General features: G+C 36.9%; 2 protein-coding genes and 1 long non-coding RNA gene across 4 annotated transcripts; 1 reads left to right on the top strand and 2 right to left on the bottom strand.

Annotated features, from left to right (window-relative positions):
• Positions 1–14344: 14344 nt before the first annotated feature.
• LOC138126593 (uncharacterized) lies at positions 14345–15490 on the bottom strand. The gene is made up of 2 exons (XM_069042387.1): positions 15020–15490; positions 14345–14575 (listed from the first exon to the last, which is right to left on the bottom strand). Exons 1-2 carry the CDS (start codon positions 15488–15490, stop codon positions 14345–14347), a joined length of 702 nt encoding a protein of 233 aa, XP_068898488.1.
• A 20057-nt stretch (positions 15491–35547) lies between these two features.
• Positions 35548–36784, bottom strand: LOC138126500 (trypsin-4-like). Its single transcript, XM_069042257.1, has 3 exons — positions 36597–36784; positions 36384–36543; positions 35548–36330 (listed from the first exon to the last, which is right to left on the bottom strand). The coding sequence occupies exons 1-3, from the start codon at positions 36655–36657 to the stop codon at positions 35769–35771; spliced, it is 783 nt and encodes a 260-aa protein (XP_068898358.1). The 5' UTR covers positions 36658–36784; the 3' UTR covers positions 35548–35768.
• A 24757-nt stretch (positions 36785–61541) lies between these two features.
• LOC138127061 (uncharacterized) lies at positions 61542–63674 on the top strand. Of its 2 annotated transcripts, none has more exons than XR_011158082.1 (4): positions 61542–61679; positions 61755–62996; positions 63078–63153; positions 63209–63674. It is a non-coding gene; the product is annotated as an uncharacterized lncRNA (long non-coding RNA). The 2 variants fall into 2 exon arrangements; XR_011158084.1 differs by having other exon boundaries at positions 61736–62996.
• The last annotated feature ends 8415 nt before the right edge of the window (positions 63675–72089 follow it).

Genomic DNA, 72089 nt, shown 5'->3' with positions numbered 1-72089 from the left:
CTTTATGACGGGTCTGTTGTCTCCTCGAATAGCGTCCTTTTGACTTGCGGTGTGACCTTGGCGATACGGTGCTCAAAATAAACGATCGCCTCTGCGAACGATGTTCTCCAAAATGGTCGCCCCTGCGAACGATCTGGCTACGAATCGCCCTGCGAACGATCTGGCTACGAATCGCCCTGCGAACGATCTGGCTACGAATCGCCCTGCGAACGATCTGGCTACGAATCGCCCTGCGAACGATCTGGCTACGAATCGCCCTGCGAACGACCCCTAACGAATTGTCGTTAGTGTTGTGAAAATCGGAAGATTCGGTAATTACCTTTCAGCGAAAAAGGGGGTTCTTGGCGCTAAATCGAAGTCCTTCCGGCACTCCTTTACTCAAAAATTTTCGGTACTCTAAAGTTGCGATACGGTACTGGATCAATTCATCCAAACGGGATTGACTCTAAACTGGATCGAACCACCCCTAATACATGGTCTTAGTGAAATGAATTCAAAATTGAACGATAATTACCTCTATAGTGCGAGGGGTCACTCGACCACGAACTCTAAAAGGCGCTTCGCTGGCGTCGCTTCGACGGCTCTCGACGAAGTGTCCGACTTCCGCATTTTTAATCTCGGTACCGCAGTCCCATAAATCGCGAAAATCGTCACGCGCGCGATTCTCGACCTTATTCAGTTGTGCTATAAGGCGGGCTGCGCTTGCGTGGTACTGCGCAATCAAAAATGTGCATTTCCGGTGGTACTACACGTGCGCGTGTCATGACAGGTGGACCGTCATGGCGTCGGTTTGTTTACCTCGAAATTATACCGAGCGGGAGAATTCAGATTTTGGACGGTATTGTGTCGGTAAGTCGTGCACGTCTATCCTGATGTTACTTGCCGTAACTCGCAGGTCAAAAAAAGGACAGGAAGAAAGATGGGGTTGAAAAGAAGGAGATGACTTTCCGGCAAGTTACTAAAGAGGAAAAGGGACCCAACATTGCCGTACGGTCACCTATCGCTGAGAAGAGAAGAAGAGAAAGTGAAGAGAAAGAGAAAGTGAAAGTGGGGTTCTGAAAGATAGGTTGCAGCTCGCCAACCTAGAGGCGTGAGGCCACCTCAGCCTGACATTTGCGGGGGTAACATGTGTTCTTCCAGCCCCCCCGTGGTGGCTGGCACAAATGACTCTAAATTGAAACTTTCCGCTTCCGGAATGAGCGACGTAAAAAACTTGAAGGCAGGGTGGGCGCGTCGCGTTGCCAAATGCCGTGCGTTAACTGCTAGTTCCGGGTCTTCGAACTGCGATCTATTAGCCCCGCGAGCATAAGTAGGACCTCGTGGCCTCCTACTCCGGCCAATCGCCATTGTGGCGTTTCGTAACGCTACACTACCCCCCTCCTCAAAAAGAAAAAGGAAAAGGTAACTCAGTTGCCTTTTACTTTTTACAAAAAAACGAAGATGAAGTCTTCACAAAAAAAACGTCAAAATTTGATCACTGGAAAAGTTTTGGTTTCGCCACGAAAATGGCTTGTCGATATCTGCGCGTATCAAACGATTGAAAACTGAATCTCAATGTCAATTAGTACTTGAGTACTGCGGTATGATGTAGGTCAAGTCCGGTTAAATGTCATAATTTGGGGTTCTTAAATAAACTTTTCCTGAACAAACTCCACGGTAAAATTTTACTGTCGTCAACATTCCAAAGGAGGACAAAAGAATTAATCGAAAAATTGAACGGTACGAAAAAGTGAAATGCAAAGCTCGCTACGGTTCTTCGGCTTCTGCCAGAGATCCTCTGAATTCTTTCAAATCTTTCATGTGCCAAACACCTAGATCTGCGCGGTTCTCATCTTCGAGAGCGTACGCGAGTTTCGATAGTTTTCTCGTTATCGTGCACAGCACGTAGCGTGGCGCTAATTTTTGCGCAAAGTCTTTCGCAGCGCTGGAAAGTACTTTGTTGCGTTTCCAAACTTTGTCGCCTACAAAAAATTCAGCGTCGCGCTTCCGAAGATTGTACGAGCGTTCGTTGCGTTCGTGCGCTTTGTGAAGGTGCTGGGTTACATCCTGCAAGATGGTCTTGAGGTGTTCTAAATTTTTCGCGTGATCTTCGCGATCAGCTGTCGTCAAGGTTTCCGGATTTTCCGCTACTTTGCCGTAAAATTCACCGGTACAGGGTACTACCCTACCAAAATTGAGAAATGCTGGACTGAATCCGGTTACTTCGTTGACCGCTGTGCGAATCGCGTACCCGATCTTTGCCACCTCGGCATCCCACTTTTTGTGAGCGCCTTTGACGTAACTTCGTATGGCAGTGCCAACTGTGCGGTTGTATCGCTCCACAGGGTTGCTCTGAGGGTGATACTTGGCTGTGAACCAGATCTTTTGAACTTTGTAGTTCTCGCAAGTCTTTACAAATTCGTTTCCGACAAACTGCTTGCCGTTGTCGACCAAAATGAATTGCGGTACACCATACACAAGAAAAATTCCGTTCTCGATACATTCTGTAACTTTTGAGCTCGTAGCTTTTCGTAACGGAAATAGTACAACGTACTTCGTGAACCAATCTACGATCACTAAGAGATACGAATATCCTTTCGTGGACGTCGGTAATGGACCAATCAAATCAACGGAAATCATTTGCCACGGAAACTGAACCTTTTTTTCTTTGCCCATAAGCCCTGCGCGAGCGGTGTTCGGTGCTTTTTGCTCATTGCAAACCTTGCAGTTTCGAACGTAACGAATGACGGAACGACGCATTTTCGGCCAAAAGTGATTGATGGATAACCTTGAAAGTGTCTTGTAGTACCCGAAATGAGCTGATGTCGGTGCATCATGACATGATTCTAAAATTTTTGTTCTTTGATTTCGCGGTACTAAAAGCTTCCACTCCGGGACGTTGCCGGGTAGTACAATTTTGTTCGGTACGAATCGATACACGAAACCGTTCTCGACTTTCCATGATGGATTTCTTTGAGGATTGGCGATTATGTTGTCGCGAAGTCGCGTGTACGACTCGTCCAAATCATTCAAGTTCACGCCGAGAAAGCTGTCAATGTCTACCGCAGCAATTTCTGCAGGTAGTCTCGATAGTGCGTCCGGTACTACATTGAGCTTGCCCTTACGATGGACCAAATCGAATGAAAATTGATTGAGCTTGACACTCCATCGCGCTAACTTGCCTGCTGGGTCCTTCATTCGGTTTAACCAGAGCAATGAATAATGGTCCGTCACGATCGTGAAATGGGTGCCCTCAACGTAAGGTCTGAACTTTTCCAACGCGAACAAAACGGCTAAACATTCTCGTTCCGTAACGCTATAATTTCGCTCGGCTTTTGTTAGCGAACGGCTGGCGTACGCGATCACTCTCTCATCTCCGTCTAAATCTTGCGTTAAAACTGCTCCTAGACCGGTGTTTGAAGCGTCAGTTTGGATCACGAAAGGTTTCGAGAAATCAGGACTTGACAATACGGGTGCTGAAACAAGTGCATCCTTGATTTTCTGAAAAGCTTCCTGAGCTTCAGGAGTCCACTCCGTTTTCTGTCGCTTTCGCTTTCCGGTAAGTAACGCGTTTATCGGGGACATGAGGGTCGAAAAATGAGGGATGAAACGCCTATACCAAGAACACATGCCTACGAAACGTTTGATTTCGGTACTAGTCTTCGGGACTGGATAGCTCACCATGGCCGCTACTTTGTCTGGATCGGTACCTAGACCATGTTCATCGACAATGAAACCCAAATATTTCAAACTTGAGCGGAAAAGTTGACACTTTTTCGCATTCACGGTGAGTTTCGCGTCTCGAAGACGTCGTATCACCTCCCTCAAAACTTGTACGTGTTTCTCGAATGTCGGGGCGATAATGATTAGATCGTCCAGGTAAACAAAGACGTGAGGTTCTAGTTCAGGTCCGAAAATTCTGTCCATGAGACACTGCTGCCTCTGGGCTGCGTTTGTCAGTCCGAACGGTAATACGTTAAAATGAAAAAGACCTCTGCCGGGAATCGCAAAAGCTGTCTTCGGTCTAGACTCTGAATCTAACGGGATTTGCCAAAAAGCGTTCTTGAGATCGATCGAACTGATGTACTTTGCTCCTCGCAACATACTGAGAATCCTGTCGACACGCGGTAATGGGTAACTGTCACGTTTTGTCACGGCATTGAGCCTGCGACCGTCAAAGCAAAGTCGGTATTCACCGGAAGATTTCTTTACTAACAAAATTGGAGAAGACCACGGACTGTCAGAAGGCGATATGACATTGTTCTCGAGCATGCGGTCAATTTCTTTGTTGACTTCCGCAAGCATGTACGGAGACCACCAATACGGACGTTGTTTGATCGGCAATGCTTCTCCCGTGTCGATTGTGACTGTCATTTTGTGTGTCCTCCCTAACTTTCCGTCGTTGCTCAACAAATCTAAATTTTTCCGGATGATCTCGGTGATCTCATGCCGATCCGCGCCACACTCCGTCACCGCGTCACATTCTGGTACTCTTACGATATCCGACGCAACTTCAATTTTGTGACCCGCGAAATCTATCTTGAGTCCGAATAATCTACAAAAGTCGCACCCTAATATGACGCTATGCTGAAGATCTGGCACGTAGTAGACACGAATTCGCCGTCTCGACGAGTCTAACACTGCTTCTAGTTCGATAGCTTTGGTTACCGGATGTTGTTTTCCGTCGGCAGTTCTGATGGTTTTTAGCCGAGATGGGAAAGTTTTTCCACCTGCGCGAAAATGAATTAAATCGGCTCCTTTTCCACCAACTATAGTGCAATTCGAACCGGAATCCACGAGTCCTTCAGTTTCCTTATTGTTTAGACGCAGTCTGATAAATGGCCTATTGTCATCGGTTTTGCTGACGAAAATGGAAGCGGAATTTGCCCGAGAAGGCTTGCAAAACTCTTTGACTTCGTCTAACCAAGCGTTCCACTGGGTGTCCGTACGTTTCGCGATGATCGATGCGTTTACATCGGCCTTGGGATGTTTTAGGAACGTAGCACGGCCGCAAGTCTGCCGCGTCCCTACTGCGCGTTTCCCGACGGATTACACTTTTTGCAGGTCGCCAAGGTGACGTCTGGCTCCCCACAACGGTAGCAAAACTGCTTTCTTTTCAGTCGACAGTTCATGAACGAATGATTCGGCTGTTGACAATTCCAGCACTTGAACGACCTGGAGGACGAACTCGCGGGTTCACTCCGTCTGGCTGAATTGCCTGAGGGTTCCTTCACGACGATGGCGCGTGGACTCGCTTTCGCGGGTTCGCTCGCCCGAACATATGCCAACTCTGGCTCCAACACGCAAGATGACTTGGGTGCAGCGCGATGTTTCTGCCGCAAAGCCGATAACTCCTCCACTTTTTTGCACAACTTAATCAACTCCGGTACGGTGACAACTTCGGTGATGCTAAGCTGGTTAAGGTAACATGGAAGCAAATTCCTCCGAATCGTCTTTACCTTGGTTATCTCCGCCGGTGGTCGACTAAGTCTAGCAAAAAGCGTCTCCATAACCGCAACGTAAATGGTTATCGACTCGCTTTTGCCCTGAAGCCTGCCCTTGATTTCGTCCCACAACAATTCATCGAAATCCGGTGGAAGAAATTCCTGTTTCAACAACTGAACCACTTCGTCCCAATCGCTCAATCTGCTCCGAACAGAACGATACCAAATCAGCGCTTTGCCGCTAAAGAGATCAATGGCCGCGTTAAAAAGGTCCCTGTTGGTTGCGTTTCGCGCTACCGACAGTTCCTCTACCCGTTCCAAGAACTGGTTCACCGTCATTCCATTTTCCTCCCCGTTGAAAGATACGCCCCAGGTGTGAATTGGCACTAGTTTCGGTTCCGGAGATCTCGCGTGAGGGTGCACGTAAATGGGAGTAGTCGCGACGACTGGTGGCGCTTCCACCGTAACCGGGCTCGCTTCTGCTGCCTTGTCGTGAAGATCAGCTTCGAGCAACAAACATGTCGCGTACGCCTCATTTCTATACTCCGCATCTCGCTCGCGTCTCATTCGCCGAATGCGAAATGAAAGGTGCGTTAGACGGGTCTTCAACCGTTTGAAGATCATGTCTTCCGCCGTTCCTTCAAATTCTGTCAAAATCGTGCGTATGCTCTCAAGGGTGTCCTCAATGGCCTGGACCTCGGTGTCGTGATCATACTCTGCGTCATGAAGTGACAGAAAGTATTCGTCCGGTCGACCTAGTTCTTTGGACAGAGCTCTCGCTAACAGTTTCCTCTTATCGTCCTGGTTTCGGCTAGTCGTGATGCCGCGTATACGCAATTCATACGTCAGCTCGTCAGCTAGTAAATGCTTGACCTTGAATTGTTCGTCCATTTTGACGAAGACTCACCGCGATTCCACGGGTCGGTAACGCAATAAAAACGCCGGTCAAAACACTACCAAAAAACAGCGCGCAACACGATAGTCGATTCCGAGAAAAGGTTTTTTGTCGTCGAGGGTACAAGATAAGACCGCTACTCAAACAATGAATTCGCCGCTAAATTTCCGCTTCTCATTAACACACAATCAAAAAATTCAACTTTCAATAAACCTTTACCAACTCCCTTTGCTCCGATTGAAAAAAGTGACTGAGCCTCAATGAAGATGAACGATAAACGAAAATTTGTGGTTGCTCCAAAAAATCGAGCCCCACGTTCTGGGCGTCAAAATTTGTGTGACCAAAAGTTGGCCAGTGACAGCTCCGGGCTCCCAGGGGGTTTTTCGGGGCAGAGGGCGTGGGTTCGGATTTTTAAAAAAATGGGCGCCAGGCAGCTATTGTCTTGAGCTGGTTGTTGCTTGTCCAGCTGCCGGGACAAGTGCTCAGATCTTACTCGTCGAAGGTAAGTAAAAGCAAACGCTTTCTGATCGTTAAACAAATTTTGGTTTATTCGGTTACTGCAAAATTATCCACAGAACAGTGTTTGGTGGTTCGGTACTGGTTCACACGAATGCGATAATGGTTCGCTTGTAACTACTAGATGAAAATTGAAAGATGCGGAACCAGTACTTTTTGGTGGCCTTAATATCTACTTTGGTCGTAACCAGAAAAGCTTTTCTTTCACATGTGACCGAATCTTAAACTAAACATGATATTCTTCGACGAAATAAAAGATGTTTTGATTCCTGATGAGGAACCTCCCGAACTTAGACTTCCTTCTGATCGAGCTAATTATTAAATGTAAACTTAATGAAACCCAAGGTCAAGATTGGGGTGTCACCTTGACAAAAAATTAAAATTGATCCTGATAGGAAAGTTTAAATCGGTGAAGTTCCGAAACGTTAAATTTGACTGAAATTTCTTTAAGTTGACACTGGAGATTGAATGAAAAGGTTCTTACAAAAAAATTCTAAACATTTGCAAAGTTTCAAAAAAATTTAGTGAACATACAAAAATTATGAAAGCGAGAAGCGAGAAATTCGAGGCGTTCCTAAATTTTGCAATGCCGCGGTAAAAAAATATGGCGACTTAGCTTTATGACGGGTCTGTTGTCTCCTCGAATAGCGTCCTTTTGACTTGCGGTGTGACCTTGGCGATACGGTGCTCAAAATAAACGATCGCCTCTGCGAACGATGTTCTCCAAAATGGTCGCCCCTGCGAACGATCTGGCTACGAATCGCCCTGCGAACGATCTGGCTACGAATCGCCCTGCGAACGATCTGGCTACGAATCGCCCTGCGAACGATCTGGCTACGAATCGCCCTGCGAACGATCTGGCTACGAATCGCCCTGCGAACGACCCCTAACGAATTGTCGTTAGTGTTGTGAAAATCGGAAGATTCGGTAATTACCTTTCAGCGAAAAAGGGGGTTCTTGGCGCTAAATCGAAGTCCTTCCGGCACTCCTTTACTCAAAAATTTTCGGTACTCTAAAGTTGCGATACGGTACTGGATCAATTCATCCAAACGGGATTGACTCTAAACTGGATCGAACCACCCCTAATACATGGTCTTAGTGAAATGAATTCAAAATTGAACGATAATTACCTCTATAGTGCGAGGGGTCACTCGACCACGAACTCTAAAAGGCGCTTCGCTGGCGTCGCTTCGACGGCTCTCGACGAAGTGTCCGACTTCCGCATTTTTAATCTCGGTACCGCAGTCCCATAAATCGCGAAAATCGTCACGCGCGCGATTCTCGACCTTATTCAGTTGTGCTATAAGGCGGGCTGCGCTTGCGTGGTACTGCGCAATCAAAAATGTGCATTTCCGGTGGTACTACACGTGCGCGTGTCATGACAGGTGGACCGTCATGGCGTCGGTTTGTTTACCTCGAAATTATACCGAGCGGGAGAATTCAGATTTTGGACGGTATTGTGTCGGTAAGTCGTGCACGTCTATCCTGATGTTACTTGCCGTAACTCGCAGGTCAAAAAAAGGACAGGAAGAAAGATGGGGTTGAAAAGAAGGAGATGACTTTCCGGCAAGTTACTAAAGAGGAAAAGGGACCCAACATTGCCGTACGGTCACCTATCGCTGAGAAGAGAAGAAGAGAAAGTGAAGAGAAAGAGAAAGTGAAAGTGGGGTTCTGAAAGATAGGTTGCAGCTCGCCAACCTAGAGGCGTGAGGCTACCTCAGCCTGACATTTGCGGGGGTAACATGTGTTCTTCCAGCCCCCCCGTGGTGGCTGGCACAAATGACTCTAAATTGAAACTTTCCGCTTCCGGAATGAGCGACGTAAAAAACTTGAAGGCAGGGTGGGCGCGTCGCGTTGCCAAATGCCGTGCGTTAACTGCTAGTTCCGGGTCTTCGAACTGCGATCTATTAGCCCCGCGAGCATAAGTAGGACCTCGTGGCCTCCTACTCCGGCCAATCGCCATTGTGGCGTTTCGTAACGCTACAACTTTTTTAAAAAACTTCTTTAGTTTCCTCGTTAGCTGATTTATTATTCTTTTCCTAATGAATCGTGAAAAACAATTAAATTGCCATTAGTTAATAATTAATTAGAAACATTAGACAGTATGTCTCAAGAAGTGAGATTACTTAATCCATATTTTTTTTTATCACATATTATATCCCAAGTGCAAAATTTTTTATCGGAAAATTTTGCACGAGGGGTATACGGCTGATTATTTCCTGAATAGAATGAAAAGAAACGCATTATTTCCAATCCTTTTTATTCAAAATAATTTATTAAAAAAAAAAAAAAAACTGGTACCGACATTTTTTATCCGATTATTGCACAGTGTGTATTTTAGAGAAATTTTATCGGGTTATTTTTTGCTTTCTCGTTTTGATTGGTCAATATTTATCACGCAATTGGTTGCTAGACACATGAAGGAAATAATCAAGAATATTAATGTGTAGAACCAAGATAGATAATATTTTTAATAACTATTGTTTTGAATATTGTGCATATTTTTGAGAATCCTAAATTTATTTATCTGTTCACTCTCAGATAAGAATTTCCGGTTAATTCAATTTTTCCAAAAGAATGAAAGCAACAGTATCTGTAACCACATGTGCACAGAGTACATACTCTTCCGCGGAGTACAATAAAGAATGGTGGTATTCTAGTCATTCATTCCACAATTTAAACATGTTTTGAAAAGGATCTCAACCCATGCTGCAGGAACTCTCCTGCCGTTTTTGATAGCTTCAATTCCGTCGACTCCGGACGCTTTTTCATTTGTCAAGTGCTCCGTGGAATACTCGTATGTGGTCTGATTCAGTATTCATGTACAGCATTTTTATTTTAACTAAACTAATATTTCTCGCTCGAATTTTGTTACCACAGCTAAACACGCGACAATTTTAAGCATTACGACCCGGTGCACAAAGTACAATATCGCGAGTCCGATAAACAACTCGTTTCAGCATTGCAGGAAGTATGTAAATTGCCGCTGCACTTTTCCATCATTAATTTCCCCCTTCGACGAGCACCGCTTAAAAATGTATCAAAGAGCGGGGAACGCGATTCGATCTGTTTAATATGAGTTTACAGGAATTTTATGAGCGCTTTCAACAATTTTCAAACGATTCGAGACACTCGAAAACATTCTGAAAGACGAGGCTGTAAAGGCTAATGAAAGATCGCATTACTCTATAATCACGCACTCAAATTTGGAAACAGAGCCTGACCGGATAATGAGGCCGTTGCAGTGGCGAATTTCGGGTTGATTTGATGACGCTCCGGTCCCGTTTCCGGCTTTCGAGGCATTTTTTGTGCGAGGGAGTAATTTGACGGGAAGCGACTCCGGCATTTTTTCATATGATGAAACTATGTCCTTATAAGGGTATATAAAGGACGCCTCCCTACGCTAAGGCAAGTGGTGTACATCTGCATTGCGATTTCGTCCCGACCGGAGAATTTTGCACGATAGACCACGTCACGCCAGGTATATTCTTTAAGTGAGGGTAGACTGGTGTTTTTGTTGAATTAGTACCGACGAACGTGGTCTAATGTCGTTACGTTCGGTTCAGGGGTTCGTTTTTCTGTCAGGTTTGTATTGTTGAGTCGGCAATAATACGTTAATTATTGTATTTCCCGGCGAATGAATATACTGCGGCATAAATAATTTCCTTTGCTCGACGAACTCGTTACACGTCGCTAAGGAAATTCATTATGTGGCAGGTCAGGTAATTTAATTTATATTTTTCATATCTCTGGTAATGGAAAACGGGCCAACGCGCTGTTTATTATGTTTCGTACCAGTGACGTGGGGAGGAAATTTGCAGAGAGCTACGGCAAAAACACCGAATTGTTTCAGATGAGTTTTGCACGGTACAGAACTTCTCGACTTGAAAAAAGTCAATTCACCACAAAACAACAATACACAAAATGCAGAAAAGCGCAATTTTGGCTAATTGTACGTGTCCGCAAATAAATAATCCAGGACCTTGTGCTTTTACAATTTAATTACACTTATTGCTAAACATTTTATTGATTTTGATTTTAGCAGACCAATGAAGGAGCTGGAAGCTGAATTTTAACAGGTTTTTTATACAATAGATCTACGTGAACATTCTATTATGTGTCTATAAAACGTGACGAAACTGAGTTTTACGTGAAACTTAATTACTTTCCAATTTCTGTAGTTACAAAACTCATTTTGAACGACACGCTAAGACTAGCTGTACTAAATTAACTTCTAGCAGGAGGAAATTTAACAAGATAATTTCGTTAAATTTATTTTCGGTAAAATTAAAAGAAACATATTTTTATTGTAATCTAATAGATCCATCATTTAGATTGATTGTCTGTGGATTCTAGAGACTCTCTGTAAAAGAATGTAAGATCGCAGAAGGCTCGTTTACCAACTGTTATTGTAACATCAATGAACAGATGTTACAAAAATTTTTGAAAATAATAAACTTCTTTAATTTTCATTGTTACTTTTTTAACTGAGCCACTGATGTTATTTATCTCTTAACTGTACAATAAATACGTAATTTGTTGGGAATTTTGAGACGTATCAATAATGCATTTCATTATTTTATTTTTATTTCATTTTCTTTGTAAAGCACCTATTTTGTCAAAATAGGCAACCAGTAAAACCAATTTGTGTTGCATATCGTAGATCACACTAACATTATACGATTTCTGGTGAAAGAGTCGGCAAACTTTCAACGTCTACTAGGATCCCACATTCATTTATAGACACTCTGTACAAATGTACGACGTACTAGTGTAAATAAAAAGATTAAGATATAAAATTATGTAAAAAAGAGAAAAGACAGAATAAAAATTGATAAATTTAATAAATCTGTCGAAAATACATATCAAAATGTTTTTTAAATCTTCTATTGTTCGTTCGTTAGTTGATTTATTATTGTTTTACTGAATAGTAAAAGACAATCAAAATCACTTCTAATGAATTACTTAATTAGAAAAGTTAGAATGTACACCCCAAGATTGGCTATTTCTCAAAGTACAGCGAAATTATTTTTATATTTCACATAGGAATTGAATTACCTTAATAAAAAAATACTGCAAATAGAACGAACCCCAAGCTTTTATTATTAGATGTGTCATAACAAGAGTTATAAAATGCTGTTCTTAGATCCCATTAATAGCACGAATAATAAAGATATTAAAATATTTATAAATATATTTTCCCGGCGCATCCACCATTTTTGCAAATAATATATTTTTTTCTTCTTATTACTCTTAAAGATAGACAAACGGTCTTTTCAATAGTATTACCATTTCGGTTAATCTGAGTGAATCAAGATGTACAATTGAAGGTAGCTCAGACCAAAGACCAAATTTCTTAGGGACTCCGACATGAGACAGTCCGGTCAGAGAATCACCGAAAATAAATTGTGATAAAGTTTATGTTAAATTTAATGTTAATCGTAAGGGCCAAAAATAAATATGTAAATAATAATTGCCTCAATAAATTAAAATTAGTGTCGTCCACACTGAGAATTATGTTGCAAATTAAAAAGCAATTTGCTCAAATAGTGAGAAATTCTTAATTGGAAATTTGTATGGTTATTAATAGACGAAAATATGATTTGGAGTGGTACTAAATTAATTTCCGGGCTACTGATCATGAATTGGAATTACGTGTGAAGAGAAATAACAACCACACAAAACTATAAATAGACCCAATTTTTCTTTGTGACATTCTAATTCCCCATTTAGATCCTGCAAACGGATTCGTGTGATGCAGTAATCTATCTCTCTTGGAACTACTATTTCAATTTCGTTTACTACTGCATAAAGAAGATAGTTTAGTAGTTAAACCCACAAGTAAGGATCGCAATTTGCGTTTTATTGAATGTCATTTATTTAATTTCAATTACCGGTGAAAATGTACATCTTGTCTCATTATATTTATTCGACGCGAAATGCATTTGCCTGCAGAAAATTATTCTAATAATAAATTTGCTTAATTTTAGCTGCACTATTTAATTACTTCAATTAATTTGTAATTTAATTTTCCATAATTTTCATTAAAGAGTGCGTATATCAGGTTTCGATATTCATTAAATGTGATGCACGTTTTACTAATCAAATTTGTTGACACCCACATATGTGGCCATTGTTTTAGCTATAAATCTCGCTGAAAATCTAAAATAGTAAAATGGGCGCTGACGGCAAACTAATATATTTTTTGCATGCAATGTAATTATATTTTAAATTAATTAATTTTAAAACAAAATGAATGTGCATGTGTGACAAATATTTAATAAGCAACGTACATAAATTAAATTACAAATTACTTTTTCACTTTGCATAACCCTGTATTTTTTTTTTTTATTAAAAATAAGTTATAAATAAATTTCGATAGTGAAAATGAAATGTGTACGTCGCGCTGTGTTCGTGTGTGTACGCTTCCCACTTGTAAAAAAGTTGTATAAAGAACTATCATATTTATACCATAATTATTTTCATATATAAAATGACACGTTTGTGTAGATTTATAAGTACAAATGTTTATATTTTCCACATTCTGTGTCTTTTTCATGCACCGCCACTGCAGCTCTCTTTCCTTCCACATGTCGCATTTCATATCTGAATCTCGTTTTCATTACCGCCTCCGAGCCTTCACTCCGTTGTTCCTTTCGGTGTAAAGAGGACAATAATAATTGTCGAGATTTACCGAGGGTGGCAAATTTCGCCCCTCTGATTGGGCTTTATGGTCCTCGAAGTGGGTCCTCCCCGGTGTCGCGCAACGCCCACGACGTTTATTAGTACAGATTGCCGTATGCCATCCTAATAGAAATTTTTTCCAATAATTCGTTTCGACAGCGAGAAGCTGTCCGCCGTCCTAGTTCCGTAACTTGTAATTTCCTGAGAGACCCCGTGATTGCTCGCTTGATAGACCCATCACGAAATCGATACGGGCGACATCTGTTATCAGATCACAGACGCCGTGATATCATTGTACACGGGACCAATACAATTCGCCAACCTGTCCCGACGCAATGCCCCATGTTAGCTGAATGGGTAATTTACACAATGCGAACGAAAGGCGAAAATCTCGGCCGAGGGGAGGACAGACAAATGGACCGGCGTTACACTTTACACTAGGCAAGGGCTATCGCAGATTGGAAAAAATTCAACCAATCTACAGGGGGATCACACATAATTGGACGAGTGTAGATATTTACTAAAAAATCGCAGAACACTTTTCACAAAATGAGCCATTTTTTTAGGTTCACGAGCCCACAATACTAATATAGAAGAACCAAAAAATCAAAGATTTACAGACCCAGCGTTTCGATATTCGTGATGACACCATCAAGGATTTTACCTACTTACAAATATACGCGATAGCGAGATATATACAAAAGCTTAAATTAATAGATAACAACAGAAAATAAATTATTTCCAGAATATAACAACAACAACAGCTTTATTTTGCCCTACGGGCTTTCGGATTCCTGGTTACAAACATAAACATAAAAATAACAATTTATTGTTCTCCCTCACTCCTCTCGTTCTCTATTCTTTCTCTCCTCTTCCTTATTCTTTCATCCATCTCCTTGCCGTCTTCGCTCCATATTTCTCCCCATTCCCTTCTCTTTCTCTCTCTCATTTCGCCGCATGTGTTCGATCCTCGCAGTGTCCTTGCGTCACCTCCTGCACCTTCTCTCTCTCTTCTCCTTCCTTCCCATTCCTGTTCTCTCTCTCCTCGTCCCCACCTCTGCAACCCGCTATCATTTTCCTCTCTCACACACACTCTCTCCCTTCCCTATTGTACTTCGATTCTCTTATTCTCTCTCTTCTCTCTTACTTATCTGTGTCTTTGTCCTTCTATCTTTTTATTCACTTTCTCCTTCTCGCCGGGTCGTCTTCTTATTCTCTACTTCTTCTAGAAAATTTTCTTCTGTTTCTCCTGTCTCTCATCCCATCTAAACCAGTCCCCGTTTATCTGTATTTTCCTGTATCCTATTTTCACCCTTTTTCGTCTATCTCTCTCTTCTCTGGCCAACTCTCTTAACTTCTTTTGTGTTTCCCTTTCTTCTTTTGTCAAATCGTCATCTATATACATCCTCTCACCTTTTTTTTCCTTCTCTTCTCTTACTTAGCATTATGTTCTTCTTCTGCTCCAAACTTTCTATTTTTTTATTTTAAATGCTTCCTTTACATTCACTTTCACCCCTATCTCCCTTTCTAACCATTCTTCCATCCCCCTCTCTATATTTCCACTTATTGCCCCTATTCCAGTTATTATAACATTATTCTTCCTCTCCTTCTTTTCTCTTTGTTCCATCTTTTCCTCTATCATTTTCATCCTTTTCATCCAATCTGCCTTCTCCAACTGCCCTTTTTCTTCTCTTCCTCTCATCTCCTCTCTCACTGTCGTTAATTCTTTCCTTAGCTCCTCATTCTCCTCTCTCACTGCCGCTAATTCCTTTCTTAGTGTTTTGATCTCCTCTCTCATCTCTCTTATCATGGTTGTTTTCATTTCCTTGCTTTGATTTTCTTCTTCGCTTCTATTTGGTGATCTTCTCGTTCTGAACCTATTTCTGAGTGGGTTCTTGCCTTCTTTCGACGTTCTACCCTCTTCTCTTTCTCTCTTGCTGCTTTCTTTCCTTACTTCTGACGATTTCAGCATATCCTCTCTTTCTTACTCTCCCTCCTTCTCTCTCGCTGCCGCTAATTCCTTTCTTCGTACTTTGCTCTCCTCTACTATTCCCGCCATATCCTCTTTTATCTCTTTAAGCACTGTTTCTATTTTCTTCTCTATTTCTTTGCTTTGATTTCTTTCTTCGTCTCTACTTGGGGATCTTTCGGTTCTGGAACTCTTTCTGAATGGGTTCAGGCCTTCTTCCGACATCCTACCCTCTTCTCTTCCTCTCTTGCTGCTTTCTTTCCTTGCTTTCGGCGATTTCGGCATGCCTTCTCTTTCTTGCCCGCTGTCTTCTGCTTATCACCTCTCACTCACTCGCCGTTTGTTATCGCTGAACTTTTTCCACGTCTGCTCGCCATCGCCGCCAAACCAGAAAAATTTGATGCATGAATTTAATTCCTGTTGCTGAAATGTCTGAAAAATATCAACATAAAAATCATTTGAAAAGAACAAGAACAATTGATTTAGTTTTAGTTTAAATTTGAAATATAAAATTATTTAACGGACAATTATGTGTACATACAACTCCATGCGGGGTCTAACTCCTGATAAATCTATTTCAGAAAACTTTATTACAACATTACTTGGTCTAAATTACTAGATATAAATTTCCGAAACGACACTTTTATCTGTAGCTTACTTTATAACATCATTAATCATATTAGGTGTACTGTACTTTTTATTGGGCACAGCTCAAAACAAAATACATTTTCTTCATGTTAATATGTATTACTAAATACCATACATAATGGAACTTTCTTTTCATATAAAACAGCTTACGCTTTATAGACTGATTTACCCAATAAGAAGAAAAAAATGAAAAAAAATTCTGGCTGTAGGTTAGATGATTTAAGAAACTTTATAAAATAAAAACAATAACCTCACACTCTTGCATTATCGCTTGACTCTTATTCGCCCGCCGATAATTCTGTATCACTAAGTTCTTTCTTTTCTTTTATCCAATGCGATTTTGTTCAGGAAGCATCTTCCAGGGTTCTCTGATTAGTCAACCAGCTCGAGACGCAATGACATCACTCTGTTCGCGATACAAGTTCCAGGAATATATCTACTGTTCCACGTTTATTACAATAGGTTTTAACTTTCCTCATATCAATGTAGATAGATTCTATAATAATTGATGAATCTGAGTGGTCTGTACAAACATTTTGATTGGTTCTTTAAAATGTAATTTACAATAAACTACCTTGTATATGCTATGTACAAAATCGATAGATATGTAAATTGAGATATACTTGCAACATGAACATGTAATTTCAATCCAGTCATAATTTAATCCGGTCATAATTTAACATCATTATGGAAGATCCAGAAAATGGTCTTGTTCCAAAATTTGACGAATTTATAAATTTGTGTTTTTAATTCATAGATGAAATTCAGTAGTCATAACTGGTTAAAAAAGTTATAAACAAAGACGTTAGGAAAAATCACTAGACTCTTATAATAAATAAGTAGAAGCTCTTTTTGTGCTTCGCTCCGTTGTCGACCTCAACTGCGTTTCGATCTTCAATCTCTGGGCTTAGCACAAAAAGAGACACTTCTAGTAATGATATAATATACTATTATCGTGACGACTGATTCCATCAAATACATAAATGTAGGTAAATGTTTTTTGAAGAATAAAATGAAAACTTGTTGTTTTCATTTGTCAAATCAATAACTTTCATTGGTAATAAATAATATTAATCCATTATTAACGGTCGCTTGAAACGGTCACGAAATGCAGTAATTTATCCGTGACAATATACAGGAGCCCATACAATTCTCAAACCTGTCTGGGCAATGCCCCATGTAAGCTGAATGGGTAATTTACACAATGTGAACGCAAGGCGAAAATCTCGACAGAGAAGCAGGACCGACAAATAGCGCGGCATTAAATTCAATGCCCTCCGATACGGTCTCCCTTATAAAAATCGCTAAAAGAAAACGAAACACTAAAATAAATCCATAGCGTGGAGGTCCACGGACAAATTGTGTAATCCGCCGCCGCTCTAATATAATTATTTCCTTCCGTGCGAAAAAAGACTAAATTCACAACGATAAAAATTTGTTAGGTCCGTAATTCAGGGATTTCACCGAGACGTCGCTTATTTATGGAAACATAAAAACGAAACAGAATTAGCTTAACTAATTAAGCATAAATATTCGCAAATTCCCGTTTTTTTTTTAAATTAATTTTCCGGTCTTACAGAAAGTACACCTTTTCTCCTTCCTTCCCTCCTTTTCCCCGTGTCTTATGTCAAATGGTGGTGTTCAAGTTTCTCGACTCCCCCAGGCAAACATCCCTTTTATTATCGGGAATAACCCCATTAAAATTTGTGGAACACGGAGCAGAAACAAACAGACTTATTAAAACATACCTACAAAGCAGGAAAATTAAAAAAACAAATGGCTTCATTTCAACAAAAATTTAACTGAAGTTTTTAAAAGAATTGCCACGTTAATTAGCTCGACTCGTTCACCATTTAGGTTATCTAGAATTTTATAGATTTTGTCGTTTATCAAAAATATATGTTTCATCTAATATGAATATGTAATCCACTCCATTGCATTCATTTTTGTAACTCGACGCATCCATTGTTTACGCTTTGCATTAATATTATTACCAAAAACATTACACTGTAAATTTGAAACATTTTCAATAATTAAACAACAACAGCAGCTGCGGCTTTATGGCGGCATTATAAAATATTAAAAATAAAACCACAAAATACAAATATTCAATTGCGTTATGAATACAAATAAAATAATACAAGAAAATTAATTAAAAATTAATTTATTAATGCATAGCAGAAGTTGCAAAATTTTTCACCAACATTTTTAACGTTCTTTAACGACTATTTCATTCATAGTTGTTTCAACCAATCATATTCCGTCACTCAACAATAAATACAAAATTTCAACTGGAAAAATTTATCTAATCAAAGTTTTGCCAGACTCTATCATCCAATGAAATCGCGAAGATAGAGTTATGGTCCAATGAAATCGCGAAGCTAGAGGGTTTTCAGATGGCAAAATTTTTGTCATAGCAACAGGTTTAAAATGACAATCGAATAAAAAGTCAAAAATGTGTCTAAAATGAACGAACAGAAACGTTTTTATTAATGAAATAGTCCTCCGAATACCATTCGTGGTAAAATTTTGTCTGGCAAAATTTTACAATTGCTTTACTTGAGTTTGTTGCCAATTTATCTCGTGACATTGATCAAAAACATTGTTTTCTTTTAACAATTCCACTTGATAAATTGCTATGCAACAAACTCTTTTTCCGACAAAATTTCACTACTTATGATATTACACCGGCTGGGGCATAGTATACGCGCACGCGAGACTTCTATTTAAATAAAATTGTGGAAATTTTTCAAACTTACCTGACTATTGGTAAGGTACATTTCATAATTTGTTACAAACAAAGCCAAAAAAAAATAAAATGTAAATTTCAATCAAAAAGTCAAATTCTGATTTTTATTTTATACCGACCTACCCAGATTCAATTCCTATAATTATTTCCGAAATCAGCGGAAAAAACACCAATTAGATTCGAATTCAACGCAGTTTTACATTTCAACTTTCAAAATCATTTTTATTTATGACCTGCTACTTGTGCTATCGTAAATTTAGGTGACACGGGAAACTGTAATTTTTATGGCAAAGCTATAAGTAAGAGGCTCAAAAAGGCCGGCTACTAGTGAATGGTCCTTTTGTTGGCAAATTATAGCATTTGGACCATAAATCACGCGTCTGGTTTGCGCTTAAATAAAAAAGCGAATTATTTAGCCAACCAAGTCAAAATGTGTAATTGTGCCACCAGGATTTGATGCACTAGCAGATACAGATTCATTTAGTGTAAAAACTTTATAGGTAAATTAATAGTTAATTTCAGAAAACTAATAAAACTGTTACGACCTTATTTATTTAAAAAAAAAAATAAAAAATTCCCAAATATACCTTATCAACAATAATTGGTTAGGTATATAAAATTTCTATAATTTTATTTAATTAGAAGTCGCGATTTCTCGCGTGCGCGTATACGATGCCCCACCCTGTATATGATAAAATTACAACCTAACCTAAAAATGTGACATTTAGTATTAAGCGGTATATTCAAAATTTGACATGTTTTCATAGCAAGCTGGATCAGAAAATCATTTATAGATACCCTGTATATAAGATTCTCTGAGGTAGCGCAGCTTCATCAGCACGAAAATGTAGGTTTCTGTAACGTCTGATGCACAAGTAATAGAAAACCTAATTCCAATAAACTAGAATTTCTGAGATGAGAGCATGCTGTGTTTTATCCCCCTGATTAAATTTTTGTAGTCGACAAAATGAAAATTTTATTGCACCCTGCTTAACAAATAAAAGGGGAATGTCTTTTTTAGAAAAGTTTCGACCGCATCGTTCTGAATCTAGAACAAAATCTACAAAACACTTCTGATGAGCAATAATTGGCAACGAATTAACCCGTCCTCGAAGTTGCACCGAGCTAATTTCGCATCGACTTCTTTTAATTAAATAGCAGTAAATCTGTTTGAAACGAGTCGAAATAAAATTTGATTGTGCGCCGTCCTGCCCGGAGCACACTTCTATAAAATTGTATATCAACGTCTTCGCGCCCATTACGTCGAAATATATTGGCGCTAGACCGAGGATCATTATAGTTTTATGGGGTACAATCTATAAAATGTTCATAAAGTTTCAATATTAATCTGCAGTTCATCGGCCGGCATCATCAAAGGCAGACGAAATTCCGGGCACGCAATCCTTATGTACCGGCAAGAAGTTTCCTCTTCCATCGTGAGTTATTGTTTAGGAAAATTAATAAACCGGAACTCACGTCTGCAGTTGTATCTGCGTCATCGCGCTGGTATCGGCACCCGGACCCCTTCCTCGAAGATAAATAACAGTTCGAGCCCCCTCAAAAATGCTGACGACACGCACCGCAATTATTTTTCTTCAGCGCGCGCCATCCGTCTCTTCGCAAAATTTACCCCCATTATATATTTTTTATAATATCTTGTCGCCCTGAATTTCAACGATCCATTCTTCTCGTTCCTCGGGGTTGCTTCTCCATTCTGCGTCTTTCTATTCCCTCCCGATTCATTTATGATAAATGTTGATTCCATTCTCTTCTCATGTAGCCGATCCAACTTGATATGTTTGCCGTACACCTACAGATATTGCACTCTCATTTCACTTTATTCCTGTTACTGACACTTGTATTGTTTCACAACCCGTCCTGATCATTTTCCAATTCTGCAAAATATTTATTCTCCGCTCGACTGTTTTGTGTACTCACTTTCATCTCGTCTCTTTGGCGATGCTATTGATTTTGTCTTGGGGCGATATCTCTCAGGTGTCATTAAAAAATGACCATCCAACATCACGCCATATTTTACGCGGGTCACAATCGCAACTAAACTACAGCCGGAATGACCGGGCCCGGATTAATCCGGGCAAGTTTTAATTTTAAAAAGTTGGACGCTTCGCGGCAATGCGGTTACCACGGAACAGTTGTCTCAATTTCATTGACTTCCCCTAATTAGTTTTATATTCTGCGGAAATGTTCGGCATTTATTTTGGGAATTTTTCCCCACAGTCTTGTTGTTCTAGTTCTCTGCTTTCTCCTCGGTTATGTATTTTTTGTTTACTCATATTCTCCGTACGCTTAGAGCTATTTTTTTATTGAACTTCCTATTTTGGCTTCTTTGCAAAACCATGAAGTTATACTTTTAGATACACACGATTTGGGGCTTGTTTGTTCGGGTATCGGCTTGAATACAATGCCGGGACAGCTTTAAAACTTCATAAAACGAAAAGGCGTTTCGAGTAGCTGTGTGTGCGTACGCTCCTTCTTTAAAAGCCCTCAATATGTGCCACAGAATATTCTTGGGGAACTGGAATTTTCTCTCCCATTATGCTCATGATACCTCTTCAAAAGGATTTTTATTAAACTCGATATTAACGTTTTATTGGCAACAAAGATAACAACGTTTACCCTTACCCAGCTTGCGACAACCAAAACATTAATAACAACACTTAATTTAAATCTTCAAACATCATTTATTAATCATAATCTACTCGTAGCAGAAATTAATTTGTTGGCGATATTAAATTACACCTACATCTCCGGAACCAAAGTTGTTAATGTTACGACGAAAAAGAGACAAAAAGGAAATTGTGTGAGAAAGGAAAAATTTCCCTTACTTTGTTAAGTACGGATTCGCTGAGGCAGTACCCACGTAATGGTTATTAAATAAAACAACTGAACGCCACTTAAATTTTATTTCATAAAAAAGCCTTAAATTGAGTTCGGTCTGACGAGAAAAATTACAACAAATAATAGGAAATTAAAAAGCAATTTCTTGTAGTATTCAATTAACATTTATTGTCTAAACAAAATTTTATAATACAGACTTAAATGACCTTTTTGTATCAGTAAACTATGAAATAAATAGTTATTTACAGTAAAAGTGAGGAAGGCAAAGCTTTCGTTCACGCGAATTGCGTCTTCGATCCAATTCAAGTGAATGAAAGCGGCCTTATTCTCGGATGCTGTATTTGGTTTTGTTCCATACCTCCCTAAAAAGTGAGTCTGTAACTTTGTATTCCAAATTTTAAATAAAAACAAATCAGATTTTTGGACGGATCTGTTGCTATGGAAAAAAACAAACAAAGTTCTATAAGGTCAATAAAGTGGTTATATGCACGTTGTGGAAATTGTGCAAATGGATGATGGAGAATGATGTGTTCTTGATGATGTCCTGGAAGAGGTAAGTGCCGCGATGTACCAAATGTTGCCTAAAAAATCAAAATTACGTTATTAAAAAAAAAATTGGAAAAATGTACGAGTGAATGAAAACCAGTGAGTGAAAGACAGTGAGCGAAAAACGATAAGCGAAGTGAAGTGAACTGAACGAAACAGAAACCTTCACCCACTGGTAACTATGGATACAGATTCACTTTCTAGGAAGGTATCGAACAAAAATATTTCCATGATTGATCAGAACCAATCAAATTTCGATCTTTTAAACTTGCGGTCATATTTCTGGCACAAAGGCAAAACGTAGTTTCGTGAAAACAGAGACGTACGTCAACAGTTTCCTGACAACGTAAACATCAGAAACTTAGTAATGTCGAAATTCCTTTAAAAAAATCACAACGGAAGTCTGTTGTAGTCCAAGCCGTCGTGATTCAAGCAAACACCTCCGCTTGGCTTTCTCCTAAAGAGCTTTCTCATTGTTGTTGTGGGTGAGGTAATTTAGTTTATCTGCCACGAATTAAGGGAAGTATTAAGTTTCGCCAACTACTAATCTATGAAAGGCGGCGTTCGCGCACCCTCCTCTAGCTTTAGGATGTTACTCACTCACGACCAGTTTACCAGGAATTTCACAATATATTACGAATGTGTTAAGTACCCTGAAGAGGGCGCCAGAACCGTCCGACTACTCGTGGGGCTTAAACGAGACTAGGGGAGGCGACGACTTCAGAGTGTCTTTATGATATGCCAGAATTACTTTACTCTTCATACGAAAATCTTTACAAAGCCAATTAGAATCCTATAACAATAATTTTTACACAAACCGACAGATTTAATGTTGATTTTCCTTTTTCTCGTGCATGTGACTCTAGATAACACTACTGTCATCTCTTCATCGCCTATGCACTGTAGACTTACAGCATGGCTTTATTACAACTTAATTTTTTTAACATTATTTTCTTAGCAAGGTGTAGATAAAGGTTTAGGTCTAGGGTTCTCCGCTCGAGTAAAACTTCCTGTAAATTTTTTTTAGACGGACCATTTGTCAATCTCTGGTGATTGTTGATGTGCTCGTGCATAAATAAACAGAGTTGGGTGAAATTAGCAATTACCCGGATGTTAATTAGAACAACGGAGTGTAAGTAGGGCCGACATCCACTACACGGGGTTAATAGGGATAGTTTTGGCGTGGTGAAAGTCGGCTCTAATGGAAGAGATAATCGGGAGTAAAGAACGGGGCCGTTGCGGAAATTTACCCCTTCTCCCTTCTCCTGGTAAACTCACTAGTAAACCTACTTTATTATTACGAAACTTTAGGGAAATCGTCTCGTCTGTAATTTGATAGCTTGCACGAGCAACTCCGTCATGTCGTGCCAACAATAATAATTAATGGCGATTCTATGCAAAGTCGAAGTGTTCAACACCACCACCTTGGCCCGATTTGTAGATAATTATCGGGATACAGACAGATGGTATCACGTGCTTCGCCCTAACAATCTATGCAGTTTGGCACGAAATCCAGATTGTTAATCAATTTTAAAAATAAATAAGCCAATCTAAACCGCCGAGCTGCTATGATTTATTAGGTATACGTTGGTACCCAATGTCTGAACTATACTTAGTGTTCTAATTAAAAGAAGGCTTCAAAACTATTCTACAAAAGTGTGTTGAACACTCTGTCAGACAAGAAGTGAATTAAAAAATACTATCTCTAAAAGTATATTATTCAATGAGCTGATAATGATGGTTGTTACTTGTGCGGATGATTTTGTGTCACGAGCCGCAGGCGAGTGGCGTAATTCATCCGAGCGAGTAATGGCCATTATCCGCGAGTAGAATACTATACTTTTTCTATGGCTATGAGGAGAGATTGATAAATAAGTTTCATTATTAAACAAACTGAAACTAACGTCGATTTTGTTCAATATTACGCTACGTACTTTTTAATGGAAGAATCTTTTGCCAGTTTCTATTTTTGTAATAAATACTGACTCACAAACAATAGTGTGAGAAGTCTATTTCACCTGAATTGACAGCTGTAAATAAAAGAGCTGACAGTCAGAGCGCAGGAAACGATGCAACAGATGTATACCAAGAAATATTTTTAATTTAGAGTATAAGTAATAGCATTCTTGACATTTTCAATCTTAGAGCTTCGCCGTCAGGTCACAACAGTTGATATAACTTACAATCGAGCAGGCCTGGAAAACGCAATCGTTTTCCCGGCTTTTCCGCCGATGCTGCATTTTCACTTATTATCGAATCCGGCATCATCGCCGGTTTCCATTTGGGCCGTGGTCAGAATAGCAAGCAGCGTCTGACGTTTGACGTGTGCTGGCCGATGATCGAATTTTCATTCGGAACGACTTTCCGATGCGCTGAAAGGAATTTAATTGGCTCCGTTTCATCTACATTTGATCGGTGCACGTTGACGTTTTTATTATACGAATTTGTAATCGAATTTTTACAATGGTCGTTTTTGCTCGGCGAACAAAAACAGACTTTGACCCGGGGCTATTACTGCAACATGGGCAAAAGGCCAAAAGTGGAAAAAAATGAGATGGTAATCTGATTATGACCGAGGGCGTGGAGCGCGGTAACGAAAATCCAAAAAGTTGCGCGTCCGATTAAACCAAATAATTCACTGGAACGGCTTTTCCGCCGCTGATCAATTTTCCGAGTGCGGGACACAGTTTTGCAAATTTAAATAACGGCGAGGGCGGACGGTGCGCCTGAAGTTTAAGTATGTCGCATTGTGGAGGTACCTCGATATTTTATAAACTTCACAAGAGATAAGGTCATAAAGTGTAACGTTACGTGAAATATGTCAGATGCAACGAAAAATCTCTTTATAAATATGTATCGAAGAAACCTTGCGCCGTCCTAATACATAAAATCGCTATTCGAGACTACAAAGCTCCGAGAGAAAGCCGTTCTAAAACCGTAAACACGACCATTCAATTAAAGAAAATTCGGTTTCCACGTTCTTATTGCACCTGAAATAAATTTCAAAAAGAAATAGAAGACACCATCTCTTACGCTAATTCATTTTCTGGACGCTTAGATAAAATGTGACGTAAAGTGGAGCCATTTCAAGTCCATACTTGTTCTTAATTGTGTTGAATGGATTTTAACAGAACACTTAATCAGTTTAGTGCCAAAAATAGCCTTAATGCCTCGAAAAACATTTTAGACGAAAATTGCTTGTTACTTAGGTTATTTCCAAAAACCCGTCTCAATCTGTGATGCTATTCCTGTTTTATTATACGTAAAAGGGTTTTGATTTCTGCTGCACGAAACTACAAAGCAAAAGACTTCATTGGAAAAATTAGAAATTTATTTTGTATCTACCTTTTCCAATTAAATTAAATATTTATTCATACAAATTACCCTTTTTTTAGTTGCTAACTTACTAAACAGACCAACAGATGGCGCCACGATCAGCGTCCGAAAAAGTGCGTCCGAAAAAGAGTTACTTTTCGTCCGCTTGTGAATAAGTAAAATTACCGTTTTCATGAGGGTTAAACAGTTCTTTTTATTTCCAACTAGCCCATCCGCAAAACCATCCTACAACACCTTGTCATTGATTGTTAGGTATATTATGACTGCATTAACAACCAATAAGCCACAAAGGTTAATAGTGCGCAACAAGTGGAATATAAACATCATTGCGGCAGGCATGTGAAGTTTGCACAACGAGACCGTCGGCCGAGTTTGTGTAATCTCATTAGTGCGATAATAACGTTGGATATTATTTATCACCGTTTAGAATATGTTCAAATTGATATAGGCATTTTTATTTAAAACATAAATATATTTTATTTGAAAATTGAAGTGAAAGTCAATTAAGCCAAATATCAATTAGCTTGTTCAATTTTATTTTATTTAGTTTACCACATGCCGTGCTGTAAAACATTTATTACCGCACGAGGTGCGACAAAGTAAGTACCTGTCTGAAATATGTCTTGATGGTAAAACACTAACCAAAAGAAAAGAAAAAATAACTTGTACCAAAATATTACAATTTCTAGATTCTTTATTTCTAGTTTATCGATGAACATTTTAATAACTTTAGTAGAACTTCAAAATACCCCATTTACGACTCCACTCAACAGTTTTAATTATTACGTTTACCCTATTGGGGGCAACCGAAACAAAATAAGAAATCATGAATGGGCGCTCACATTAAAACAACTCCATGGCATTTAATATCCGCGTTTTAATTAACTGAATATTTTATTTTTTGTTATTTATAGTAGAATAATTAGGGCAGCGGCGTAACCTTAGCCGCTTCAAGCTTCCCTTGTTAAAGACCGAACGAATCTGCAATCATTTCCCTTCTATTTATAAAACTCCTTTATTTGGCTTTAATAAAGGAAACAGCACAAATATTTTCAGTTCTAAATTTGCGGGAATTAGCCTTCGACATTTAATCTCATCCGTTCGGGTATTATTCGGAAGCGTTTAACGATAAACCGAGATTAAAGATGCGCAGCTGCGATTGTCCAATAATATTGAAAAAAGTTTTAATCACCCTTAATACTCGTGCGAGATTTTAAATTAAGATAATAGAATTGTCTGTCTGTTCGTAAATCGGACACGCGATCTCCTTAATAACGAATCGGGAACTTTCAAGAGAAAAAAAGGTGTAAGTCAGTCTGCATTTGGGAGTAACAAGTGTAAAATACGCAAAAAAAGGACTGCTAATGACATGTTCTGTACGAAACGACAGACATAATTTATCAAATAATGTCGTTAAAAAGCAGACGAGGTTTTTTGATAACGAGACATTATTAAAATGTTTGCGAGACGTTTTTGCACGTTTAATTATAAACTGCTTTCTTACATGCCGAGATGTCTTTCAGGACAACCGACTACACTGCCAGTTTTAACAATCACAAAAGGTTCACGACTTTCAAGCGAAAGTTTTCAAGAGAACAGCAGTAAAAACAGATTTATTATTGACGTCAAAAAGGTCATGAAACTAATAATACTAATAAAAGATTAGGCGAAATTTAATTGGTACGATGTGGAAGTGGTTTTAAGAGAAGAATATCACAATATCATGTAAAAATTAGTCGAGTTTTGTATTTTTTTATAATACAACTATTGTTCCAAGCTAACACATTCTCGTTTTATTCCAAGCAAACATTGAACATACATATACAGGGTTATTCGCCAGAGGGGTATTTCTGATTTTTTTTGCCGCAACCCATTATACACATTGCAGCAATATCTTGATTTCAAATTTTGAAAATTATTATAACTGAATCCACGACACTTCGAACACTTTACATTAATTTAATTTGTTAATTTATTTGTTGAATTTTGATTAAATACACTAAATACAGGTTATCTTCCAATCTGACATTTTTGACAAATCTATCCTACTTTGATTTCTAATTTAAAAGAAATAACACATTCGATTTAGTAGTTTACTGCCATTGGTATTGTTGGTTGCGGCAAAAAAAAATCAGAAGTACCCCTCTCGTGGATAACCCTGTATAACTATTAAATCATGAAAGATGGAAAACAATGGGTTATTGCGTAATTCATAAGTTCTAACGACGTCACGGATGGAGATAAAGAAGAAGTGTTACACACTTTCTTATCATAACCCTCTGGAGTCCTGAAAAGGAGAGTTTCTTCATAAACATTAACAAGAAAAAAGTTTTAGTAATAAACTTTAGCTAAGATTAAATTAAGGAAAAAATGGTTCTTGGAGTTAAATAAATAATATTTCTGGTAATGTGAGAGAACAAAATACATTGTAAAATTATTAAGAATGTGATAAAAAGAAATCAAAACCCAGTTGTGGCGTCTAAAGTTACGTCAATTTTTCAATTTCTCCTCAAAGTTGGCGTTGAAGAATCGATTGTGAACGTACCATGGATTATGGATCACGGATCAGCTGTTCTAATCTCACTTTTTGCGTTGTTTGATTTTTACTCTGCAGACTGACTAGTGGTAAAAAGAAAAGCAAAAACGTTGCATGGCCGGAGAACTTGATAAAGTACTGAAAAGGAAAACCGAAGAAGAGAATACAGAAAATTGTGAAAAATGTTTCTCAGATAAAATGGGAGAAACATATAAAATTTAACTTTAAAGGAATGTATAAGATCAAATACAAAAGAACTTTTTATCTTTGCCGGATGATTCTTCACAAACAAAAACAAGTGAAAATGTTAAAGAAATTAAATACGTATCTTCTATCTCATGTTAGTTTAAAAGAGTTACCGGAATTTAAAATCCAGTTGAAGTTGTGAAAACTCGGAATAACAAACATCCGCTCGAAATGTAAAGAGTTAGTTTTCCTTTTTGACCGGATTTATTTAATTAAAGCAAGATTTATGTTGGCCTGTTTTTTAAAGAGAACCCTGGAGCGTCTGCAGTGCCGACAGAGTGGGTCGCGATGGGTGTACCTCGGGGCGTCAATTATTTACAAAGTGAAAACTTAAACGTTGTCCTCGGCGAGCGAAATAAACATCCGAGATAAGCCCGTATGACAGTGGAAGATTACATCCCCGAAGAGCTGGCGTCGAAGAGAAGTTTAACTAAATGTCAGCTTCATAGAGTCGTTTGTTTGGAACTGTTGCACACTTGAACGCAATCAATAAAGGCTCCAAAATGGCGTTGTTCGTTTCGTCTGAAGAAAAAGTCCCTCATCCGCCGTCATCACCCCAAATCGAGTTTCATCTGTGCGGCGTGAATGGGGCCCCGTTCCGTACATATGCGGGACGCTAGCTCCCCGGGGCCCCTTTCACTTATCTTCTTACCGAAACCGCCGGAATTGCCTCGCCGCCGCCTACGTTCGAATAAACGCAAACAATTATTAAGCCGCTTCGCACCACCTCTGGCGTGTAAATAATTAAATGACTTCCGAAGGCCCAAAAAATTTACTCGCCGGTATATGGTTATAATCAACTGGGACTCCGAAACAACTTCGCTTACGAAAAATATCACCTTTTCACAACAACTTCCACTCCTGGCGTACTTTCTCCTTACATTACACGACTACATAAGGTTATAACTAAAATGAAAATAAACAAACTGATTGATGAAAATATCAACAAGAGACTCGACTCTATCAGAAATTAGCAACTGGCAAGGAAATTGATGACAAAATATATTCGCCCAGTGGCGACCTCGGCTTCGTCTCGGTTTTCATTCTCTGGGCTTAGCACAAAAAGACTCACTTCTACTCTTAATGATATAATCTACTATTATTAATTATTATGTCCTTGTTACAGCTCATATTAATCAACTCTTGTTTATCTCAACAACAATCTTTTCTTAGTTTTTTTTTTCACTCATTGAGATTCAGTTTCCTTAAATATTCATGAATTATCCATTATCCGCATTTCAAGACTCAACAACTAAAAGGACTAAAAGGAAACTTCTAAAAATCGGTCCTCTATTTTATCTGTCATCTGTCACTGTGTGATTTAATTATTATTAATGTTTTACTAATTATTTATTACAATTTCTAAGAGTAACACATTTTCCGTGCTTCATACTTTGATTTATAGTTAATGCTAGCAAATACTTTCTACTCGTCAGTTTTTCCCCAAATTTGTCACTTTGTCATTTTAACTTGAAGTCGAGCAACTTTTCCATGTTTTTTTTTTGGACTCTTTGGTGGTACGGAAAACCAACAGTCATCTGTTGGAATTGTTGGATCAGGTACACGAGTGCCACTCAAATCAGATGTAGCCGTGAGAGAGCTTTTTCAGGAAACTGTTAAAGCTCCGCTAATCTCCTTTTTTAAGTAACTCATCCAGCTTAGCGAACAGCAAACGGGCCGGCCGGCGTCAAAGCGCGAATTGTAATGTATTCCGTGAGTGACGGCCAGGCTGACACGTTGACGGATAAAAAACCTCTGAGCTTTAATGTCCAACTCGAATGAAAAATATCCGACATGTGTATTTATTATGGAAAAGTGTGGCGCGTTCCAGCTGAAACCGGCCATTATGCGCCTTGTCGTGGTTATAACAATTTTTTCCACGGCCGCAGTTTTCAGTAGTTTAATGAAACGTGTGCGCCATGAAAATTTATTATTTCAACTGTATTATTATGGCCGCGTCGGCGACGGTTTAATAATTTAAAATATTTCCGCGCGATCGCCGCCAAGAGTCGACACCCCCCATATGGACCCGTTCGTGCAGAAAATCTTCCGGAAACATTTCATTATTAATAAACCACCACAACGGCCATAATCAAAGTCCGCTTACGAACGTCATTAATTATTTATTTCGATAATGATGGACCCGTCATTGGCACCCTTTACGTTAAACATGTTGATATCTAATTTACTGTTAAATCTTTTGGATGATGTCGTCAGCGGCAGTTGTTTGTTTCCGGCAATCGATGTGTATCTGGGGGTGGCTGGGCCGTTGATAAATTTAGAGGAAAAGTTCGGATATTCAAGAATTTGTTTTCAATACGAGGCCTCGTAAAAACCTACGTGGTCAGCATAAACACCACTTTTCTAAAATTTACCTTTGATATCTCAACCGCCATCGTAAAGAATCACAAAAGGAGAATGAAACTGGTACATTCCTGCATATCACTTATGCATGTGGTATCGAAAAAAATACAGTTCTATTTAATCCGTTCAGAACTTTTTGAAATGTTAACCCCTCAAAATTTTAAAAATATGTTTCACATTCTGTTAATATACGTTCTCTTACAAATAAAACATAAATATTTTAAAGAATTATGTATATTATTTATAGTTCGTTCACTTTTATTTTTATAATATTTTTTTTTAAGGCAGAATATAGCCTAAGGGAGTCCGTTTCGGCTCAGGGACGCGAGGGTCGCGGGTTCGATTCCGACCCAGGGCGAAATTTAAAATAATAAAAAAAAAAAGGGTATATTCTGTCTCGTGATTCGGAAGTCACGTTAAGCCATTGGTCCCGGTCTATTGAGTTGGTCATCATGCCCCTCATAGATTTGTAAACCAGTCCTAGACTGTGTAACAAATTTTAAATTTTTTAGGTAAAACGTTAATAACAAGCTAATAAACACAAGGCAGAATTAAAGAACACATTAATAACGCATAATGACAAATGACAAGATAAAAAGTAATCCATATGAATATTACTTAATGTGTATTTGTTAGGAATCTAAAAACATTATATGGCAACAGAAATCTTTATAGCAATTGAGAAAACCACTTGGTAGTGTAGTCAGAAAAGTAACAAAACAAAGTAGAAAATGAATGAGTGAGAAAAAGAAAATGAAAATTTCAAACTCATTAGCAAGGTTTTGGAAAATTCAAACATAAATAATTGATTTTTCTTTATTGACAAATTTTGTTTCGTTTTTCTTTTTTCAGCAAATATATACTCATATATTCTCCGGGGAAAAATGAGGGACGTCAAATGGCAAAATATTACAATATTTGCTGTTCAGATATTTTGAACAACAACTTCTCCTATATTTTAAACTTGTTGGGTTAAGCTCCCTAAAAAATCAAGATGATTAATTTATGATTCATTCATCGAAACAGAAAATTACAAATCCTGTATTCACATGCAGGATGTAATAATGTTATTAATCATGATATAGAATGTAGAAAAGGTTTTGTTCGTAATTCAAAAATATGGCTTTAAAATATTAATCGAACTCGCAGACGCAAATTGTATTCCAATAAATTTACCTTTACCCACATTATATTTTCATCGTTAAATATTACAAAATAATAGTATTGAACAGCGAGAGTTGAAACGATTCATACATCAGAAAATTAAAAAATTCGCTCCGAACTTAATTCAAAGTTATTGCAGTTTTAACTGAAATAAAATGAAACGAATCTATTTAAATTCAAATCTAGAGCCGCCACAACAAAATTGTTCTGAATTTCTATACATAAATCTGATAATATTTCTGAAGCAATCTCACGTTGTTCTAGATAACATTTTCTTGCCCGATTGCACTAGCAAAAACAAAATTAAATGTTTTCATGTGATAAAATTGCTGTTCCCAATAATCAAGCGTACAAAATCGCGAAATATGGAACGTGCACTCAGCAACAAATTATTCCAATAAATTTCATCATTGAGGGTACAAAGCTGTAACGACAAATGAAATAAATGTTTACTAAAAGCTCTACCGTGGATATCAGTAGAAGGTAGAAATCACTTCAAAGCGTATTTTTTTATTTTCGTTTTAGTACATTATATTCCAAAAGTAGGCCTCAGAAAAAATATCTAAGGATATAAAACATCGTAAAAATGTTTTTAGAATCTACGTCTCTAATAGGCCTATTATTGTATTCAATTTGGAGTCGTTTATGGCTATCTCTTAAAGCACTCGTAGTTTAATAGATCTCTAATTTTTATCATCGATATGTATTTCAGTGTATTATTGTCATTTACACCGAAAAACTTAAAATATTAATGTTCAAACTCTACTTTTTAACCAAGATATCTAGAAAGAATGGTATAGCAACTCGACGCCATTTTGCCGTTCAAAACCGGTGCCAGGTCGCCAGGTGTCGCCATAGTAGCGAGGGACTGTCAAACTGACAGCATTCTGACAACACCAAGTCAATTTTTTTTAAATTCTCCTTTACAGAACTTAGAAAAGCTCCAAGTGTGGAGTAAAGCCTGTGGAACTACATTAGGGTCAAAAGACTTTATCTGCATGCAACATTTTTGTGACCGATACATTAATGGTAGCATTTTAAAGTGAAATTTAATTCGAAGAACCTTAGCACCTAATGCCATTCCTACGCCCCATTTGGGTGCGGGTCCTTCCACAGAAACCATCCCGTTATTTTCGCATACCAGATCCTTCTAAGTCTCATCCCTTTGTATGTCCTTCTAAGGACGTATGCACTGACAAAATTTAAAAATACACTGGGGCTTTGGCAGAGTAAACCCGCGCTGAGATATGACATTTGGTGGTGGAACTTTGCGCGGACAAAATTATTGTTCAAAATCCAGCAACACAAAATTCATAGTCCTGTGGGATGTTCTGATTCTGAACATGAAAAACCATTGACGAAAGCAATAATCATGTAGTTTTTAATCACAAGAATGTGTTTTTCTTGCCAAAAAGAGGCAAAGCTTGCAAAACTTGTTTAACTTTACTCATTGTATCAATTTTTATTAAAAAATAAGATTTTGTTTAACTTTCTTATCGTTCCACTTGACATTTGACAGTTCAGTGACAGTCCCCGAAATGTCACATCTGGCGTTCGTTTTTGGATCACGTAGTTGCATGGTTGCAGGTATAAGTTGACATACCATTCTTTCTAGATATCTTGTTTTTAACATATGTTGCAGATGTAGTTGCATCCGTTAAGTACCTTGAATTACCAATTAATACAAAATTCCCTAAAATTTGAAAATTTAATTTTTTTATTTAAAAATTAAAACAATGGTGCAAATTCTAAAAAATAACCTAAAAAACTAGTTTTATAAGGACATTGGCGCACTCGTCCCATACAAAACTCCCCTACGGGTCGTTTTCTACACTTGGGACTCGTGCGCCAAATCAACCCTTATAAAACTCGTTCTTTAATATATTATTGTCTTTTCTGCTGTTAAACAGATACCTACTATTCCAACTTTTTAGTAAAAAAATGGATGGGATTAAATTTAATTCAGCGGTGTACTACTAATAAAAGAAAGGAAAATATAATTATGATTTTATTTGGCGAAATGCAATAATTAATTCAGTTATGTTGGAAAATTTGCAGCGTTTCCTTGTGTCTTTTTTCGGTACAAGGAGGAGGAATCCGGCGAAATTAAATACAGTAAAATTAAATCAACAACATCAAAAGGTATTTGAAGTTTGTTCCTCGTTTAATCGTTTACGTTGCCTTTAAATATTGTTATTCATGAACAGACATTGCACAAATCCGACGATCTCTACGGAATTTGCTGCGTTTATTTTGATAGTCCATAATTTATTAAGGATATCTTTCCCCACTCACACGAATTCAACACAAGCAATTACTTTAACTAATTCATTAAAAGTACATCATACATCCCGGATGTAGCTCTTAACATTGTTCGATTTTGTAAATTTAAATAATTTGTGAACTGAAAAATGTTTCTATAAATGATTAAAAAATTTCAGAAATGAAAGAATTGTTTGTAAACTTATTGGAAATGTCATAGACAAGAAATACAGAATTGCAACGCAGTGATGAAAGAAATGTAAAATCAATTTTTAAATTGTTTTGTTTGCTTCTAAATAAGATGAAGGATTTTTCAAAAATGTCTGATCTCAAATTCCAGTACTCCAGTTCCACATAATTTTGTTGGTTCAATTAATCTACCTGATCTATGCAAGAATAATCCTATGAAAGAGTTACGTAACTATAACGAGTGAAGAAACGGTCACTACAGGTGAAGCATCACATCTTTCATGAAGGATTGATGACAAAGATCTCTGAATTGATTTAATCTGAGCTAGCTGTAGAAATATTATTCTGTAAGGGTAAAGAACTATTTGTAAAAACCAACCAACTTCTTCGGCAATCTTTAACCATTGATGAAACAAGGGCTCAGCATAAAGACACATTCTAAAACAAAATTCAAAATGGAGTTAACTCTTTCTTTTTCAAAGGAGGCCAAAACAGTTCCAATTACCGGAACAGCTACTGCATCATTTGTTTGAGAACAGAATATCGTTGAAATAACAACAGGCTTAAAGAAAAAGTTCTCAATAATGTATGAATGGAATGAATGAGAAATGGTAAACTATTTCAAAAAAATTACTATGGAGGAAGTCAGAGTAGGTTAGGTCAGGTCAAAATTTCCGTTGGAGACGTATTTTTTAAGAAACAACTACTTCAACAACTGCATCAATGAACCCAATAAAGACAACAAAAAGTTTGGAAATGATCCCGTTTTCGACGAGAAAGGAAATAAATAATAGTTATTTATTTAACGAGTTCGTGTGTAATTTTGGCTTTTTTTGGCATGAGTGGACCAGTTTAAAACTCGAGTGAAACGAGAGTTTTAAAGGTCCACGAGTGCCAAAAAAGCCCAAATTACACAAGAACGAGTTGAATACAACGTTTTTTTGTTCGACGAGCCCCTAAAAGGCTCCAAATCGCTAAAAATCTTTAAAATTAGCTTGACGTTTCGTTTTGACAAGTTGTCAGATTTATCAAAATCCGTTCACACAGGCGAAAATTCTCAAATTCTGACAGTGTCGAACAAAAAAATATTTTTAGTCATATCTCGTCCATAAAAATCTCTTCAAAATTTGCAATTGGCAAGATAAGAAACTGAAACTCGTATTGCTATGCTGTTTATTAATTAATATAAGCTAAATACCACAAGTTCCATTTTTCCTTATACAAACATTTTTTGTGATTATGTATTTCTGAATAGGATTAGTTTATGTATAATACTCACACAACACTCTTGTTTCAAACATTTTGTTGTAAATATAAAAGTAAAATTATTATAAATTAAGTAGTAACGATTTAGTGAAACATCTTTGAAGATGAATTTGTGTTTAATCAGCCTGAAGTCGAATTATAGTAGGACGAATGAAGTTGCTTAGAACTTTTGTATTTACATAAACTCCAGGAAATTTAGGGTCTCCACATCCAAATCCAAATGAGGTTATCCCAACAAGACTATTATTTACCACTAGCGGACCTCCGGAATCACCTGGACAGGTATCAACTCCTCCCTCTTCAATTCCAGCACACATCATCTCTCTAGTGAGTCTCATGTTCTTCGTTTCGTACGCTTTTTGACAAGAAAACCTATCAACAATTTTTACAGTACCCCCTTTCAAGTACGGACTAAACGTAATGTCGCCCTCCTTTACTATACCCCAACCATAAATCTGTGCTTCAGTGCCAGGTGGAAAATTAATAGATGAAAGTTTTATAGACTGAACTTCTGAGTCAAATGTCAACTGTGATTTTAATCTCAAAATGGAAACATCATTCTCATGGTTGTCCCTGTCAAAATGCGAGTGCTGTATGAATTTTTCTACAGGAATTATTTGCTCTGTGGAATTAATATCGGAGCTGCCAACCATAACCGACAAACTGCTGGCTTCGAGCCTGTCGAAAACTCAATTTTTGTCATATGCAATAGAAAATGTGCCGAAAAATACCCGTCTGTACAGTGTGCTGCAGTTATTATGGTTCTGTTTGAGCCAATGGATCCACCGCACTTGTGGCGGTCTGATAACCGCACGGACACCACGAAGGGAGCACTAGTGATAGGAACTGCATCGCCTCCGACTATTCTCTCCTCTGGTGAGTTTTCATTTGCTAAAATCCAAACTAATGATTGCTAAAGTTATAACAGGTGCAGGGACAGGAACCTCTTTCATTCATTTCACAGAACAGAAATGGGAACAACAAGAACAAAAATTTCACCAACATTGTTGTACTTTATGAAATTTGTTTTGAAACGGAGCCTCTATTTATATTAAATGTTCAAGTACGTCAAAAACATTGTTGTCGAAAATATACGCAATTGTAATTACACCCATTAAACACGTCTAGTCGTAAACAATGCCAAAGTACTTAACAGAAATAAACTTTCTAATGAAAACCTTAAGGTCATTCGAAACACCGACGATGTTACTGAAAACGTTATAAGTGAAATTTATTTGTTGAAAAAAATGGAAAGTTAAGCTCATGATTTTTAGAAACACGCTCTGCGTACTTGTTCCAGCATTACATTTTGCTCATTACTTGTTCAAGACGTTATAGTGTGTAAAAAATGAGTTGACTTGTTCAAATTTTCTGTTCAAGAATAGGATTCTATTAAATGTGGTGTACAAAGTGTCAACCTGAACGTTTTTAATAATTCTCATGATATAATGTCACTTTAGGGGTTCCCAGAGTTTTCATCTTGGTCCTACTCTGCTTTTGTTATTTAGTAAAGACGTTGTGTCGATTTTTAAGTCTTGTTATTTATCTATTATAATGCCGAAGACTTGAGGCGTTACTCTGATGTGCAATATATTCAAGACTGTTGAGAAGTTCCATCAAACTTAAATAATTTACTTCTATGATGTTATCAAAATTGCCCAAATGTCAAGACATCTAAAATCATAAGATTTACCTGCAAAGGTCAGAATTGAGTGTTCTTGTTATTCAAATAAATTATCCTCCTGTTGAATCAGTTTCAAAATTTATAGATTTAAGTTTTATACTTGATTGCAAACTATGTGAATAACATATTTTTCTTTATACCATACTGTTATTAGGATTTATCAGTACTCAATGCTTGATTGATATAACACCTATAACAGTCTAGGCCGTTATTCAAAATTATAGGTCGTTATTCAAAATTATCAGACCGAGGTCGATATTTTTGCTGCCGTTGCTACGGTTACGGCACAAATGACAACTAAATTTAATTTTTGAAGTAAAGAGAAAAATGTCAAATAAATCATCGTTAAATGTTAAGTATTATTGGTATAAAGAAAACTGTAAAACAACATACGGCCGATATGGATATAACAGACTCGGTTGATTATAAAATCTCGGCTCCGCCTCGATTTGTAAATATCTCAACCTCGTCTGTTATATAACCCATATCGGCCTAATACCGTTATACAGGCTGTTTGATGAAAAACGCCTCAACCCATAACTTTTTTATTTATTACCCGATTTCAATGAACAAAAAAATCAAAGATATGGTTTTTCAAGCGCTACAAAACAGCCATAAAATATTTTTTTTTGGCGTTATCTTCAATAGCTAACGATAGTCAACTTTTTTTTTTAAATAGACATATGTAGTTTTTTAGGCTTGGTCTGGTAAGGTTTTTTTTTCTGAATCTAACGATGTATTGAAAGTTATCATTTGGTTCATAGTTAACTGAAAAAAAAAACAATTTTTTGTGGTTCAGCTTATTATAAAATTTTTAAGAGTGCCGTGAAAAACAATCGGAATATAAAGTACGATAAATGTCATCTAAACGTCAGCTTAGAAATTTTCATCTGCTTTTTTAAACTTTTTTTATTTAAGTATAAAATAACAACATTGTCAGTCATGCAGGATAGCAGTCATTTGACTATTATTTTATGTTCGAGTGTAATAAAAATCCTAATTAGTCAAAAACAAAAATTTAATAGAAAAAATAATAATAATTATTCATGTTTTCCAAGAAAATAATAATAAAACTCTTCAAGATTGCACCTGAAAATTTCCAAACTCACACTTGACATTTGTTGCTATTTGTATTCCAATTGCTTTTCACGGCACACTCGAAAATTTCATAATAAGCTGAACCACAATTAAAAATTTTTGTATTTTTTTTCAGTCAGCTATGGACCAAACGATAACTTTTAATACATCATTAGATTCAGAAAAAAATACTTTACCAGACTAAGCCTAAAAAACTACATGTGTTCATTAAAAAAAAAAGTTGACTATCGTTACTTCGTCAGCTACTGAAAATAACGCCAAAAAAAATGTTTATGGCTGCTTCGTAGCGCATGAAAAACCATATCTTTGGTTTTTTTGTTCATTGAAATCGCATTATAAATAAAAAAGTTATGGGTTGAGGCGTTTTTTATCAAACAGCCTGTATACTATTATCTTCAAGCGGTCGCAAATCGCTCCTTTGTGTATCTCCATAGAGACGGTTAAAGTTTTATTTTTTTTCTCAGCGGAGTAGGCGGCTCGACCAGGTCAAATGTAAGGTCATTTGAAGTATTTGTCATGATTTATTTATTAATTACAACTATCACTTACACGAAATATTTAATAAATAAATTATCCCCATTAAGATAAACCCTGTAAAAAAGCGATATAACGAAATTATTATCCAATATTTAATCAATTCGACTGTTATTAAAGACGAGCCGGCCTTTGTGAGACTTGTGGGCGTGTCCAACTGCCCATGGATCAGGGATGTCAGATCAGATGTCAAACAAATGTCAAAAATAGCGCAATAGCGCCCTTCAATGTTAATAGGTAAACAGTTGTAAGTTGTAATAAGTGTGTACTGTTAGAAAACGAAATGCACAGCGAGCGACGGCTTAAAAATTGATGCAGATCGCGGCAAACTCAATGTACGAGTAGACCTAATCCGACCACAGTCCCGGGCGAAAAGTGTATGATTTCTACATAATTGTTCCTGATTCAAAGTTTCTGGCTACATAGGTAAAATTTCTGAGTTCGCTAGAGGAAGAATTATAAATTTATTATTGTAGGTTAACTGTCACTAAGTGTGACCCCTTTCGATGCAATGAGATCATCAATTTAACAATGAGAGATATCGAAGATTTGGGCTCTGCCATCGTAGTAAAAGTTCAGGATACTAAAAATTACAAATTGCGATCATTCACCACTTTGGGAAAGTTTTACGTGGAAATTTGCAGATAGTACATCGGACAGAACGAATAACATTATAGACTTTACTAATATCATCGAAACTTCAAGTACCAATAACAAGGGAAATAGAAATTACTAGTACCTTAAAATTTGAAGAACTGCAGGAAAAGAAAAATAAATAAGTGAGTTCATGTTAGATTTTTTCTTGTGATCCGCTTAAAGATAAAATAGTATATGGATATCATTCAGAGTAGAAGCTCTTTTTTCGCTTCGCCCAGTTGTCGACCACAACTGCGTTTCGGTCTTCAGTTTCTGGGCTTGGCACAAAAAGAGTCACTTCTACTCTTAATGATATAATATATTATTATATACTCTGAATATCTATCTATGAAAGTACTACATTACATTTACCCACCAACTAGCACTTTAAACATATACGTAGAAACTGCAGTAATTTTCCTGTAATTTGAACCACGGCGCACATATTTACATAAAACTAATCATTTTGTCTGAGATTTTGTTGTCTGAGATTTTGCTTTAACATACGTAAGTTCGATCATATTTCATATAAATATAAGGAAGCAGGCTGGATGAGGCTTCCGGAGCGATTTCTGCTACGTTTTGGAGTCTTTTTGTTTCAGCTAAGTAAACGGCAGCTGCCTCATTACCTCTACAAAAAGCTGATCAAGCATTCTGATATCCACAACCGTCCTACTAGATACAACGACCATTTTATTGTTCCTGCGCATAGTTCGGCATTATATCAAAGAAGTTTCTCCTATAGCGCCGCACGAATCTATAACTTGATTCCCAGTGAAATAAATAAAACAGTTACCTAGCATTTCTGTTTTTAAATTCAAATTTAAAAAATATCTTTTTGCTACACCAATTACATTGTGAATGTACTCATTTTCATGGTACACAAATGGTACATACATACGCAATCTTGATTTATAATGCATATTTTGGTTTTTATTTTTCTCTTTTTTTCTTTTTCCTCTTTTTTTCTTTTTTCTCTTTTTAGAATTTAGGTTAAGTTTGAGGGGGGGGGAGGGGGGTTGGTTACTTGGAAGAGCAACGTTGTTGAAAGGCGCCACCCCAGTTATTATTATTAGTATTCTTAGAATTGTTACTGTTGTAACTGATTTATTTTCTGGAAATAACTGTTATTGTATTTATTGAATTTTAACTACAATTATCGAATAAAGACAATATTATTATTATTATTATTATTATTATTATTATTTCGGCTATTTTTCGTTTTGTTTTTTAATTCATTTTTGTTTATAAATTATCAGTGCAGTTCAACCACCGGCATTTTCAAGGCTGACTCGATTATAAATTTTCTTAATCACACGATATTACTATAAAATAAATCAACAAACAAACAAATAAACATCTACACAACAGATACAACGGGTGTTTTTTTAAATTTGGCGTCGAAGTTGACGTTGAAGAGACGATTGTGAATGCACTACACGGGTTACGAATCACGGGTCAGCTGTTTAAATCTTACATTTTTACACGGATGGTGCGCTCTCATTCGACTCTCCAACGCCAACTTCGACGCCAGATTTAAAAAAACACACTTTACACTATGTCTGGACACTACATGCAAATGTTCATTTAAACCTAAAAACCTGTTATCACCGGGCACCGTTATATAGTAATAAAACCGCCCCCTAGTGCTCGCATATTTTAAATAGCAGCTTCCAATTAGCTTATTCAAAACGTGCGCATATTTTTGGAAGCCTAATGTACATCCTCAATGGTATTTCATTAGTTTTAAACTCGCTTCGGCAGTTTGACCATGTGTTCATGTTTGGAGAAGATGTGCACGTCAATGAATGCAACATTTTTCTCAGTCGATCAACTATATCACATTCTTATAAAACAATGACAAATGGCAAAGAACCTGCTTCATTGTGAAACAGGCTTCTGCGTATATCGTTCTGCGCAACTAACGCCACATCCCTTTTTTTTATTACTATATCTGTTCGTTGGCCCAACTTTAGTGCAGCTTGGTCCCAACTTCTCCAAAAAATAGGCAGCGCCTGCCGAGAAAAGTCAAGTTAGTTTTTTACACGCAAAAAGCGTCGTGTCGTTTCACTCCTTTCCCAAAAAACGAAACTGCGGCTCTTTTCCGAGCCTGGCTCCGGTAAAAATGAACTAGGCTACGAGACGGTGATCTTCTTCGACGCCGGTGGTAACACTATAAAAGTTCTTCTTTTTACGTTTTTACTAATATATTACAACAAATACAGTGTAATTCGAGTCGTGTGTATTGTGTGTGCTTCCACATATCTAATTAGGACTATTTTAATTAAAATTTTGTTTGGTTTCGCCAAAAAATATTATTCATTTATATTTATTCAGCGAACATGTTGAAAATGTCCAAAATTACAAATTTTACATTCACATATAGGACATGATTAAGTTATTAATCATGATAATATAGGATATAGTTAAAATTTTATTCGTAATTCAAAAATATGGCTTTAAAATTTTAATTCATTCGCAAACGCAAATTGCACTTCAATAAATTTACTCAAATTATATTCGCATCTTTACAACACTTCAAGCAATTAAGGCATTTGGATATTGAAAAAACATACTCTACACTTAACGCAAAATCATTGATTTTTAAAAGGAAATTTAAAACACCGTTCACGTTGTTTTGGCATAATGGATGACCATGATTTATTTTTTTAACGTTGGACACATTGTTTGATTTCCGCTACTAAAGTGCCTGACATACGGACCTATCAAAGTGAACATGTTGCTGAATTTTTCGCGATGACTGAGTATTCTTCTATTGCAAATTACAGGGTCATTTTAAATTATTGTCCCATCGCAGTAGGCGTTGATGACGTAGTTGAATGTGCCGCAAGCCTCATAACATGAGTGAGACTAGTACCGCCGATAGGTGGTGCTACTGGCGGTAGTGGAAATTTGTCTACTAGTTTGTCTAACGTTGCGAGGCTAGCGACACATCCAAAATTTGTGTGGTTTTCAACGCCAACTGCGATGGGACAATCATTTATAATGACCCTGTAGTAAAACTGACAACAATACACTAGACATTGACGCTATTTATAACCTCAAACTTAGGAAAACGTAACCTAATTCAACAGGCAGCTTACTACCAATTTAAATTCAAAATTTCCATGGCCTTCCATTGTGTCAAAACAATGTGAATACATTTTATACACAAATGTGATTATTTTTCTGTCTGTTGTAGACAAAATAAAATGTTTGATTATATTGATTTAAAAAAAGCAACGCTTCATTCCATAAAAATGTTGTTCACAATTAAGCGCACAGAATCGCGAACGCTGGATAACGCACTCACAAACACAAATTATATTCCAATAAATTTCGTCATCGGGAGTACAAAGCTGTAACGACAAATGGAATAAATGGAATTGACTAAAAGCTCTTCTATGGAAGTCGGTAGAGGGCAGAGGCCACTTCAAAGCGTATTTTTTTATTTTCGTTTTAGTACATTACATTATAACATTTTTAAGTCCAGAAGCAGGCCTCAGAGAAACTTTTTACAGCATACAACGTCGTAAACTTTTTGTCCCTTCTACTATTAAACAGATACTAGTTAAAGTTCTAAGTAAGAAATGAACGGGATTAAACTCGGGTCAGCGTTGGAGCACTAATAAAAAAAATAGAAATATGAGAATACTTGCGCTTTTATTTGGCGAGGCACGATAAAATAAATTCAGTTATGGTGGAAAATTTCCCAACGTTTCCTTGTCTCTTTTTACGGCATCGGGAGGACGAATCGGCGAAATTAAATACAGCAAAATTAAATCAAGAACATCAAAAGTATTTGAAGTTTGTTCCCCCGCTTAATCGTTCGCGTTGCTCTTAAATATTGTTATTCATGAACAGACATTACACAAATCCGGCGACCTTTGCGGAATTTGCGGCGTTTATTTTGATAGCGGATAATTTATTTAAGGGTATCTTTTCCACTCACACGGGCGTTCAACAAAGGCGAATTTTTCAGTTTTAATATGCAATTTTTTTAAAGACACTTTGCCCGCAAAGCCCCTTCAGACAAATGCCAGCCTCGATTTTTACCGGAGATTTATCGGGTTAGCATTACAGGCTGGCCCTCTCGGCCCTCACCATTAACATTTCGCCCAATTCGTCGTATTAACGACGCACACTTACGGCCTGCCCTTTCCGATTTGCTTCTTCTCCCTGTCGTTGTTTACACGCGCTAATCTAACGCCTCCAAAAAGTTTTATTCGGTGTCTAATGGGCCGGGAAAATTTGCGTCGTTAGAATGTCAGATGATGATCAAATTTTCCGTGAAGGTGAAATCTTGAACTATTCACTTTCGGTTAGGCAAACTTCTTGCGTTCTTCGCGACGATCGATCTTCGAAGTCGACCGTGCAAATGATCTATTGTAGATTCACTCATTTGCACTCGATTCGTTCGACAGAAAACAGGTCGAGGCGGGGAAGCATAGAACGGAGTCAAAAAGTTCACAAACTGCCCTATTTACATCGATCGTAGGCGGCTCGACAACCAAATTCGTTATTCATTAAAACTTGATCATGTCGACTGGAGAATTTATAATGAGCACAAAAATGTTCCCAGCAGGATTGGTCTAAAAGCAGACCGGAGTCAATCACCTAAAGTGTCACAGGCAAGTGTCAACTACTCAGAAAATACTGTACCCGCCTTTATGAGACCCACTTTAATTTTTAATACTGTGCTATGTTGTATCATTTTTGAAAACTGAGCTCTATAAAAGTAAAATAATTTCTAAAATAAATATTATAAGTAAAAGTGATTATTACCTAATCGTGTATCATACATAAGGAAGTACCGTGAGATCATTTAAATTTATAATTAGAGGAGGCTATGACTTTAAAATTATATTGGCAACACCGCTGACACCTTGATTTGAATTTTCAAAACGACGCTTTAAAATTCAATACAAAATATGAAACGGCGAGTTAACAGTTGTATCCAAGCCAGGTGTTTGATACAACTGTTAACTCGCAGTTTCATAATCTGTATTGAATTTTAAAGCGCCACTTTGACGAACCAAATCAAGATGTCAATGGTGCTGCCAATCTAATTTTAAAGTCATAGCCAACTTTAATTATAAATTTAAATGATCTTACCGTATTACTTCCTACGTCAAATAAACTAATCATCATACGCATTGCTAGCAAGTGGAAAAATAATCAAAATTGTCATGCAAAGCTGACAAGCAGGAGAAGAATTTAAAAATTGGAAAAACTACTACAATGTGTGGTTAGAAAACTTCAACTTTAACAAAACGTTTGCTGCATATCGGAAAAAATTTTAGCGACAATATTTTGGAACTGCGATTGATTGATTGATTGCTAATTGATTATACCCCAGAGGGTTCACAATGAGTGGCAATTACACTGGTCAACACCCAAATGGCTCTGAACGCAATAAGCTAAATTAATTTCCTTGTGTTATTACATAAAAAAATTACACTTGTCAATTTAACTTTAGTTCGTTGAAATTCAAGTTAAAAAAATTCTTCAAAAAGTACTAGTAGTACAGTTAATTTCAAAATTATAGAGTACACCTCAAAAATCAAGAAGTCGATTGATTACAATTTTTTCCACATGTAAAGATGCCTTTTTGAAATTTGAGCGTCATATTTTTCACATAGGTTAGGTAAGTTTGACAACATAAAATGTCGCTGATGTTTCACCCTTCTTCTAATTTGGAAAGAATGAGCACTTCCACATTTTGGTTAGATTTGGCATTTTGTTTGTCAAAATTGACATTGATCATTGACAAAAAATGTAAGTGCAATTCACACTGTAGAAAATTAGGTGTACTCTATAATTTTGAAATTAACTGTACATATGTTTAATTGGGAATTATTTAAGTTTGCTTTAAAAAGAGGAGCAAGAGATTGCGTACTATGTATAGTACAGTGTGCCCATTTTATCGGTTCCCGCCTTAAAACTACAAAATAGGCAACACAATTTACTCTTCGGAGATTGCTATGTTTAAAAAAAATGTTTTTGAAAATTTTCAAAAATTTGAAAATGGAGGAACTCTAGTTTAAACTATTAGGTTATGCGTTATGTCATTTTGTAGCATATTAAATGTTTCACTTTGGCTAACTATGTTTCTTATTTTAAAAAATAAATAATTTCCACCAAGATATCTGTGCAATGTATTATGTGTTGCCTATTGCTAAACCGTAAGGCGGGAAGAGATAAAATGGGCACCCTGTAAAGAGCTAAAAAAAGTAAACCCCAGTAGTTTAGGCTAAATCTAGATCTTAACACGCAGATGTATGTCATTAATTTCTTGTACGAAGTGCGCTATTACCGTATAATTCACCACGGGGTTGATAAAGATCATAATTGACTCTGACATAATTCAAACAAGCAAGCCCTAGGTATAGCGAGAATTCTGAAGTTTACAAAACGATTTCTACAATCGCCCCTAAAATTTAATGTGGCAATTATACAAATGCTTTTCTTTGAAATTTAAATACAGGTGATGTGGATGAAGAGTTTCCCAACAGAGATGACGAAGAAAAGAAACTATTGAGTGGCCAAGATTGTGGTATGTACAAAAAAATATTTTTCAACAACTCGAAATAAGTTTATTTTTTCTATGGCAGATGTTAAAGTGTGCTTTTATCTATTCAAATCAAAAGGTCAAGTAGCATTTTCGCAGCAAGGGTAGATAAAGTAATTTTTTATTATACCTGAATCACAATCCCTGTTTTTGACACTAAAATGCGTACGAAAAAGGGCCCTTAAAACACTAAAGCTTTAAGCTCGCTTAGGTAACAACAAATTCACCTGTATTTTGAACAATGGTAAACACACAATACACAATTTATAATAGCAACGAAACAACAACAATTGACCATTTCTATATCAACGATCAACGATTAATGACAGATTACTTCGGAAAAGGTGTTTCAATTTACTTTTTTTGTTATAATTTTCAGATTGTAGTGCAGGTATAATAAAAAATAGCGTATGCTACACGTTTAAAGCACTTGCAACGTTAAATCACGCCGCTTTGATTCATTATTTTTAAATACAGAGAATTAGATTCAATTTACTAAAAAAGTAAATTTATACCGACCTAGTTCGCAATATGCTCGTCATTTTGGTGTAAGTCTGAAGATTGGCAAAGAAATAGGTTTGGAGAAAAATGTATTTAAAGTTTTTCAATAATTGTGTTTTTTAAGGTGTTCGGATCAAAATTGAAAAATAATTAACCTGTTCAGACATAGAAAACAACTTTGTCATCCTGTATAAATATCGATCTCCCTTTAGAATTGAAGATTAAAGATGTTATTTACCCTCAAAAAATGGGTGTTTTCTCGTTACGTGTACATTTTCGGTACTGAAAGAGAGCCAGCTTTCGCGCGTGCTTTCAAGGCTTCCTTATAAACTTGTATCATAATATACTATTTTTTTTATTACCCTAACAACGCTCATACTAACGAGATTTTAACACCTGACACGATTAGTAATGATTCAAAAAAATGTTTTAATAATAAAATGCAAATCATGACAATAAAGTACGCATTACAATTTTTTTTTTTTGAATTGACAGACAATGTCATCATGATTACCGTCTTGATTATGAACGTTATTTTTTGGGTGGTAAATTTCAAAACTCAAAATTATTTTGTCATTTCTACTACACAGAACGTTTACCTCAGGTTATCTATGTACAATTACTCTAATTTTGTTTATTCATGTCGGATTTTTGGAATATCTGAGCTTCACACAGTTTTAAATTGATTGTCAAAATGACAAGAATCGAAAGTGGGGTTACGATTCCTAAAGGTTTATTTACACTTTACTTGAATGTCAAGAAAGTGACGGCCAAAATTTTTTGGCCGGCATAGTATGACTCTGATTAATACAAAGTGATTCAGCTTAAATGACCCACTTGACCCCTCGTGGCACATACAACAAGACATTTCAATCAATGGCAATACTGACAATGATTGAACGACACATTCTTTGATTCTCAATATTTTGAAAATTTAATTTTGAATCAAGGAATAATCTGACACTGTCAAAGTTATGGCCGCCCTTTATCTAAGTAATTGTTGATCGCACGGTACTATTCAACTATTTTTGGTGTTGTCATGGGGTATTCCAAAGTCTTTTTCGGCTTCCCAAACTGTTCAACACACTTTTACCTTTCAATTTAGGTTAAGGTAGGTGGGATTTACCGGCGGATGGGATGTTGTAAATTTCTAGGGGAGTGCGGTAGCACAAAATCTGCAAGAGTGCCGAAAAGTCTAATACAAATGTGCGATAGGTATTTTACAGCGCTCTAACTAATCAAAACTGAAACTTAGTTTTCGCGCTGTAAAATACCCCTGCCGTACTCGTAAATAACTATTCCCAACTTTTGTGGTTCTCTGTTTTAGATTCTACGGATTTATTTACCGTTACTGGTATTTATGTGGCAGTGGTTATCAACCAATCAAAATTTGTTTACAAAAATACGCACAAACATAAAAAACAATTTTAATTTTAGTACATATTACATTTTACACAGAGTTATTTTTTTAGTCGATTGTTACATTTGCCATGGAAGCAATCGGCTGCTTTTATATCGTTTGGCTAGAACTGGGAATGGCAATTTACCTGATTGCTTATCTAAACGAAATAAAAACTACGATATGTTGACATTTATTGTTGTTTGCGATAATAACAAAATAGAGACCTGACACAAAAATATTATCGAACTTGACTGCATTCATGACATAATTTATTAATTGTCGATATCGGCTAAAGAATTCACCCATAAATTACTTTCCAATAAACTAATCGACGATCGGTGACATTTCATTACGTTTTTTTGTTATCATGTCCATTTATATTCATATCATCAACTTAATTTAATCAATTGTTTGGCTCTTTGAAGTGCAATTTCATTAATTAAATATTTACATAAAATTTCACCAGTTCAAAACGAAATTTTAATTACATTAATGGTGATGCCCTCCCAATGAACCTGTCAGTAATTTTTTTTAAATATATTTGTATATAAATAAAAAACACGAATAATATGAATACGTTTTGTAGTGTTTCACTACAAAAGGACGAAAGGAACGACACCTGTAACCTCTATTACCGACATTCCGTGATCACGTCTGATTTTATTGGACAATGTAATTACGTTACAAGAATTGCTAATATCTGTTTAAAGCAAACTATTGTGTAAAGAAAATTACCATTATGTTATTATTCACGCTTACATGTCGAACACGATTTGATATAATTTCCTAGGAAATAACGTTGTATATCTGCTTTGTTTGACAAAGCTCATCATCATAATCATTATCATCGAGACAAATGTAAAATATAGAAGAAACTACATTTTTCAGGTTACTATAAATAGAAAATAAAATGAAAAATTATTGGAGTGTAGATACATAATAAAAATGGTTCCGAGAGAAGAAAACTTTGAAGCAGCTAGTTCTCTGGAAAGTCTGATTATATTGGGTGTTCATTTAAATGTATTCTGAAAGTATGCGTTGAAGATTCGATTGTGAACGCACTACGGACTACAGATCACGGATCAGCTGTTTAAATCTTACGTTTTTACACGAGTGGTGCGTTCACAATCGATTCTTCAACGCCAGATTTGAGGAGAAATTTAAATGAACACCCGATATTAATTAAGCGTTTGGCCGATTGTTTGGCACTTTAATTTTCTTTGGCCTGTTGGAAAACTACTTTATCTGTGTTTCAGACAAAGCAACTTTGCATGTAAGACTCTAGAAGCATTTAAACTTTGCAGCGCCTGGACAACTTGTTTTGAGCAATAAAAGCTATAGTAATTATTTTAGGACTTCGTCGAGTTGCATAAGTGGCTGCGACATCCCCTCCAAATCGGTCGCATTATGCAGGAAAGGATTGCGTAACCCTAATGAGAATTTAGCTCAGTGTGCGTGAACACTTTCGCCCCATGGGGGCGTAAACAAGACACGCACAAACGTGTGTTTGCTAAACATCAAAGCTTACTCTTCGCCTGCTCGCCCGACTACGCTCGAACTTGATGCAGGAAAATACCACAACGGCTACTGGACCGTAACAACTACGTTTCAGGTTCCTTCCTTACCGATCGTTCGAAAGACGCCCATTTTTACCTTACCGCCGTTAATTACGACAAACATGCGTGTACGGATGTGATTTTCCTTTAATTACGAGGCCCCAACTTTTCCTTTGATCAAATATTCTCAGCCGCGTTTAACCCTAACTGTAACGTCCTCAGATATCACTCGGTTTGTATTTAACGAACTAACAGGTTATGCCGCTGATACAATCTGAATGCGGTCCTGATGAAAACTAGATATAGCCCAATTAATCCCTCATTAGCAAGGCCGATGTTAGTTTAACCCGTTTAGTTTGTTGTAGGGTTTGTGCCGCGTCGAAATGTGCAAATTTCGATGAAATTTAATAAATGGATTTGTTGATCTCTCAGGATTGTTTTCCCTAACAAAGTTTCCCGCTTCGGAAATATTTGTTGTTGTTATAAGCACGTGTACGTTTCAAAAATTCACTTTTCTGGAAAATTAACCTAATCAACTCAACTCTACCCTCTAAATTCCTTCGCTTAATGCTCCAAGAATTTTTAAGAATTTCTTCCAGCCTTTTAAGCCACCAACTTTGATCCAACACTCGAATAAACACCAACAATTGCCATTTGAAATTCCACATACGAGAACTGAAACTTTTAGATGCAATCGATTTCGTGTTAGTCCAAAATACAAACAGAAAAAATTAAACGAAAATCTAAGAAATAATCAACAAAGAGATTAAAATAAAATTGACATAAAATTAAGTACTTCAGTGTTTCTCTGCTCATTTTTTTAAACTACTTCATCAACTACTACAATATCTACAAAACAACTTGAAGTTTAGCGACTTTAAAAATACATTATGGAAATTTCTGCAAAAGACAAAGCCGGTTGAAAGTAAGTTATGTAATAAATACATAATAATGTAATATGTTGACCTCTAGAGACAGACACGTGTTTCAGTATTCGAAGAATTTGAACAAAAATGTGAAATGTGGGAGTAATTGAAATGAATTTTTCCTTCATTCCTTCGAGACCATCTCTTTTGAAGAATTATTAAATAAAACGACCAGAAACATTGCACTTAAATTTTATTTCACAATGATTGTTTTGAGTTGTGCTTGGCTCGAACAAAAAAGAAAAAAGTTTTTGGGGATTTCTGACTGAAAATAAATTGATTAATAAATCAATAAACAAATCACAAATAAAATTACAAACATTTTTACAGACTACAAAGGATTTTCTTTTTATGTCAGCTCAATATAACGCCCATTTGTTTACAAGGTGGCATTTATGTACTGTCTCTGGCCTCGGTTAAAAAATGTTAAAACAAATTAATTTATGATAAAAAAAATATTTGTCACGTTTCGTATAAAGAAAGGCATATTTTGCTGTAGGGAACTTAAATTAAAAAAAAAGACTTTAATTTTAATTTTATGTTCCTTAAAAAGAAAACAAACTCAATATACGTAAAGGTTACGATTCTTCTACAAAATGATCAAAAAGAATGGAAATCAGAGCAGGCGTTGCAAATTAGCGTTCAAAGCATGGGCGTAGACATATTATGATCTCAAATGCTACCTCATGAATTTTAGACGTTGGAATTATAATTGTGGATTTTATTATTAGATATTATCAGATAATGGAGACAATTTATAAGATCAACAAGAGCAACATTTTACATTTGTAAGAATAGGTAAATCACCATCTTTATTAACTGTAGCCATCATTAAGAAGAAGTCAGGTTGGCCTCTACAGAGTGATCAACAAGAAACCAAATCAAGAGTGTAGCACCTTTTGTTTTCTCGAAACGTATTTCTAACATGAATCAGACGCTTTTATTTACTTGCTGTGCACACTCGTTTTGTTGGTTGCCTACCTCTCAAAAATCTATTATTAATTGCCTTTATAATTTTTTTGTAATTCAGGAATAATAGATTTAAAAGAAAGTTATAATTAATTATTATTCTTATTGATAAAGGAAAAAACACACAGTTACACAGAATTCCTTCATAAGGCACAATCTTTAGTTACAAAATTTTAAAAATAATTATTTTTCACAATTCTTTGTTTTGTTGTTTTCTGTAAGAACAGTGCAAAAGTTATTATTCTCTCATTTTTGGGTAATTGAGAACTTACTCGTATCTTTTCTAGCAGTGTTTAAAACATTTAAATTACTCCAAGGTCAAAAAATAAGTCTTCACAAAAACTGCTCAAAGTGTTCTCCATTGTGGTCCAGACAGAATCAAACTCGCCTCTCATAATTTCAAAAACCCTTATGAAGCTGTCAATTTGTTTAGGGTAATGTGTGGGTTTTATTTCTTGCAACACACAAAGGGAAACAAATTAATATCCTTCTTAAAAATTTTCTGATAAGTGCCATAGCACAATTTAACTTGCTGTATGTATGTATGTATGTATGTATGTATGTATATTTGGTACCTATACAGGTTTTCAAAGTAATCCGATTTTTATACATTTCCACTAACTTAATATAATATATAATAACTAAAAACTAATCTAAGTAAATAACTAAAACAGTGATTCAAAATCAATAACCAATTAACAAATTAGCAATTATCCCTCCCCACATATTGTCCTTCTTCTCCACTCAACATTCTTCATCCATTCGATCCCTCTTCCATCCTCATTCAACATTTCTTCTCTACTTTCATCTCTCTCTCTCTCAATTCTACGCATTCATTCAACAAATGTTCTATCGTCTCCTTTTTTTCTCCACACATCCTGCACACTCTAATCCTATCCTCATTCCAATATTTATTCTCTCTCTCCTCATTTCCATTTTACATTTACATTTAACTTGCTGTATTAAACGCCTTATGGAAGTTGAGGGATGTTCCTTGATAATTTGAACTAAGGACTGACCTGACTTCTTCTTAATGATGGATTATGATTTGCTAAAATTAGGCACTATAATTTTAAGACATTGATAAACTTGTTGATAACGAATACCATAAGGTTCAGACATCTGGCTTGAAATTCTTCGGTGTAAGGGGGTACAAAGTAAGGCCAGTCTTCATTTTTGTTTCACCCTCTTTCGAAAATAATCTAATACAAATGCCTTCTCTTTAATGGTAAAACCCATTTTACAACTTATTCTGGGATCATTAAGCACGATTTATAGTTCCGTATACATATTGCATAACATAGTCAAAAATCATAAACATAACATAACTTTTAAAATTCAATTTATAGTTCACGACAAAACGTGATACGATTGTTGACTTTTTAAATGTCAAACTAATTATCAAATATGTTTTGTTAAGACGAGGTTTTAGAAGGTGCTGCCTGTGCTGTAGTTTTACACGAGGTAGGTCGTAATAAAGAAAAAAGGAAGAAACCACGAAAGAAACGCGTTACAAAAACACGGATAAACAAGCTACTCCAAATCATTTCCTTCTTCACACTGTCCTCAAAGTCTTTGGAAGACTTATCGTACAGCGGCTTGAACCTTTCAACACACTGTACGATTAGAATTTCCTTCATATTTTCCACCTTTTCAATAATGTTTTTAAATTGAATTTATTTACAGCGTATCTACACGTAACCGTTTCTATGGAAAAATATTAAAATTCCGTAACTTTCATGATACATAACATAATAATTGAAACTGGCCAATTCATATGTAAACGGATACGGACTTATGTTATGTTAACGGATCTATAAATGAGTACATTTGATTCAATAGGATTCAATTTTCATATGTTATGCTATACGTACAAGTTACGGAACTATAAATCGGCCTTTAATCGGCCTTTATTGCTTACAATTCCAATAAACGTCTGTAAACTTTGCTGAAATCGAAGATTTGTTTTCTAGGTTTCACTTAAATTGTCAACAACAACAACCTTGAATTTTGAAATGTGACATTTCAACGAAGCATCTCCGTTCCAGTGGCGTCGCGTTTGGCAATAAAGATGATAATTTACTTACTCTTACAAATGTAAAATATTGCTCTTGTTTATCTTATAAATTGTTTCCCTTATCTTATAATAATAATAAAATGCACAATTATAATTCCAACGTCTAAAATTCATAAGATATCATTTTTTATTAAGTAGCGTTTGAGACCATAAATTGTCTACGCCCATGTTTTGACCGCTTATGTGCATATGATTTTGCTACCACGTGACCGATAATTTGCAACGCTTACTGTGATTTGGATTCTTTTTGATCACTTTGTAGTTCGAATTCCAGAAGTAGTGCAAAATGTTCAACAAATTGTGGAGGAACATCCCTTTACATGGGCAACAATTCATTTGCATATTTTTTATGCTAAATTCGTTGTTATGCAGTAGTGGTTACTACGCTGTAAAGTACCACTTTTGAATTTATCAGTATCTATAGTCCATTACAGTATAAAATGCAAAAACATTACAAACCTCTGAAAAATTTTAAAAACACAAAGTCGTTGTAATTATAAAGAAAACTACTTCAAGATGCTGGATACTTTTGTTTTAACCACTGGTTCGAACGAAAGACAAAGTGTATAGGTATAAAAGAGAATATTTTGATCTTTGTTTAAGACATGCGTTACTAAAAATGTTCAATCTCACTGACGTACAAATACAATACAAAAATCCGCGTTTATTGCTGAAATAAATATCGTTCACATTTCCAGAACGCAAAGTGTATAAAATAATTCACGGTATCTGTTTACCATAGCAGATAATTTGTCATTGGTTTCCAGTCGAAATCACAATTTTTGTTATCGGTATTAACAACGAACCTCATTTAACAGGCGGTAACTGATAAAACCGTACTTCATTAGCAAACCTTCAAAAACCTCCCCAGTTTTTCATTCTACCGTTAAAATAACAAATCACATTTCCGGCTCGAACAATATCAGCAAATAATAATTATTTACAGATATTTTACATTTCCGATAAATTGCATACAAACACGCAGCGCCGCCATTTTATCAAACATCAAAAATAATTATTTTCTAAACAAAATTTACATATTTCATTATTTCGGTTTAATAACGTAAGCACTTTCCGATAATTGCAAAATTCAATCGCAAATCCCTGCGCCATCATCCGCTCCAGATCGTCTTCGGCGGTGAAGATCCGCACAAGTCAAATTAAATATTGTCGTCGTAATGTCGTTCTTTGTTCCCACTAAACAGAATATCCTTCCGTTGTGTGGGGCGTAAATTTATAAGCCCGTCTTTCGAACAGCACAATACATCAAGCCGCGTGTTTAGCCGAAGACTCCAGTTAAATGGTGGGACTTTATGACAACTGGCTTTGAGCGACTTGTCTTAGATATCATTCGGAATTCGTCGACACTAAAAACCGTTCCCAAAGTAAAGCAATTCAAATTTTATTAACGCGCCGATGCCAGCCAGTTTTTTGTCGACGAAATTGAAATTGCCTATAGAAAAGTTTTTACGTGCTGAAAATGAAAATCACAACACACGCAGCCGAGCCCAAAAGAAAACTGAAAGAAAAAACCGCCCACTCATTATTTTCAGCTGAAACCTTCTCGCCCCAAATCTTCTCGCAGGTTAATTCTGACCAATCGGTGCTTGTTTGATCCAGTTTTGGCGGCCACTGGGTATATTAAAAAACTGATTGATAAGTAGTTAATGCGTTTTTTATGCGAAGCTTGCACGAAAAGAAAACCATGAAAAAATAACTTGGAAAGTTTTCTTTTGTGGAGTATCGATTTTCCACCTGTAGATTCTCCGTTTGGTCTAACATGTCGCCGCCCCTCTAACACATAAGGTTGCTTTCCCATTTCGTGTCATGTTAACATTTCTTTTCGAGCAAATCTAATAATAAACCCAAATCAAACAATAATAATTCACTTTTACAAAGCAATGGAGGCAGTAAAAGAAACATCTCCTCCTTTCCCCTAAACTACACTTCTCCCCACAGGACAAATAAACACACACCCTAAATAAATATTACCTCGCTTTTATTTTATCCTTTATAATAATTAAGGATTTTACAACCCCCATAAAGCACTTCGCCGTTCGAATTCCTTCTTTGTCCGCGGCTTAAGAAGTCGGTTAAAATACGTTTCTCCGTTCTGACGCCCACAGCTCTTGAAACGCCAACAAGTGCTACATGAAAAATTCATAATTATTTTGTTGAGCCCGCGGTCGCATTTATTTCTTTAATCTTTAATGAGCGACCACCACTCGACAATCTTTCGATTATATTTAGATAAAAATCGTCAGCGCTGACGTCACGTGAATGACAAAACGCGTTCAATAAAAGCTTTCCCAGGGAAATTGACTGAAACGAATGTTCGATACTCGTATATGATGTCTGCCGAAATTCTACACGCTTTGGAAAATGTACCTACGGTTGTCCTTAAGTATGCTTCTGCACCTGTAACAAAAAAAAATCATGCATAATGAATGTACAGTGGGGAGCACGGAATTTCGCACGCCAATTTGTACGTCATTAAAAAAAAACTATCTAGTCTAAGCTTTATTGTCATTATAATCAATAATGAGGTGGGATACGCATGATATATGTGATCATGACTGATGTTTCACCTAAACTGTCACGAAACTGCCGCCAGTATCTCATTTTAATAAAATTAAGTCAGTGAAATGTCCAATGTGTGCGAAATTCCGTGCTCGCCACTGTACGCAGAAGAGCATAGAATTGAGACGGTGAATATTTCAAATATTAATTGAAGCATCAAATGTTTGCTCTGAAAACATGAACTTGGGCATTTTAAGAAACTTCATGTTTCAACGCTCTGAAATAATTGAAGCTGGGGATGAAACTGTTATCAGGAGATGCGTCGAACTGCTTGAAATATATCCCATTTACTTCAATTATTTTAGACAGATAATGGTAATGAATATTTTACAATACGCCGTACTTACGTTAAAATAAGGGAAAATTAAAGATTTTGATTTTTCAGGAATGAAAACTAAAATAACTTCTATGTTTGAAACGAGATCTTCGTCTCATTCTCTTTTTGTAAATCGTCTTAAAACCACTGATTTTTCAAACTGCAGATTAAAAACCTAAAGAACGTAATAAGTGAGGTTAGATTTAAACAGCTGATCAAACACTCGTCTTAAAAAAGGCTGATTTTTCAAACTGCAAGTTAAAAACATGCAAAAAGTGAGGTTAGATTTAAACAGAGTTGTAATTTTATAATATTCGAAACGACTTTGACAAGTTCCTTCTGAATGTGATCCATTTATCAGAATGTAGGTACCTAGTTAACAAAGAATTGTTCAACCAAGCTTTTTCTACAAGAAGACACTCGAATCCCATTCCTTCTTCGATTCACTTTCCACAAACACTTTCAAACGGCTCCGCACTTGAATGAAAGACGCGCTCCTCGAAGTTACTAAGACACCACCGAGAGGTTTGTGTTTCCAAAACAAACACTAGCAAGACTCCGAATTTAATTAGAAACATATGCAAATTCGCAATACATCAGACTGCAGTTAGAATCTAGGTAACATCTGTTGCAAGCTACCTGCCGTACACTATACACACAATTGCTATTTACTTATTCACGGTAAGCGGTGTCTCTGATGTCGTTGTTTCTCCCCAAACTCACCCCTTCCCCTGACATTACCGCCTTGAACCCGGGTCAGGGGCGATCCGACCATTGCTTTTCCCACCTCTGCAACTACCGATTTGGCACCTGCGTCCAAAAATAATCAACTTAATCGTCCCATTCTGTCCGAGAAAAAAATGATAAGACTTGATGGATGTCAAGGACTGGTTATCTGGAGGCCATGCAGGCTCCAGGTGGTCATTCATAACTGTCTAAGTGTGGCAGTAATGCGTTTTCTGTGTGCTTTCTCGACCGTCAGCATATTTATAATGGACTAGAGGACGCCGCCTTATCGGACATAGAGAACAACGTCATCGACCTAAGAATCTTTTTAATTAAAGAAAAAATCCCAAATTGACTACCACTTATTCTTTATTACTCATCGTGAGGCAAATTAGAGCTTTAACGAGGTCCGCTCAGAATTTCAAAAGAGGTGAAACTTTTGGCCATTTTATTTATCTTAAAATAATTTCTTTTGACGCGAATAAATACGTACATTTCTTCGGGCTCAAGATGAGTTTTATTAAATTTCCTTGGAGTTATTTATTTTTGACTGAGATATTAAACTCTGTAGACCGAAAAATCAAAGAAAAGTAACAAAAATAAGAACATCTTAAGTTTAAAACTGATGCTATGTTTTGCGGTGTTGTTTTGTTGAACAACACCGCAATATTTCCAACACACCCCTCCGGGCCGTATTTTTTATCAACAGTACCTGAGTTTCGATTTTCAGCGTGCGTCATTAATTAACTTTTTACGACTTGTTTGACTTTGAAGGATAAAAGTCGGAAAAAACTAAACCGCAATAGGTTATTCAGAACCGCCAAACCCTAGTAAAGCGGAGCAGAAAAATTTCCTGGAAGCACCACTCAGCCGTTCCTTTGACAAGTCGCAGAAATAAAAGCTCTCCATTGATATTTTCCGCGGTGGCGGTCACGCCCCCACTCACCTATCCCCCGCAAAATCCAAATATTTTTTAACTGGCAGCAATTCCTCCGACTCATTAATTCCGCGTCGGAATTCCTCCGAGCCGTTGCAGCAATTTTTTATCGGCTCTAACTAACGGTAAGTTTGAGAAGGGTTCTTGTAAATTGCTTTGTGTTGCGTGAACTTCCTGGAACAATGGTTCGCCATTTTTTACCCGTATGGTAATGGAGTCGCCGGAGGTTTTGGCCACTGGACAATTACGTGACGCACAAGTGGCGGCATTAGTCCGACATCACCGGAGGACGTCCCTTTGACTTGCCGGAAGCCGTCCCGAAGCTTTCAGCGGCCTTCCGGATCTGCCGTCCGTCTCTCTCGTCTGGAGATATCCGAGTTCCGGGAAATCCGGCTAAATCCGTGCTCGATTGTAGTAAAGCGGTGTCGTCATTAGCCGCGGTGAGATAGCGGCCCCGGCCGACCGATAAGGCCCATATCTTTTAATTAGCGGTGCTCGCGGTCATGCAAGGATACTCGCACAAGTGGCTGATCCTTAACACAAATCAGTTGTCACCCCATCGGCAAATTTTTAACTCGCTAGGCAACCCACAATACACCGCAGTAGCGCCAGTTGCGTTGACGACACACGACAACACTATTTTAATTTTAAAATCAATGCAATCCAAACGAGTTCAAGATGGATTTGTTTAGATGACAGGACTCATGGGGACTCTTCTACTCGAAAACGACAAAATATTAGATTACGTGGGCGAGAGAGGAACAACATTTTCCTCTATTCAGACCCACCTCAATTCGTGCCAGAAAGCCGAGAAATGGGCGTGAAAGCGTCGCACAACAATTATTAGCCACCTTTAATTATTATCGATTCTCTTCGTCTTCGTAACACAGTTCGGGGTTGTTAAATCCTAATATCATAAAGTACAGCCGATAATAAATCGTTATATTATGCAAACTAATCGGGATGCTGGCTCTACCACAAATAACATCTTTTAGAGATTGTTTAAGGCTCATCAACTCTGTGGATAACAGGCCGCACGTTCTCACCAGTTAAATAAAATACTTTGAATAGAGACACAATTCAATTCTTGAAACAATCCAACTCACTCGACACGAGTGCAGCTCCGTTACGACATTCAGAGGGAATCATATTCCTTCCAGTCTCATCTCGTCTCGGTATTGTGCTTTATTTAACTACGTAATCCATCGGAATTGCTCCACATTTGGTTCACGCGATAATCGTCAGGACAAATCGATCTGGTTAAAAAACATGCATTGGTGATGCACGATTTGGCCAGCTTTGGATAAAACTCTTAGCTTTCAGCAGCAGCAGAGGGCGCGAGGGTCTCACACTCTCACACACGTGTTGCTCGTAATTTACTAATTCAATTACCTAATAGCTAGGGTCTAATTCTTGCCCACAATAGTTTAACAGGGTTGTTTTTGCGGTGGTTTTTCTACATAATAGATAATCAATGAAATGGAAAATCGTCGTAGGAAAGTTACGGTGAAATCGTCGTGTTTGTGGGGAAAAGCGAAATGGTGGGAGAGGAAAACTGTGACAGGGCACAAACAGACATTAGAAGTTGAGTGTGAAAATTAAATATTTTCAAGTTCACTCTATCTTGTCTTTCATGAATGTTTCTCAGTTGCAGAGTTCTTGAAAGCAATTTTCCAAAGCAAGTTGTCGAGCTTGTGGAAATTATTTTTAACAGTAAACAAACTAAATTACCTACAACTTCGCACAAAAGAGAGAATAACATTTTACACATGTTGAGCCGGCGACAAAGACTTTATTTCAAATTGAATCAAATCCGTGGGATGCGTACTGTGAAAGTACAAAATTATTTCTCCAAGTCTCTTGTACTATTATTTAGCGGAGTGATTTTTGTGCAAATTCTTAAAGCCACCTGTCCTCGCTTTATGAAAGCTCCCCCACAACACGCATAACGTCCTAATTAACTACAAATTAAGTCAATACCGACGCTTAATTATGCGCAACTTCACAATCTTCTCGGGAGTTTTATGCCCCTCACCTGGACCTCAACATAAAGCGCTTCTAATTTTCCCGTGGAACAGCCAATAAAAATACTGGACGAATCCATTATAAACTTTCACGCGGCACTTAATTACCATTACACTAACATTTTCATACTCTGTTCTTCCTAAATAGTAATCTGCACTAAGCCTCTTTTGGAGATTCAAATGAGCAGAATTACAATGATTGTGTCGGAATGTTTCAGCGCTGAACAAGAGTTTATTGCTTAGGAATAAAATTAGAATTCTAAGCGTTGCTCACACACTCTTGTACCACCGCATATATCATAAATCTGCTATCTAAATCGCGAATAAATTACGCTATGATAACAACTTGGATGTATTACACGTAAGGCTCTAGACTGATACGCCATCTGATGAAATATGTTCCAACCAGGCGAGCTTCCATTTCGATTTAAAACCGGAATTAGACGAGGGGAATTTGTTTAATCGATTTCAGGTGGAAGCTCCAACACGGAAAAATCTGTTCGTGAAAAATGAAAGTGGAGTCGTGGATTGGTTCAGACGTTTCTAATTGTCGATTTGGTACGGATTAATCTAGGAGTCTTGTTGCGTGTTTCATGACTATCTAGTTGTTGTAGGTCTGTTCGAGAGCAATGCGGCTCTTAACAACGACACCCTTTTAAAAAGGGTCTCCGTCTACATAACTTATAACACTTTGTGTACGAACTCATTAAAACCGTGTTAAAAATGCTCGTTTATTTTGCGTAACAACCCCCCGAAGAGTCAGACATGCGGTCCCCTAGCGGGGGAGCGTCCAGCGGCGGCGTCGCGCCGAGCCGCCACTGCTCTCATCTTAATTCCGATTTCTATCCGGCGTATCGACACCGACAGAGACAGACGCATTTTGTCTACTAATGTGACAGGAAACGTGGATAAAATGTATTTGTGCAATTCTTGAAACGTCCCGAACAGAAATATTTTCCTTAAATATTGCAAGAAAATATAAATTTACTTTAATAAAAACATTGAGGGAGAAAATCCTAGACGTTCCAAGAATTTGTCTCTGTCGATGTAGCTGATGTATCATCTGTGGTTGTTGCGTTTTATAAAAGGGTGCAGCATGTGCGCCACATGTCTACACACCCACTGTATCTATATCTGTATCTGCCAATACAGTCGGTTCCGGCGACTTGTTACGCCATACATTGACTCGTTTCCGGGCTCCGGGTGAGCGTCACGACCAGATAATTTTTACTTTGACGCGGGGAACAAAATGTGAAGGAGATTTTCCATTCAGATTACGAAGGCCGACCGGAATCGAAACACACCCAAATTTCACTTCACAAATCAATTTATAATAATCGATTGTGCTGGTCACACATTTGTTGCAAAATTTTCGAAACAAACTCGCCCGAAATTTAACTAAACTACTTTAAAGAAATTCTCTCAGTGTGTTGAGCTACGAACTACGAATAGTCTTGTGCTCGCCGGGGATTCCTCCAATTATTTTTACTGTGAGTCTGGCAACACTTGCAATAATTGCGACGTTTTTAATGGCGCCTTTCTGAAGGGTAATTTCGTGATTTCAGGCAGAAAGTTGGTGTGACCCGATCCCGACAGATAACTCCAAACATACATCTGAAGCGGCGGCAACGAATATTATTTACCAAAATGATGTTTTCGTTATTAACAGAGAACCAGGCTCGCACGAACTTCCTAAACTTCTCTAAATTATTAAAATTTGTATTTGTAAATTTACAGCTCCGAAATTACATGTTGAATGTAAACATAAATATTGCAAACATACGCTTATAAATTACGGCCACCGCGTAATATTAACTCTTATTATGTGCCTACAAAGAAACAATATCTTGCCGACATAAACAAAACTGCAGGAGGATACCGCGCTCCGGCCATATTAAAATTTATTCTTTGAGGTCAGAGTTTGTTGGACATTTTATACGTTTTCACGTAATGCAACATGTTGTAGCGGCAGTAAAGTGACGGGTCTTAATTAAAATTATTTATCTGGACTGAATTTAATTAAAATCCACCTTCTTCTAACGAATTCTTTGTGTTCTTGACGACACCTAACTTCGTTTTTGACGAAATTATTATATTAAGAAATTGTTATCATTTAAACAGTTCAATTTAAACGAGAAAATTATTTCTTATTAAATTTTGTCTTATGTAGTGATAATCTAAAGGAGATGGAGAGGGAAACGGAAAGGGAGAGAGAGAGCGCGAGAGGGAGTGAGGAAGGGAGAGGGGAGGGAAAGGGGGCGAGAGAGTTGAAGAGGTTTTGGATTTTCTCATGGGCTATGAGTCATATCTGCGCAAACGACGAATATTAGTCTCAAGTAGGCGCTACAAACCGACCGGAAAACATCGTCATTCGTTGTCTCGTAGACGTCACTAATGCCCGTTTGCACCGTTTTGTAGCTAAGCATTACTTACCTTAGGAAAGACTTAAAGTTATGTCTTACCTAAGTCTCTCATCCTTTGCACCGTAGATAGTTAAGCACTCCTTAAATGTAAGCAACGGTAAGGTCTATTCAATTTGGCAACACAGCAAAATTCTAGTAATATTGGCGGCGGTTGGTATAAACTTAGTTACAAACTAGATTTTTGACAGGTGTTTCTAACCACTTCTCTGTTATTGTTATCATTACAGAGAACGGTTAACGATAGTGTTTTTGACTTTTTTTACATGATGGCTAATTATCTTGAAAACAACAACGACGATATATTCGAGGACGATTTTGATATCCTCAAAATAATTCTGAGCATTTCGATACTCTTGATGAATAAGGTTTTTATAAGAGATTCCGGTAAGTACCTATTGTCACTCACAAACCTAGCTAATGTAATAAAATAATCAAAATTTTAAAATAAATTGCATTCCTTTTTAGCCTAACCAAGCAAACAACATTGAATTTGTAAGAGTTAATTGAAGATGAGATAGAACATCGAACATCCTACAGATTTGTAAGAAATACAGACAAATAAAGTAGCAATCATATAAATATGTACTTATTTTCAGCACATGATGCCACCATTTTTAACAGTAGTTGTGTGTATGCAAGGTTTGATGCTGGACATTTTTCCAATTGTGTATTGTTAAGTAATGTGCAAAATCCACAAATTACATCAATAAGATTACAATAATGTATTTACTCAGGTGATAGTGGATCACCCCTACTGCCATACTTTTTAACACCCATATTGAATTTCCTATACTTGCATATGGCCTACGGTTAAAAATGGACACTGCTTTGACAGTAATTATTGCTGCAGGAGTGCTACACAACTTTGCCAAGTTAAACAATGAACAAGAAGCACCACCTGCTGAGGGCATAGAACACAATGTTTTGGAAGAAATTATCCAAATGGGACAAGTACCACCTATAAATCCAAATGCAGAGGACCATGCCAATAGAGACATTAGAAATGGATTTATAAATAATCATTTTGCAAATTTATAATAAAAAATTTATTACAATACAGAATTGTTATTCCAGTTCTTAATTTTTTTTAATTGTTCTTTTTTTAACTCTAATTCTACTTGTACAATTTGCATCTCCATTTTTCGTTTTTCTTCGTCAAACTCCACATCCACATTCAGCTGCTGCTCAGTTAATTCGGCTATAGACAGCCGTTTGTCCCATAACCTTACCTGGCAACTCATGATAAAATAGCAACAAATTTGCTGATCTAATAATTTACTGTAAAAGATTCGCCGATGCGAAGCTTCGACAACCGACAAGAAATGGATAATTTCGCGCCAGCGCCATCAACATCACAAGTCCGAACAAAATATCTTATACGCATGTGCCAAGCATTGCCTAAAAGTTAGGACAGGAATATTCGGGGGCTTAACTTAGGCACAGCTTAAGAAACCATTTGGTAGCGGTGCAAATGAAATCGGCAACTTAAGTCTGGTCCAATACTTAAGCATTACTTAGTATTGACGGTGCAAACGGCCATAAGTGTTCTTCCAAGTGTTACCCCGTCGCTAAAGTAGTCGATGTTTTCGCGCAGATATTTCCAAGGTCACAACCCATGAGAGAATCCAACACCTCTACGAATATATCTAAAGTTGCAAATAAATAATGCATGAATAAAATAAACTCTTTATTGAAAAACATTAAACTGTCTCTTTATCTATTGTTGCACTTGAGGAGATGTTTCGCCAAGGTGGAGCTTCATCATGAATATTTTGTTATAATTTAGATTGAATTATGAAATAAAGAAAGTAATAAGAACAAAAAGACATCCAAAATATTTAACTAAATGAAAAGAAAATTAATAACAATTCCAAATTTGGGTTGTTGATGGTGAGACCTTATTCACCCCAGGAATGGCATTCATGCGCCAGAAAATAAGTCGACCCAAATTGGAAAATATTAAGTCGAGGGCTGCAAAATTACTCTGCCGAAGAGACAAAACTCCATTTTTTTGTAATAAAAATGTAAAACGCCTTAGAACAAAGAAAAGTCTGTGATTTAAGTTTCCATTATTTAAGTCGGCAACTCCGTATTACCTAATTTGTGTTTTATGATTTTATGGCGAAAATATCGAGCGTTCAGATAAAATCCTGGGCTGGGAAGACGTTCGAAACCGTCAATTGTTATGCTTTTTTAAAGCGTAAATTAATTGGAACATGTTGACAGCTAATCTAAAATTTAGAAACAAAAAATCTTTATTTTTTCTTTCTGTGCAATGTTTTACATTAAAAATAGAATAACTTAACGATTCCTATTCTCGAAGCAAATATCTAAGGACACCATTTGCTGAAAATAAACATGTTCAATTATGTCCCGATTAAACATAAACAAATGTCATTCGTGTCAAACGGCGGGAAATTCAAACTTGACGCTGTTCTAAACGGTTTAATTTTTCCAACGCCTACTCAGCCCAGGATTTTATTTGAACGCGCCATATAAGAGCGCCGACCTGGTTCCGTTTTTGAATACGAAAGAGAAACTCTTTAATTCTATTAGTTCACTCGAAAAATTTGATTATAATTGAGTTGAGGTCAGCATAAACGTAAGACGGTAAAATCAATCATTCAAAATGAACAGTTTGCCGGCGCGCCGTTCAGATTCTGACGACACAAGCAGGACTGGGAATTTTTTACCGCAATAAAGGACGAAGCAAAGGAGTAAAACGGTTATTAAAAATTCGATCATTAATTCACGTCAGTGTTACGAATAAATTTAGTTTTGAGGACTTTTTGGATAATCCGGGTACAATTTAAAATAAATTTAGCGGGCATGGTCGACAAACAAATACCCGGGGCCTCCGCAACGATCGTCGCTTGTTTCAATGTGGCTGCGGTCACAGTTCCACATCAGCGCCTTTGGCCCCAACATAACGTTGTTTGAAGAGAACAATTTCAAATGCCACAAAATGCAGACAGAAATAATGACAAATCACGTCCAATTTGACATTTTGTGTCAACTGAAACGTACGAACTTATTAAAGACACACGTTACAGCTTGCACGGATTTTTGTGACGCAATAATCACGATCCCCCCGAGATCGTTCCACCAAAACAACAAAACTGTTTCTGCGAGCGAAAATCAAAATATTTCCAGAAACTCCTAAAGACTGATAATCAGCTGATAACATTAATATAGTGCTATGTTTTTGTTAGGTCCGGGCCACTGATTGCGAACCCGATGCTTGTACGATAAGAAAGTTGTTTTCTTTCCTCGCAGGCATTGTTCATCTCTCGTTATTGTTATTGCAGTAGTTTGCTGCTTTTCAGGCCGTGTACTTTGAGTGCTTTTACTTTCAAGATGGTGGGGCCGTGATTAACATCTCAGCTAGACACAAAGTGCTGATGCTAGGAATTCACTCCGAATGACAAAAATATCGGAGTCGTAATTGTCTCAGGAATTATTCATGCAAGTCATTCCGGAACTGAAGCTTTTTCCAAGTCTCTGAAGACGTCTTAATTCCACGTGCAAGCTGCAACTGGATCACGATGAAATCAAGACACCGAAACTGTGACAGCAGTGAAGTTTTACAAGTCGCTTGTTCATTTACAATTTTAAAATTAAAATTGAATGCAACGCGGAGAAGCTCTAGTTTAAGAATGCGCTTAATAACAATTTAGAAAGTAAGTCCACAGTTCTTAAAGCAGAGACAAAGAAAGAGAAGGAAAAGATCGTAGAATGTCTTAGAAAATATGTTGCATTTGGGCAAGTTATTCACATTGATGAAACAGATGACGTTTGAGAGTGTCGACGTACTCCACGTCGTTACGCCTTGGTTTTATATCCTGGCAACGCATCGAGCAACAAAAATAAAAGTCTGGTAAGGAGAATTCGAAAAATAATGTTTGCAGGAAAAGTTCTGAACATCTCCGGCAGAGATGCATTATTTATTCACGAATTTAAAAAGTCAAATAGAATAGAGTTATCTACTTCTAAACGGATTTCCCCGGTCGATATACACAATTCGCCGCCAACCAAATCCGGCGAGATAGTTTCTTGAGGGTCGACGTTGGTGGCAAAACGCGACCGCCCCCGCTCGTTAAAACCGCGCAATTCCGCCATCGTCGAACGTTCCCAAATTCGGAATTATTAAATTCGGCGTGGGGCGCATCATCGTCCGCAGCCTCTTAAATTGTGTTGTAGCAGGAGCAGCTACAAAGGCAAACGAAATTACGTTGTAGGCCAACAGTAGATCCTCGGATATGATACACGCTCTCCGGACGAAAGCTGCCTGTCGAGCAAAAAACAAAGAATAAGACAGAGCCGCGCCGTCGTTGCGAAATATTGACATAACAGAAATTGAATTTTATATGGGCTCATATCCACGCAATATACGAAATAACTGGATTGGAATGTTGACTTATATATCGGGATATTTTGCCCACTTTGCCATCGTGTTTGGTTTACAGAACGAGGAGGTGCGGACAGGTAGTTAATAACAATGCCAAAGCTATTTCCACAGAGCTAAAGGAGTAATCAGCAACCGCTATTAATTAATGCAAATGGAGTGCCAGCTAATACAACATTATAAAGGAATTAAATAAGAATTCAGAATACAGTGAACTCTATTCCAGGTATCGCAACACTAGTTTTATTAAACCTTTGTTATCCACTCACTCAATCAACAAATTAATTGTTCATTGTATTCATCTAATGTTATAGTTGTGATCAATTTCTGCCTCCAGCACCGTACGTGTCTGCTGTCTCAAGTCCTTTTCTGAATTTAAATCCACATGATGAGACCTCAGTAATGACTACAACAATTCTTTGAGTATTTCAGTCGAAATGCTCTTCAGAATATGCATAGCACCTTAAATAGAAAGTATAAAATAAATTCAAACTCAAATGAAAATGCTTTTTTATACATTTTGCGCAAATTATGTAAAATAACTTCACGAAATAATGAAAATCTCATTAGATCCTTCCATATTTTTGTTGTTTGACAAACTATAAACAATGAATTTATTTTTCGAAAATGGTGGATGCGCCGGGATAACTTTATTTGTTGAAATAGAATGAGAACAACTTGCCTCTACCCTCACACAAAAAGAAACAATTTGTTTTGTGTACTGAGCAGAAAAGAAACATTAGTGATGATTAAGAAACAGTGGAAGGAAGTAAATGATCCAAATCCTCAAACGTGTTACACAACTGAAATGACGTAAACTAAGTAGATATTTAGTCCCTGATAAAAGTAACACATCAGTTGTTACAAGAATACTTGGGTACCAGTAATTTCAAATGTAGTTTTATCCAATATTCAATAGCAATATCTTTTTTCACTATAGTCCATGTAATACCCCAAGTCAGTAAAATGAAAGCTTATATTCTATAAAACAACAAGATTCAATTAATCAACAGAGATACGTTTTTTTGCTGTAGTTGTCCGTTTTATCCAAAAATTTTATGTTAGAAAAGGATATTTTACTGACTTGGGGTATTACATGGACTTTAGTCAGTTTTAATTAAGTAAGGTGTTGCCATTAGCACCGTGGGTTATAACAACAGAATAGTTATAGCCCAGTTTACTTAATTAAAACTAACTAGTAAAACACGATATTACTATTGAATATTGGACAATACTTTAAAGCAAGAATTTACTCTAAAAACTGTTTGACGTGTTTTTGCATTTTTTATTAATTAATACTGTAAGTTTTCTAAATTTTGTGCGGTAGTTTATCATAACCTGTATAATTAATACCAAAAATCCAGAAATCTGAATCTTAGGAGTCCATTTATGGGAGTGAATTCAACAAGAGACAACTTCCAAATTTATCACTCTAAATAATGGGGAAATTTAATATTTCTCTTAAAAACTTTTCCCCGGCGCACCCACCATTTTTATAAATAATAATTTACGTATAATATAGTCCATTTTTTTATTATAGTCCAATAAGCTTAGTCCGAATCAAGAAGTCGACATGACCTGCGTCCGCTTTCGACATTTGACAGCAGTGCATGGTGCTACCAATATTTGATAACTATTTATCTACTAATAGGTAAAATATATTAAAAGTTGTTGAAAACGACACTAAACAACTAGGTTTGGACTATCTTTCTTTCTTCCTAGATTTTGTTTCGGGATTGCCACGTAAGGTCAATGCCATTACACGCTAATAAGAAATTTGTTAATGTATTTTACACGGGAACGAGATAATAATGGTCCGCTTCTGCCAGTGGGTGCTGTTCAAGAAAGAGTTGCGTAGCTTTTCCTTGGCATCATATGGCGGAAATTTCAAGCAAAATTAAACAAAATTTTCACAAATTCACAATTCGCTTGCTCTAATCGCACATGTTAAAGCGAGATGCATAGTGGGACGGACTTAATAAAATACGTACAAAAATCCAATAGCTTGTTTTACATTATGTTGAAAAGAGATAGCAAACCATTTCCTTCATTGTATTTGCCGCGACAAAATCTTTGAACAGTTTTTTATTCACATTTAATAAATTAAATAGTAAAAGCAACAAAACTTTTTTTTAGATAAACACTAAAAGTCTCATGTATGTTGAAATATTATAAATATGTACCAAGATAATTTCAATAATAAAAATATGATAACAATAAATGAACCATAAATACATTATAATTGATTAAATGAAATGAAACCGTAATAATCAAGTCTGAACAATACACCTTGAGCTACCCCTTTGTAAGGTTCACTGTGACTGTGGGTTCGTCGATTTATACAAACTTGTAGAAAGCAATGATAACTAATTTATCGCTGCTTAATAATTTACGCTAAATTAACCTCAACTTCTACACACAGAAGACATTCCAGGTAGGTCTCGGCGCTTTGCGATGAATCGTGATTCAGCGTTCATTAAAACCCACGGATTTTGATGAATGACGACCCGAGAAGGTACCTGTTCGGGACTCTTCTAGAGTCCCAATTGTTTTCGCCCATTACAATAATTTATTAAAAATTTAATAAAATAGATAAATATCTCCTTTCTAAATATGCACTCGTCTTTTTATTCATTTTTTAATTTTTTTAAATATTTATTCTTGTTCATTTGTATTCCCTTGACATCTACATTTTTTTCTTTGGTAATTTAGATGAACTGAGTGGAACAAACATTTTAAATGTATCAAGATTAAATTCAGTATTTACTTATTTTTCACCAATAAACACAGAAAAAATGTATTATATTCAAATTTGCACCGATACGTGAATTGGTCGTAATATTTTTATCACATTCTATGATGTACAAAGAAAGTTTTTCACTCTCTCGTTAGGATGAAGAGGTAAAAAATTTATAGCACATCTTTTAGTATGTTAGAGCCAATAAAGAGCGACAAAATTTCGCATTAAAATCTAGTCCTATACATTGTATATTTTTTTATAATACCCTTCAAAATCGAATTAATTCAAAATGGCAATCACCTTCTTAAATTACCGAGGATATTCGGTATACGTACATTTCTAAAACAAAACATTTGCTTTTAAAATAATAGTGGGAATGTTTGTTTGATTTGCTCAAAATAGTCTTCATTAGCTGACTTGTTTACTTGCTTTCATTAGACCTTATTTTGCTGAGTCCTCCAAATGAGCTTATTTTAAAATGGTTCTGTTTATACCGTGCACTTTTTATCTCATTTAAAAATCACAAACAAAATCTGAAGGTTCACCAAGATAAATTGAATAGTACACAAATTTCCATCAGACAGGTTAGAGCGGAGCCTCCAAGCTAATAAAAAATAATTATCAATCATGAATTTAAGCCTAACGATGACAAACGAGTTGTATTTTATTATTCAAATCGAAAGCAGATTTACGATTGAGGGACGGGGCTGCGCGGCCCGCGCATTCATCCCTCGCAAATAAAATAATGGAGGCTGCAAAGCAAAGTGGAGCTGCTCTCTATTCTGTCGGCTTTCCAGATTAATAAGTTCGGATACTGAGAGGTGCTGACACATAAATAAGTTCCATGGGATGGGATCGGGTCCAATAAGGTCTTTACTAACCTAACAAGATAACGTTACCACCCCTCGTTTCTGTATCGAGCAAACTTTGTATTAATAAGGGGCGGCGTAATTCCCTAAAAACCAAATGAAACCGACTGAAGGGATGTTCGCGCCGCGCTCACTTAACGCTTGTTTTTTACAAAATGAATCGCGTTCGTTGTAGTTAAATATCGGCGAGCGGTTTACGACGCTCGTTACTGGGCGGGTTTCGCCTTGCCACCGCTGAAATTACACGCCGTCGTGACGTCGCCGCCACCCGGGGGCCCAAGATGGGGCGGCCCACCTGGTTTTAATAGGTCTGATCGGATTACTCCAACTGAAATCTGACTAAATACCCAGGGGTCACGGCTGACACTGTAACTCAAATCCAATGTTATGTTATTATCAAATACAGACATCATGATTAGCAATTTGGGGAAATTAATATACCGAGTGATTTTATGTGCTATGGTTTCGCAGGAAAATCCTGTGACTATTTTTATAAAACTTTTCTTCATTTTCACACTTCCTTGTTTCTTGTACAGGGTTATTATAAATGATTGTCCCATCGTAGTTGGCGTTGAAAAGCCACACAAATTTTGGATGTGCCGCTAGCCTCGTAACGTTAGACAAAGTAGTAGACAGATTTTCACTACCACCAGGAGCGCCACCTATCGGCGATACTAGTCTCACTCATGTTATGAGGCTTGCGGCACATGAAACTATGTCACCAATGCCTACTGCGATGAGACTATCATCATTTAATGATCCTGTAAGTAGTACTTATAAGACCCATCCCACCTTTAAGCTGGTAAAATCAAGAAGATTAGAACTATATTTTACAAAAGTAAAAAATTTGGTTTGTAAAGGAAATGTTCAAAAATAATAATTAACGAAATACTTACTGTCAGAATTACAAAAATCTGTATCTGTATATCTGTGATGCTATTCTGTTATAAAAACCTAAATTTATATACATAATTTGAAATATGTAGATCGACGAGAATTGCATAAATGAGACCAAAGATTTAATCCTGCCGGGAACAGACAGAGAAATCCTCGAGGTTGTCACCTCGCGTCTAACACTGTTCAGAACTGACAAGCAAACATCACGGACACGAGCCGAAGAACAGAAAGAATTGAAAAAACCATCCATCAAACTTCAGAGGATCAACATATGGTCGTGAAGGGTTGTTTAGGGATGCCCCGTGTCACGGAAAAAGTCCTGGCGCGCCACATCCGAATTTACATCTCGTGTCGCACGTACTCCATTCTCTTTATCATAATTTAGTCGTCGAGGCTTAATCCCATTAGCCCCATCCAACGAGCCGCCATCGTCGCCGTAAAATATAATTGAACCGTTGATATTTGTGCCAAGAAAATTGGTATATAAAAGACAGTTGGTTAAAGTTTGTTTAGACCGTTGTTTAGGAGTGGATAAAGGGCTCAGGGCGTGATCCTGGGGCTAAAGC

Source organism: Tenebrio molitor, chromosome 3, assembly GCF_963966145.1.
Source record: "Tenebrio molitor chromosome 3, icTenMoli1.1, whole genome shotgun sequence".
NCBI classification, from domain to species: Eukaryota; Metazoa; Arthropoda; class Insecta; order Coleoptera; family Tenebrionidae; genus Tenebrio; species Tenebrio molitor.
This window is presented reverse-complemented; position numbering and strand designations above follow the sequence as displayed.

What these genes read in the sequence shown, in the direction of transcription:
- LOC138126593 (XM_069042387.1), bottom strand. Translation starts at nt 15,490, where the DNA reads ATGCTGAAATCGTCAGAAGTAAGGAAAGAAAGCAGCAAGAGAGAAAGA. An exon ending in AGATAGGGGTGAAAGTGAAT is followed by an intron (nt 14,576 to 15,019) that starts GTAAAGGAAGCA and finishes AGCGGGTTGCAG; the next exon opens with AGGTGGGGACGAGGAGAGAG.
- LOC138126500 (XM_069042257.1), bottom strand. Translation starts at nt 36,657, where the DNA reads ATGTTGGTGAAATTTTTGTTCTTGTTGTTCCCATTTCTGTTCTGTGAA. An exon ending in CTGTGAAATGAATGAAAGAG is followed by an intron (nt 36,544 to 36,596) that starts GTTCCTGTCCCT and finishes TTTGGATTTTAG; the next exon opens with CAAATGAAAACTCACCAGAG. An exon ending in GCAGCACACTGTACAGACGG is followed by an intron (nt 36,331 to 36,383) that starts GTATTTTTCGGC and finishes AGTTTTCGACAG; the next exon opens with GCTCGAAGCCAGCAGTTTGT.